This window comes from Pisolithus orientalis (assembly GCF_024613125.1).
Source record: "Pisolithus orientalis strain OTSU chromosome Unknown F5J12scaffold_11, whole genome shotgun sequence".
NCBI classification, from domain to species: Eukaryota; Fungi; Basidiomycota; class Agaricomycetes; order Boletales; family Pisolithaceae; genus Pisolithus; species Pisolithus orientalis.
Genome location: NW_026260792.1, coordinates 96196 through 164830, shown reverse-complemented (window position 1 = coordinate 164830; position 68635 = coordinate 96196). Strand labels below are relative to the sequence as shown.

General features: G+C 47.4%; 10 protein-coding genes across 10 annotated transcripts; 5 read left to right on the top strand and 5 right to left on the bottom strand.

Annotated features, from left to right (window-relative positions):
- Positions 1-21152: 21152 nt before the first annotated feature.
- F5J12DRAFT_891833 (uncharacterized protein) lies at positions 21153-21658 on the bottom strand (the record flags this gene model as incomplete). Its single annotated transcript, XM_051747526.1, has 3 exons — positions 21153-21368; positions 21436-21478; positions 21531-21658. 3 exons carry the CDS (start codon positions 21656-21658, stop codon positions 21153-21155), a joined length of 387 nt encoding a protein of 128 aa, XP_051600734.1.
- A 3836-nt stretch (positions 21659-25494) lies between these two features.
- Positions 25495-27480, top strand: F5J12DRAFT_935330 (uncharacterized protein; the record flags this gene model as incomplete). The annotated part of the gene is made up of 9 exons (XM_051749608.1): positions 25495-25724; positions 25785-25905; positions 25988-26205; positions 26259-26391; positions 26437-26484; positions 26527-26574; positions 26629-26768; positions 26816-26980; positions 27027-27480. 9 exons carry the CDS (start codon positions 25495-25497, stop codon positions 27298-27300), a joined length of 1377 nt encoding a protein of 458 aa, XP_051600733.1. The 3' UTR covers positions 27301-27480.
- Positions 27481-31168: 3688 nt separating this feature from the next.
- Positions 31169-34456, bottom strand: F5J12DRAFT_920675 (uncharacterized protein; the record flags this gene model as incomplete). Its single annotated transcript, XM_051749269.1, has 11 exons — positions 31169-31935; positions 31980-32007; positions 32041-32302; positions 32354-32576; positions 32623-32816; positions 32953-33000; positions 33050-33207; positions 33261-33647; positions 33703-33908; positions 33958-34208; positions 34254-34456. 11 exons carry the CDS (start codon positions 34454-34456, stop codon positions 31250-31252), a joined length of 2646 nt encoding a protein of 881 aa, XP_051600732.1. The 3' UTR covers positions 31169-31249.
- A 2049-nt stretch (positions 34457-36505) lies between these two features.
- F5J12DRAFT_824951 (uncharacterized protein) lies at positions 36506-37668 on the bottom strand. The gene is made up of 5 exons (XM_051745451.1): positions 37559-37668; positions 37402-37496; positions 37303-37347; positions 37233-37244; positions 36506-37186 (listed from the first exon to the last, which is right to left on the bottom strand). The coding sequence occupies exons 2-5, from the start codon at positions 37473-37475 to the stop codon at positions 36694-36696; spliced, it is 624 nt and encodes a 207-aa protein (XP_051600731.1). The 5' UTR covers positions 37476-37496; positions 37559-37668; the 3' UTR covers positions 36506-36693.
- A 548-nt stretch (positions 37669-38216) lies between these two features.
- F5J12DRAFT_891825 (uncharacterized protein) lies at positions 38217-40086 on the top strand (the record flags this gene model as incomplete). Its single annotated transcript, XM_051747525.1, has 4 exons — positions 38217-39012; positions 39066-39274; positions 39322-39511; positions 39569-40086. 4 exons carry the CDS (start codon positions 38217-38219, stop codon positions 40084-40086), a joined length of 1713 nt encoding a protein of 570 aa, XP_051600730.1.
- A 1323-nt stretch (positions 40087-41409) lies between these two features.
- F5J12DRAFT_824939 (P-loop containing nucleoside triphosphate hydrolase protein) lies at positions 41410-44511 on the bottom strand. Its single transcript, XM_051745450.1, has 11 exons — positions 44053-44511; positions 43816-43978; positions 43674-43762; positions 43549-43625; positions 43343-43498; positions 42772-43291; positions 42624-42722; positions 42426-42569; positions 42078-42377; positions 41638-42027; positions 41410-41584 (listed from the first exon to the last, which is right to left on the bottom strand). The coding sequence occupies exons 1-11, from the start codon at positions 44347-44349 to the stop codon at positions 41504-41506; spliced, it is 2316 nt and encodes a 771-aa protein (XP_051600729.1). The 5' UTR covers positions 44350-44511; the 3' UTR covers positions 41410-41503.
- A 348-nt stretch (positions 44512-44859) lies between these two features.
- Positions 44860-45856, bottom strand: F5J12DRAFT_824936 (uncharacterized protein). The gene is made up of 3 exons (XM_051745449.1): positions 45670-45856; positions 45497-45610; positions 44860-45432 (listed from the first exon to the last, which is right to left on the bottom strand). Exons 1-3 carry the CDS (start codon positions 45808-45810, stop codon positions 44989-44991), a joined length of 699 nt encoding a protein of 232 aa, XP_051600728.1. The 5' UTR covers positions 45811-45856; the 3' UTR covers positions 44860-44988.
- A 508-nt stretch (positions 45857-46364) lies between these two features.
- Positions 46365-50592, top strand: F5J12DRAFT_782154 (uncharacterized protein; the record flags this gene model as incomplete). The annotated part of the gene is made up of 17 exons (XM_051742685.1): positions 46365-46698; positions 46760-46848; positions 46907-47140; positions 47205-47501; positions 47569-47690; positions 47881-47904; positions 48137-48283; positions 48340-48461; positions 48508-48557; positions 48611-48697; positions 48771-48915; positions 48965-49203; positions 49240-49323; positions 49379-49548; positions 49577-49785; positions 49866-50014; positions 50404-50592. The coding sequence occupies 17 exons, from the start codon at positions 46365-46367 to the stop codon at positions 50590-50592; spliced, it is 2691 nt and encodes an 896-aa protein (XP_051600727.1).
- A 68-nt stretch (positions 50593-50660) lies between these two features.
- F5J12DRAFT_48651 (uncharacterized protein) lies at positions 50661-51205 on the top strand. Its single transcript, XM_051739658.1, has one exon. It carries the CDS (start codon positions 50850-50852, stop codon positions 51123-51125), a length of 276 nt encoding a protein of 91 aa, XP_051600726.1. The 5' UTR covers positions 50661-50849; the 3' UTR covers positions 51126-51205.
- Positions 51206-52510: 1305 nt separating this feature from the next.
- F5J12DRAFT_741077 (WD40-repeat-containing domain protein) lies at positions 52511-54588 on the top strand. Its single transcript, XM_051742025.1, has 9 exons — positions 52511-52914; positions 52976-53108; positions 53160-53307; positions 53358-53420; positions 53477-53730; positions 53783-53805; positions 53865-53955; positions 54006-54049; positions 54113-54588. Exons 1-9 carry the CDS (start codon positions 52648-52650, stop codon positions 54416-54418), a joined length of 1329 nt encoding a protein of 442 aa, XP_051600725.1. The 5' UTR covers positions 52511-52647; the 3' UTR covers positions 54419-54588.
- The last annotated feature ends 14047 nt before the right edge of the window (positions 54589-68635 follow it).

Genomic DNA, 68635 nt, shown 5'->3' with positions numbered 1-68635 from the left:
CACTGATGAAAACCTGACTACTGGTTTCATCCAGCCCACTTCTTCCCCTTATGCTGCACCAGTCCTCTTTGTAAAAAAGAAGGACAGTTCACTCTGGTTATGTGTTGACTTCCATGGCCTTAACAAACTCACCAAGAAAGACCAGTATCCTTTACCACTAATATCTGACCTACTAGACTCCCCTAGTCACACCAAAATTTACACTAAGATCAACTTGAGGCACACATACCACCTTGTCCAGATTGCACCCAGTGATGAGTGGAAAACAGCCTTTAGAATGTGCTATGGGTCTTATGTGTCAAGTCCAGGCCTACTCCAACCAACTCTGATGCTAGACAAGGCCTGGAGAAGGGTTTGGAAGCAAGTCCAATAGGAAAGAACTGAACTCTGACTGGCAGAGTGTTGGCAGGAATGAAGTCCACTGGGACAAAGGTGGAGCAGAGTGAGGGTGTCAGGTTTAGCTCATGTGCTACCCCCTTGCATGATCTCAGCCCTTGTATTTCAGAGGGAGAGTACAGACAGAAGGTCAGAGGTAACTCCAACAGGCAGAAGATGGAGTCAGGAGGAGTAGGAACTAAGTTGATATTCGTACTGCAGAACAGCAGAGTACAATACATGCTTTTATACTGCTACAGAGGTACAGTAACCAGAATTGGAACTGACATATGGAGACTCATAAAATTTCAAGTAAAACTTCCTGGATGATGAATGAAGGGTAGATGGAGGACATACAGATGGGTAACATAGAACATCCTGAAAAGGAAACAGTCCAGGCACTGAACCATGCAGTGCACACACTGCAGAGTACCTGACTGTGTGCTGTCATGGAGAAGTCTGAAGGCAGTCACATGACTCCTCAGAGAACAGTCTGCCTGGTCCAGCAGGAGAGCAACACAAGTCTGACAGTAGTTGGGGCAGAGATGGTTCGCAATCAACAGAAGCTGAGTGGAGTTGGTGTGGAGTGGGTGAATGACTGGCAGAGGAGGGTGCAGAGTGACTAAGGACTTATAATGAATGCATGGTCATGACATTATGAGTGGTTGGTGATGCCTTTCAGTCTTACCAATGCCCTGGCCACCTTCCAGCAGTTCATCAATTCAATCTTTGCAGATATGCTAGATGTCTGCATTGTCATCTACCTCAATGACATCTTAATCTACTCTGGAGATGAGTCATCACACAAGCAGCATGTCCAGGAGGTTCTTCACTGGCCCCGGTTGCATGGCCTGTTGTCATAACCGTGCATTCATTCTAAGTCCTTACTCACTCTGCACCCTCTTCCACCAGTCATTCACTCAGTCCACACCAACTCTGCCCAACTTCTGTTGGTTATGAGCCATCTCTGCTCTGACTACTGTTGGACTTGTGTTGCTCTCCTACTGGACCAGGCAGACTGTTCTCTAAAAGGTCATGTGACTACTTTTGGACTTCTCCCTGACAGCACACAGTCAGGTACTCCACAGTGCATGCACCACATGGTCCAGCATCTGGACTGTTTCCTTTTCTGGATGTTCCATGTTACCCATTTGTATGTCCTCCATCTACCCTTCGTTCATCATCTAGGAAGTTTTACCTGAAAATGTCTGGGTCTCTGTATGTCAGTTCTGATTCCAGTTACTGAACCTCCATAGTAGTATAAAAGCTTGTATCATACTCCACTGTTCCTCAGTATGAATATCAACTTAGTTCCTACTCCTTCTGTCTCTGTCTTCTGTCTGTCAGAGTCACCTCCAACTCTCTATCTATACTCTCCCTCTGAAATACAAGGGCTGAGATCATGCAAGGGGGTAGTGCACAAGCTAAACCTGACACCCTCACTCTGCTCTGCCTTTGTCTCAGCAGACTTTGTTCCTACCACCACTCCACCAGTCGGAGTTCTAATCTTTTGTGTCAGACTTGCTTTTGAACCACTCTCTAGACCTTGTTTAGCATCAGAGTTGGTCGGAGTAGGCCTGGACTTGACAGTATATTCATACTCACACTTGTATGATCTCATTTTCTGTCCTCCAAAAAACTTGTGCCATTATGAGAACTTGAGCTCAATCCCAGAGAGAGGTTGCTGAGAACCTTGCTGTAGTGCTAGCTAATCTGCATTGACTCCCTTCCAGTGTTGAATAGTTCCAATCTTTCTCCACTTGACTGTCAAGTTTGGGGTGTCTGGGTTGAGGCCAGACTGGAGACTGAAGCAGGTGTGAGGCTGAGGGGTCAGGATCAGGGAGAAGAGGCAGAGGTACAAGTGGTGGACTGTTTGGACTTAGTGACTGAGGATACAGCACTATTCCCTTGCATGGGTCTCAGTCCGAGTCTGAGGCCAAGACAGGGTTATCAGAGTTAACTTAGTTGATTTCAGACTGAGGTCTACAGGCCGAGTATCTACAAGCTTTTATACTAGAAACAACTATAGTATGGAGACCGGTAATGCCAGTCTCACAAAGATTGCTAAGACGATTGGTAAGTCAGGTATTAGTAAGATATGACTAAGGTAGCAGAGACTGGGACAAGGTGGACCAGGGACAAGACTGGGCAGGGCTTAACTGAAATGACATGCACCGCAAAGCAGTGCTTACCGCACTAGACCAACTGGAGATGTGGGATTGGCGAGGCCAAGTCTGGCTGGGGTCAAGACATGGCTATGACATTGACGCTGCTCTTGCACTGAGGGCAAAAGCACTTCACAAGCTGGTTGCTCTGACCTCCACCCAACAACCTTCCATACTCCATCTCCTCATAATTGAGATGATGGACCTGACCCCAACCCTGATTATCCTGATGGTGATCCCAATGGCAGGGGCAGCAGTGACAGAGATATCCCCAAAGACCTGGCTGAGCTGCCAGAGGATCCCCTCATAGCTCTTGCTAGAGCTGTCCATGCACTGGGGACTCTGCTCTGAAAACCAAAGTCCATGAGCCTGACACCTTTGACAGCTCCGACCCTAAGAAACTCCATGAGTTCCTCATACAATGTGAGTTGAACTTCCAAGACTGCCCTTGTGCATTCTGCTCTGACAGAGCCAAGGTTACCTTTGCTCAGTCTTACCTTAAGGGTATGGCTCTGGCCTGGTTTGAGCCAGACCTACTAAACCCCAACAACTATGACCACCTGCTCTGGATGGATGACTACTATGAGTTCTTACAAGAGCTCACAACTAATTTTGGTCCACATGATGCCATAGTGGATGCCATCCAACAACTTGAGAACCTCACTATGAAGGATGGCTCTTGAATTACCAAATACATCATGGAGTTCAATCACTGGGCTTCACAGGTCAAGGACTATGGTGTTGGTGCACTCTACCACCACTTCTATAGCAGACTTCCAGACTGCATCAAAGATGAGATTGCTCAAGTTGGAAAGCCTTCTACTCTGGCACAACTCTGCAAACTTGCCCAGACTATCAATGCACACTACTGGGAATGTAAAGCAGAAATCTTGTGCACCACCAAGTCCTTCCAACTCTAACAATAAAGCTAAATTGTCATCCTCTGCCTCCACTCCAAAGTCCAATGCCAAGGGCAAGGGCAAACAGAAAGATCTGCCCAAGTCTGATATTGCCCATCTTCTGGGCAAGGATGGCAAACTCACCTCCACTGAATGCCAGTGCAGGATGAAGAACAACCTCTGCCTCTTCTGTGGCAAGGCTGGCCACTCTGCCAAGGACTGTCCCAAGTCCACCTCTCATGCAGCCAAAGCCCATGTAGCTATGGCTGGAACTCTGCCTACTCTGCCTGCAGAGAAGGCAGAGCCAAAAAATTAGTCCACTCCTCCAGGGAGCTCGCACAGCCTGGAGGAAGTGTTGATCCCAACTGTGCACAACCAGACATCTGACTCAACACATCTGCTCTCTCTAGTCTGAACTCTTTACTTCTGTCTGTAACTCTTCTTGATTATTCTGTTGATACTGTTGCTGCATTGATTGATCCTGGCTCTTCTCATTGTTTTGCAGACCTGTCCATAATCAAAAAGTATGCTATTCCTGTTTCCTCTGTTTCTCTGCCAATTCCACTCCACTTGTTTGATGGTAGTACAAATGCTGTCATTTCCCAAGAAGTAGATCTTGCCCTCCACTTCCCTTCTGGCAATGTCAACTCCACTTCGTTTTATGTTACTCCATTGGATTCTTCATGTTTGCTGGTATTAGGACACAACTGGCTCACCCGCTTCAATCTGTCAATTGACTGGGTACTGGGCAGTATATCATTCAAACCACCATTACAGGGAATGCTGATGTCCCAGGTGCCTTCATCACCTTCTGCTGTGACCTCCACTCCAGATCCGACACCCTCCACTCTGTCTGCAGCTCCGACTACAACTCTGACTGACTCACTGCACTCTGCTCCACTTGTCTCACTCATCAATGCTGCTGTGTATGTCAGAGCCTGTTCTCTCCCTGGCTCTAGACAGTTCCACTTACAGCTCTCTGCTGATGATGTGAAGCTTTGTGCATCCTCTGCTTCTTCTCCACCTCCTGACCTCTCTTCAGTCCCCCCTGAGTATCACAAATTTGCCAACATCTTTAGTAAAGACAAGGCTATTGAACTTCTGCCACACTGCTCATTCAATCTCAAGATCAACCTTGAGGAAGGAGCTTCTCTGCCCATTGGCATGATCTACTCTCTTTCTCTGCCAGAGCTTGAAGCTCTCCACACCTTCATTGATGAGCATCTTGGCTATGGTTTCATCAAACAATCCACCACTGCTCATGGTGCCCCTGCCTCTTCATAAAGAAGAAGGACAGTTCACTCTGCCTCTGCATAGACTATCAAGGACTCTACAAAATCATGAAAAAAGACCACTATCTGCTGCTGCTCATCTCCAACCTACTTGACCCTCCAAGTTGTGCCCAAGTCTACACCAAGATCAACCTCTGCCATGCCTATCATCTAGTCTGCATCACAGATGGAGATGAATGGAAAACAGCATTCTGCACTTGTTATGGTTCTTACAAGTGGCAGGTAATGCCATTTGGTCTGACTAACATGCCTATGGCCTTCCAGTGATTTGTTAATAGCATCTTTGCAGACATGCTCAATGTCTGTGTTGTGGTATACCTCGATGACATCCTAATCTATTTGCAGGATATGGAGTTGCATCGCAAACACATAAAAGAGGTACTCCACCACCTTCAAAAGCATGGTCTCTATGCCAAGCTATAGAAGTGCAAGTTTCACTCTGACTCCATTGAGTACCTCAGCTACATTCTTTCTCCCTCCGGTCTCACCATGTCTGCCAAGAAGGTTCAGGCAGTCTGCAACTGGCCTGAGCCATGGAAGGTGCGAGACATCCAATCCTTCCTTGGTTTTGCAAACTTCTACAGATGATTCATTAATAACTACTCTGACATCATCATTCTGCTCACTCGCCTCACACAAAAGGGCACTCCTTGGAACTTTTCTGAGGAGTGCCACTCTGCTTTTCTCTGCCTGAAGGATGCCTTCAGCTCCACCCCTATTCTCACTCATTGGGTTCCTGATGCTCCGCTTACAGTAGAAACTGATGCCTCTGACTATGCCATTGCTGGTATTCTGTTGCTCACCTGCTCCAACAGTGAACTCTGCCCAGTCACTTTCTACTCTCACACCATGACTGTGCCAGAACTCAACTATGATACCCATGACAAGGAGCTGTTGGCTATCTTTGAGGCCTTCTGCCATTGGCAGCATTACCTAGAAGGCTCTGCCTTGCCTGTTGACATGGTGATGGACCACAAAAACCTTGAGTATTTCTCCACCTCTAAGGTCCTCACTCATCAACAGGCCCACTGGTCAGAGTACCTTTCCCAGTTTGACCTTTCCATCCACTTCTGACCTGGCCACCTAGGAGCCAAACCTGATGCACTTACATGAAATTGGGACATCTACCCAAAAGGGGGGGATAGGGACTATGCACAGGTAAATCCTCACAATCTCTGCCCTATGTTTACACAGGAGCAACTCACATCATCCCTCTGTACCACTACCCTCATGGCACCTGTGCTCTGCACTGCCATGGTCTTTGATGTCAAGTGCTTGCACTCTGACATCATCTCCACCTTACCCTCTGACCCTGTCTCTGCCAGCCATCTCCCAACTCTGGCTAAGCCTCAGTGGTCCCTGGACTCCAATGGTCTACTCTGCCTTGACAGTTGCATCTTTGTCCCTGACATTGATGAGCTCCACCTTCGAGTGCTTCGGTTCAAACATGACCATCCTCTAGCAGGTCATTTCAGGCAAAACCACACCCTAGAACTTGTCTGCAGGGACTACATGTGGCCTAACCTCTGCTCTGATGTGAAAGAATATGTCAGGTCCTGCACTGCCTGTGGACAGAGCAAAACTCCATGACACCACCCCTATGGTCTACTGAAGCAACTCCCTGTCCCAGAAAGACCTTGGAACTCCATCTCCATGGACTTCATTCGAACACCTCCCCAACTCCAATGGCTACTCTGCCATCCTCATGGTAGTGGACCACCTGTCAACACAAGCAGGTGTTCATCCCCACCTATGACTCCATCACCTCTGCCAAACTCGCTAAGCTCTTCCTTATCCACAGTCTTCTCCAAGCATGGAGTACCAGCTAATGTCACCTCCAACAGAGGTCCTGAGTTTGTCTCACACTTCTTCTGCTCTCTAGGGAAGGCCCTTGATATGCATCTTCACTTCACTTCGGGTTACCACCCAGAAGGCAATGGCCAGACTGAGTGAATGAACCAGACCCTTCAGCAGTACCTTCATGTCTACTGTAACTACCAACAAGACAACTGGGCTGAGCTGTTACCTCTAGCAGAGTTCGCTTTCAACAATGCACCAAGTGTGACTACTGGAGTTTCTCCCTTCTTTGCTAACAAGGGATATCATCCAAACCTGTCTGTGGTCCCTGACCAAGACTTCACCTCTCCAAGGGCTCACAACTATGTCATTGAGCTCTCTGCCCTTCATGACTTCCTCTGCTCTGAAATGTCTGCCACTCAGCAGCACTACCAGGGTCCAGCAGATGCCAAATGCATAACTCTGCCTGAGTTCAAGGTCAGAGAACAGGCCTATGTCAAAGCAAAGTACTTCTTCTCCACTTGTCCTTCAGAAAAACTCTCTGAAAAGTACTTAGGTCTGTTCACCATCTTGGCCAGGCCAGGTACACACTCCATCACCCTTAAGCTCCCTGACTCTATGTGCTTGGTACATCCAGTCTTCCATGTCTCACAACTGGAAGCCACAGCAGCTAACCCTTTTCCAAACTGACAACAACCTCCACCTCTGCCAGTGGATGTTGATGGTGACCTTGAGTATGAAGTGTCAGAGAAACTCGACTCTAAGGTGGACCACTGCCACCGCCACTGCCAACTCTTGTACCTAGTCTGCTGGGCTGGTTACAAGAACACTGATGAAGAAACCTCTTGGTTGCTTGCAACTGAGCTAGATCATGCTTCTGACATAGTTTCTGCCTTCCATGAACAATATCTACACAAACCAGGCCCATACCAACCTCTGCCATAATACTCCACCCACATAACCTTCCTCTGTGGGCCAACTCCACCCCTTACTGAACTACCTTAAGTACTTTAGAATTTTCTCTGCTTATCTGTTTCACTTCTCAGAATCACAAACAAAATCATAAGTCTATTTCGTAGTAGTGCAAAAATATACAAAAGACAAAAAAAAAAAAAAAAGAAGTCTACTCTACTCCTCCATTGCCTGTTCTTCTCTGCCTTCTTGCTCTCCTCTGACTTCCTCCTCTTCCTCATTGTCCCCATCTGCACCTTTATCTGCTTCATCATTCTTGCCCTCCACCACCTCTGACTGTGGCCTCTTCCACCCTCCTCCTGCACACTCAAACTCAGCCATCCTGGCCTTGTGTGCATCCTCCCTCCTCCTCATCTCTGCCCATTCCACCCACTCATGGTACAGCCCCCACTCATTGGCTGTCTGCTCTGCCACCTCCACCATCTGCTCTGCTGCCTCTGCCATCCTCTCAAAGGTGGTCACAGCCCTCTCATGTGCCTCTGCATACCTCTCTGCAGCCTGCAGCTGCCTTTCCTGCTCCCACTCCACCCACCATGAGGAGACCCCTGCTCCTGAGGGTCCCTCATTCGGTGTCTCTGGCTCCTCCTCTTTTTCTCTGCCTGCCCCCTGCTCATTGTCTGCTTCCTCCATCTCTGTCACTTTCTCCTTTGCCTTTCCTCATGACCTCTTCTTCTTCTCCCCTTGGGAACTTCCTGTCCCCACTCTCTTCCATGAGGGTCCCACCACATTGTCCTCCTTTGTCCAGCTGCACACCTTCTTGTTGTGGCAGGGCATGCAGGCCCTGGTCTTACCTTGCCCTGGCTCACACTGCCCCGCTGTCAGACTTGCTATGCAGTGAGTGCAGGGGGCTCTCCTGGTCGCCACAGAGGTCCCAGGGACCCTCTGGGCAGTGTTGATGTCATAGACTGTGCCACTTAACCTGAAATGAAAGTAAAGAAAAGTAAAAAGTACAAGTCAGCTCCACCTGACTTGCAGGACTCTGTCACTCACCTTTGCATGGCCTCATCCTGCCTGGCCTGGGCCCTCTGCCTCTGCTTCTCAGCCTCTTCTGCTGCTGCTCTCTGCCTTTGCCTCTTGGCCTCTTCCTCGACTGCCTTCTTCCTCTGCACTTCCTCTTCCTCTCTCTGCCTCTGCTCTACCTCCAGTCATGCCTCCTCTGCCTTTCACTGCTTGGCCTTGTGCTCTCACTCCTTCTTCTCTGCCTCTTCTTGCTGACATGCCTTCTCTGCTGCCTTCTTGCATTTGGTGTCAGTTGAGTCATCAGTAAGGACAACCAGTGCATTGTCCACAACTTGGGAGTAGTCATGGGAGTGGCCTGGGGTTGGCTGGGGGGTTGTGTTCTTGTGCTCGGAGGACATGATGATGAGGAAAGAAGGTACAAGGGTTTGGTACCCTAACACATGTTTTTTAAGTGGTCCTTCAAACTCCGATGGAGCTCTGCTGTGGCTAAACCATTGTCCTTGAGGCATCAAAATAATTTCAAATGATCAACTTGTGTTGATCTCATCCCATACATGCAGCCTTCAGGGGTTCAGGCCCTAAGGGGGGGGGGGGGCACTGTCATAACCATGTGTTCACTCTAAGTCCTTACTCACTCTGCACCCTCTTCCACCAGTCATTCACTCACTCCACACCAACTCTGCCCAACTTCTGTTGGTTACAAGCCATCTCTGCTCTGACAGCTGTTGGACTTGTGTTGCTCTCCTACCAGTGTGAGTCAAAGTGTGGAAAGCTGGTGAAAACCAAACAAATCCAACCCCAAAGACAAATAAGAGCGAGTGGTGGTTTGCCTCCATGGAACCTGGAGTGCAGAAAAACCTAAATGTGGGGGGGACTTCAAGTAGAGGTGCTCCTGGTGCAAGTCGTCAATGAATTATGCAAGAGCAGCTGAGTGAGTGATAACTTGATGGGGGATGCAGAATGGAGCAAGGGTGTTCAGCCAAAAGTACTTGGGAGTAATGGACTTTGATAGAATATGCTCCTGGCACAAGTTGATGATGAGTTATGCAGGAGTGGATAGATGACTAAGCAGGGGTAAAGCTTCAGATAAATGATGGAGGCAGATAGACCCCTTGGTGGAGCCTCAACTACCAATGATATGAATGAAGACAGATAGACTCTTCCAAATGAGCCTCAACTGTCAATGATGAGTTATGCTGAGCTGAGCTGAACTGACTGCTGAGTGACCTCTTGATTCACTTGGGGGTGTAGCTAAGTACATGGGGGTTTATATACTGTGGGGGGAGCACAGCTTGTGACAAACAAGGCACAAACACTTGGTAAGTAATGAGTAAGGACTGAGTAATCATGATGAGTAAGTGAGAAATGAAAAGTAAGCAAGCAAAGAGGATTGGTACCTACTGGCAATAAGTGAGTCAAGGATAGTCAAAATATCACAAAATGAGTCAAATGGAGTCAGAAACTGAGTAAGTGCACTGATATCACATTAGGCAGTGGCGATGCAAGTCAGATCTTGGCAGAGACATCACTATATCCAAAGATGGCATGACAGATGGATGGTGTTTCCAGATAGGGAAGTATTAATTCCAGAGTTGAAGGGCATGAGTCAGGCATCAAAGGGGGCTGGGGCATTGGGGGTCTGTGGGGCAATGGGAGCATATGCAATTGCATCTCCCACCCTTTCATCCTCTCAGCAAAGTTAACAAAAACTTCATGAATGGGGCTCTGATGGAGGAGGAGGAGAAGGGGGGACATCTTCTGCTGAATCTTGCAGTAAGCAGGCAAGATGCATGTCATACTCATCATGGATGCAATCAGGGAGGCTGGAGAACAATAGATTATGCTGCAGCTGTCACAACATGGGAAGAATGATGGATGAGATTGGAATAAAGACAGTGCAGGGAGCAGGGAGGAATGATCCATATGCTTCATCAAGAGGGGAGACCAAAACAACCACATAAGACCTTTCTAACTGAGTCACAGACCTGAGGTGACCAAAGAACATCCTTCTGGAAGTCATACTGACAAGGAGAACATGCTGACCAAGCTGCATGGGATGAGATGGGGCTGACAACAACAGGATGAACAAGGGGGCTTCAGGATGGAGGCTGGTGGGAATGCCTGGCAGATATATGTAGCCACTGTCTCTGGCAAATGAGACAAGTGAGATGATCAACGAAGAGGTGGCCATGATTGATGGACTTCACAAAATGAGTGTCTGATGGATGGAGTGCTGTAGAAATGTGTAGGGTGTGAGGATCCTCTCCAAATTCAGAAGGCAGAATTGCATGGCTGAGCAATTTAAGTGAGTGTGAGAATGGAGCCAATATCTTTGGAAATGGTGGAGATATGATGAAAACTGGAATGCCATACATGGGCACTAAAAACTTTTAATGCACACTTAACTCACTTCCTCTTTTCTCTTTAGCACTGATGACTTGTTCTTGTGTGAAGGATGACTGCTTACATCCAGCAGTCTTTCTACACATGAGGCCTTTAGTCTTCATCTGCATGCATGGGCATTGTGTGCAACTCGTCAACAAGTTAGGCAGAGTCAGCTGTAACCATGTCCACAACACCTTTGGTGTGTGACACTGGACCAGGCAGACCGTTCTCTAAAAGGTTATGTGACTACTTTTGGACTTCTCCCTGACAGCACGCAGTCAGGTACTCTGCAGCATGCACACTGCATGGTCCAGCATCTGGACTGTTTCCTTTTCTGGATGTTCTATGTTACCCGTTCATATGTCCTCTGTCTACCCTTCATTCATCATCTAGGAAGTTTTACCTGAAAATTTCTGGGTCTCTGTATGTCAGTTCCAATTCCAGTTACTGAACCTCCATAGTAGTATAAAAGCTTGTATCATACTCTGCTGTTCCTCAGTATGAATATCAACTTAGTGCCTACTCCTTCTGTCTCCATCTTCTGTCTGTTGGAGTTACCTCTGACTCTCTATCTATACTCTCCCTCTGAAATATGAGGGCTGAGATCGTGCAAGGGAGTAGCACATGAGCTAAACCCAATGCCCTCACTCCACTCCACCTTTGTCTTGGCAGACTTCGTTCCTACCACCACTCTACCAGTTGGAGTTCTAATCCTTTGTGTCAGACTTGCTTCTGAACCACTCTCTAGACCTTGTTTAGTGTCGGAGTTGGTCAGAGTAGGCCCAGACTTGACAGTCAGGATAAGTCAAAGCCCAGTAGCAGCAACAATAACTCTGGCTCCTCTTCCAAGTTGGCTTCATTGAAGCTGGGCAACAACAGTAACAGCAACTTGTCTAAGCCTGAGCCTAGCAAGCTCAGAAAGGATGGGAAGCTAACCCCAGAAGAATGCAAGCATCACATTGAGGGCAACATCTGCATATTCTGTGGAGGCCCCAGTCACTTCACAGATAAATGCCCCAAGAAAACCAGTAAGGCCAAGGCTCATGCTGCAGCCACCACTGAAGCTGCACCAGCCTCAGGCTTGGGTTCTACCCCCAAGACAAAAAAATAGGTAGCAGCTCCCAGGACTCTGCCCAATCCAGGAGCTGCATTGACTCTGGTTGTGCAAACCTGGAGGCTCATCTCAACATGTCCACTCTTTCCAGTCCAAACTCTTTAACCCTGTATGTCACATTAGAAAATCATGATTTACCTCAGCTTCATACTTTAGTGGACTCTGGTGTGAGTCAAAGTGTGGTTCAGTGGTGGAAACCAACCAACACCAACACAAAAGACAATAAGAGCAAGTGGTGGTGTGCCTATGTGGTACCTAGATGGTAGAACCTTTTGTCTGGGTGGGTTTTTGTGAGCTACAACACTCAAAGATGGGTGCTGAGGGTTGGGGGTGCTCCTGACAAAGAGGGAGCAAGAATGTGATAGAATGTGATAGGGTAGACTGCTGGCAGCCTACAGAAGGATGGATGGTGACTTAATTTGATGCTCTGAGCTGCACTGAGCTCAGGGAGGACTTGGAGCAAAGTATATTGATGATAACCAATGATAAGCAAAGTAGATGATAGTTAGACCCTTAATAAAGTCTCAATATCAAAGCTGATGAATGAATTACTGAGAGATGATAAAAATGCAAGCAAGAGGGGCTCTCTGACATCTTCTTCCTATTCAGCTATCTAAGTACAGTGATTTATATACAGTACAGGGGCATTGCCTATGGAAAACAAGGTGCAAACACTGGGTAAGTGATTGGTAACTGATGAGTAAGGAATGTAAGTGATGGGTAATTGTCTCAGAAAGCATTGGTAAGCATTGGTAAGGATAAGTAAGCCAAAAGGATGAAGAATCAGTAAGCAAAGCCAAGAGATTGGTAAGTATTGGCAACAGGTGAGTCAATGATAGTCAGAATGTCAAAGTATGAGTCAAGTAGTGTCAGAAACTGGGAAAGCACACTGGAATCACATTAGGGGGAGGCTGTGCATGTCACATCTTGAAGGGATTGGTTCTAGGCCAAGGTGGGATGACAGAGAGGCAGCACTGATCTGATGCTGATATAGTACATCCAAAAGTGGACAGGGTGAGTCAGATGTCAACAGGGGTCAAGCTTTGTGGGTCCCCCCCAAACCATCCCCTCAGTGAAGCAAATACAAACTTCATGAATGAGGCTCTGTTGGAAGAGAGGATGAAGGGGGAGCATCTTCTGCTGTATCTTGCAATAAGGAGGCAATATGGGCATCATACTCATCATGGATGTGATCAGGGAGAGTGGACAACAGTAGATTATACTGTAGCTGTCACAATTTTGGAAGAATGGTGAATGGGACTGGTATGAAGACATTGCAGGGAGCAGGGAGGAAGGATCCACATGCTTCTTGGACTGGAGAGACTGAAACAACCACATAAGACCTTTCCAAGTGAATGACAGACCTGAGGTGACCAAAGAATGTCCTCCTAGAGGTCATACTGACAAAAAGAATGTACTGTCCAAGCTGGATGGGCTGAGAGGGGGCAGATGAGGATGGGATGTACCAGGATGCTTCAGGATGGAAGCTGGTAGGAACTCCTGGTAGATATACATAGCCATGGTCCCTAGCAAAGGGGACAAGTGAAATGATTGATGTAGAGGTGGCCATATCAGAAGAATTAGCAAAATGAGTGTCTTTTGGAGGGAGTGCTGTAGAAATGTGTGAAGTGCACAAATCCTCTCCAATTTTGGAAGGTAGGATCACATGGCTGAGCACTACAAGTGAGTGTGGGAATGGTTTCAGTATCTGCAGAAACAGCAGAGATATGTCAAAAACTGGAATGCTGTACACAGGCACTTAAGAACTTTTATTGGCACTTAACTCTCTTCCTTCCATTTTCTTTGGAATTGATGACTCATTCTTGTGTGAGGGATGACTGCCAACATTTCTGGCTGTCCTTCTTTGCATGAGGGCTATGGTCTTCATCTCATTCATCAGCTGTATCCATGTCCACCTCACCAAACACCTTTGGTGTGTGACAGCAGAAGAATCTAATGTGGGGGAGTTTCAATGGCAGGTGCTCCTGGCACAAGTCATCAATGAGTTACACAGAAGCAGACAAACAAGTGATGACTGAATGGGAAATGCTGAATGGAATGAAGGTATTCAGCCAAAAGGACTCCTAGTGCAAGTCATTGATGAGTTACACAGGAGTGAAAGGATGACTAAGTGAGAGTTGCTGACTAAGCACTGATGTTAGTGATGAAGGCAGATAGACCCCTTCATGGAGCCTCAAATACCAAGTATGACGAATGGTGACAGATAGACTCTTCTGAGTGAGCCTCAACTGTTGATGACAAGTTATGCTGCTGAGAGAGCTGAACTGCCTGCTGAGTGACCTCTGATTCACTGGGTTGTAGCTAAGTACATGGGGGTTTATATACTGTGGGGGAGCACAGCCTATGACAAACAAGGTACAAATGCTTGGTAAGTAATGAGTAAGGACTGAGTAATCATGATGAGTAAGCAAGAAATGAAAAGTAAGCAAGCAAGGGGGATTGGTAAGTATTGGAAATAAATGAGTCAAGGACAGCCAAAATATCACAGAATGAGTCAAAGAGTGGCAGAAACTGAGTAAGTGCACTGAATCACATTAGGGGGTGGTGATGTGAGTCAGATCTCAGCAGAGACATCACTATATCCAAAGATGGCATGACAGATGGATGGTGTTTCCAGATAGGGAAGTATTAATTCCAGAGTTGAAGGGCATGAGTCAGGTGTCAAAGGGCTAGGGCATTGGGGGTCTATGTGGCAATGGGAGCATAAGTGATCACATCTCCCACCCATTCATCCTCTCAGTGAAGTTAACAAAAGCTTCATGAACAGGGCTCTGATGGAGGAGGAGGAGAAGGGAGGATGTCATCTGCTGGATCTTGCAGTAAGAAGGCAAGATGCACATCATACTTGTCATGGATGTGATCAGGGAGGCTGGAGAACAGTAGACTATGCTGCAGCTGTCACAGTGTGGGGAGAGTGATGGATGAGATTGGAATAAAGATGTTGCAGGGAGCAGGGAGGAACAATCCATATGCTTCATCAAGAGGGGAGACTGAAATGACCACACAAGACCTTCCTAACTGAGTGATAGACCTGAGGCAACCAAAGAATGTCCTTCTGGAAGTCATACTGACAAGGAGAACATGCTGACCAAGCTGCATGGGATGAGATGGGGCTGACAATGATGGGATGAACCAGGGGGCTTCAGGATGGAAGCTGGTGGGAACACCTGGCAGATATATGTAGCCACTGTCTCTGGCAAAGGAGACAAGCAAGATGATTGACAAAGTGGTGGCCATATCTGATGGACTTAGTGAAATGAGTGTCTGATGGATGGAGTGCTGTAGAAATGTGTAGGGTATGAGGATCCTCTCCAAATTTGGAAGGCAGGATGGCATGGCTGAGCACTTTAAGCAAGTGTGAGAATGGAGTCAAAATCTTTGGAAATGGTGGAGATATGACAAAAACCAGAATGCCATACACAGGCACTAAAAACTTTTGGCACACACTTAACTCACTTCCTCCTTTCTCTTTAGCACTGATGACTCATTGTTGTGTGAAGGATGACTGCTCATGTCCAGCAGTCTTTCTACACATGAGGGCTTTAGTCTTCATTTGCATTCATGGCATGGGCACACAACTCATCAATGAGTTAGGCAGAGTCAGCTGTAACCATGTCCACAATGCCTTTGGTGTGACACCAGGAGTTGTTTGAGGAGGCCATAAGGCTTGTGGTGGGGAACCTTAGCCTGAGCACAGGCCATGCAAGACCAGAAATAGTCTTTGATGAATGTCCTGAGGCTGGGCCAGGTATACTCACACCAGATGAGTTCTAAGGTGCAGTTTTGGCTGAAGTGACTGGACAGGGGGTGGTCATGCTTAAGCTGCAAGACCCTAAGGTGGAGACCATTTGAGTCCAGCATGTAGATCCTTCCATTGAGACAAAGGAAGTTGGTGTCATCTACTGACCACTGGGGATTGGACATGTCAGACAGGAGGACTTGTGAGACTGGGTCATCCAGCAGTGCAGTCAGGATATCATTATGGAGTTTCTCTATGTCCATTAGCATGACTGCTTGTAAGACTGGGTCCTCAAGGTAGGTTGTGCAAAGGGAGACTGCTAGATGCTCCTGGGTGAACACTGGTCTCAGGTTCTGCAGGTTCACCTGGGCATAGCCACTATCCCCCTCTTGGGGGTAGATGTCCCATCATCTAGTAAGGGCATCAGGCTTAGCTCTGAACTTACTGGGCCAGAAACAGATGATCATATTGAACTGGGATAGGAATTCTGACCAGCAAGCTTGGCAGTGAATGAGTACTTTAGAGGTAGAGAAGTACTCCAGGTTTTTGTGATTGGTGACAACATTGACCAGTGAGGCTGAGCCCCCAAGGTAATGGCACCAGGTCTGGAATGCTTCAAAAATTGCAAGCAAATCCTTATCATGAGTATTGCAGTTCAACTCTGGGGCACTCAGAGTCTGTGAGTAGAAAGTGACCAGATGTATCTGGTCATCACTGCAGGTAATGGAGAGGATTCCAGCAATGGTGTAGTCTGAAGCATCAGTCTTGATGGTGATGGGGACTCCAGGGATGAAATGAGTTAAGACTGGCACAGTAGTGAAGGTGACCTTGAGGTTATTGAATGACTGGTGGCATTCCTCATTTTAGTTCCAAGGGGCACCTTTGTGAGTAAGCCAGGTTAACAGTACAACAATGTCTGAATAGTTAAAGATGAACCAGCAATAGAAGTTAGCAAAGCTGAGGAAAGACTGTATGTCCTTGACCTTGCAAGGCTCAGGCCAATTGCAGATGGTCTGGACCTTTTCCTTTGACATCATGAGGCTGGCAGGGGAGACATGGAAACTGAGATACTCAACCAAGTCTGAGTTGAACTCACATTTCTCTGGCTTCACATACAGGCTGTGAAGCTGAAATTGGTGGAGTACCTATCAGACATGCTGCTTATGAGACTCCCTATCTCTGGAGTAGATTAGAATGTCATCTAGGTAGATGACTACACAGACATCCAACATGTCTGCAAAAATGGTATTCATGAAGTGTTGGAAGGTGGCCAGGGCATTGGTGAGGCTGAAAGGCATCACTAACCACTCATAGGACCCATACCAAGTCTGGAAGGTGGTCTTCCATTCATCACCCAGAACAATCCAGATGAGATGGTAGGCATGCTAGAGGTCAATCTTGGTATAGATTTTAGCCCAGCTTGGTGAGTCCAAGAGATTGGAGATGAGTGGTAGTGGATAGTGGTCCTTCTTAGTTATTTTGTTCAAGCCCTGGAAATCCACACAAAGCTGGAGTGGGCCATCCTTCTTCTTGACAAAGAGGACCAGTGCAGCATAGGGGGAAGAGGTTGGGTGAATGAATCTGGTGGTGAGGTTTTCATTGATGAAAGTCCAGAGAGCCTGAAGCTTGACTGGGGACAGTGAGTAGATAGTGCCAAGAGGCAGGGTTGTTCCTTCTTCAAGCTCTATCTTCAAATCATACTCCCATTGAGGGGGGAGTGTTGAGGATTTGGCCTTGCTGAACACATAAGTGAAGTCATGATACTCTTCCAGTACATTGGGTAAGGCCAGAGGAGGGGAAGCCAAGGCTGATTGGGCTTGAGCTGAGTCTGAGGGGTGGAGCTGGATGGGCTGAGAGGGGGCAGACAAGGATGGGGTGTACCAGGATGCTTCAGGATGGAAGCTGGTAGGAACTCCTGGTAGATATATGTAGCCATGGTCCCTAGTAAAGGGAACAAGTGAAATGATTGATGTGGAGGTGGCCATATCAGAAGAATTAGTGAAATGAGTGTCTTTTGGAGGGAGTGCTGTAGAAATGTGTGGAGTGCACAAATCCTTTCCACTTTTGGAAGGTAGGATCACATGGATGAGCACTACAAGCGAGTGTGGGAATGGTTTTGGTATCTGCAGAAATGGCAGAGATATGTCAAAAACTGGAATGCCATACATGGGCACTTAAGAACTTTAACTGGCACTTAACTCACTTCCTTTCTTTTTCTTTGGCATTGATGACTTGTTCTTGTGTGAGGGATGACTGCCAACATTTCTGGCTGTCCTTCTTCACATGAGGGCTATGGTCTTCATCTCCATTCACCAGCTGTATCTGTGTCCACCTCACCAAATACCTTTGGTGTGTGACACTGTCTGTGACTTTCTTGTGGATGGCAACAAGAAATGGGTTGCCTGCATGTGCTGCAACCTTTCCAAAGGAAAGTGTCAGTGGCCCAGGGATGGGAAGGACATCAAGGCTGGACCCAAGGCCAGTGGGAAGATTGACAAGGGCAAGAAGAGGAAGGTCAACAAGGAGAACCCCAAGGCCAGGCCCAGCAGGCAGAAGCAGGTGAAGACAAGTGCAAGGCTGATCAAGGTCTTGGACCTTGATGAACCCAAGGCTGGTAGGAGTGGATTGAGGGAGGCCAGTGCAGACTGGTACTTGTGCTTGGAAGACAAGATTGAGTGATTGATCAAGGCTGTGGGCCTGATTGCCAACAACCTGGCCAGCCTTTTCAAACTTCATGAGACTGCTGTTGAGAACTTGGGCCAAATTTCTGACACCCTTGAGTCAATACTTGATGAATCTTACAGCTTTGGGGTGGCAGTCACCCCTTCAGACTTGGGCTTGTCTGAACTTGACTTGGGTGAGTTGCATGAAGAAGCAGAGTGGCTGCAGGCTGATGTCACACACCAAAGGTGTTTGGTGAGGTGGTGTCGAGTTTGGGTTGTCCGGGTTGAAGCTGGACTGGAGACTGAAGCAGGCACGAGGCTGAGGGGTTGGGATCAGGAGGAGGGTCAAAGATACAGGGGGGTGGACTGATTGGACTTAGTGACTGAGGCTACAGTGCTATTCCCTTGCATGGGTCTCAGTCCAAGTCTGAGGCCAAGACAGGATTATCAGAGTAACTTTGTTGATTTCAGACTGAAGAGTACAGGCCAAGTATCTACAAGTTTATATACTAGAGACAACTATAGTATGGAGACCAGTAATGCCAGTCTTGCAAAGATTGCTAAGATGATTGGTAAGACAAGGATTAGTAATGTATGACTAATGTGATGGAGACCAGGACAGGGTGGACCAGGGACAGGACTGGGCAGGATTCAACCAAAGTGACAGGCACTGCAAAGCAGTGTTCACCACACTAGACTAACTGGAGATATGGGATTGGCAAGGCCAAGGCTGGACTGAATGAATACAAGGCTGAGTCTGGCTGGGGTTGAGACATGGCTATGACAGGTGGACATGGATACAGCTGATGAATGGAGATGAAGACCATAGCCCTCATGCAAAGAAGGACAGCCAGAAATGTTGGCAGTCATCTCTTGCACAAGAACAAGTTGTCAATGCCAAAGAAAAAGGAAGGAAGTGAGTTAAGTGCCAGTTAAAGTTCTTAAGTGCCCATGTACAGCATTCTGGTTTTTGACATATCTCTTCCATTTCTGCAGATACCAAAACCATTCCCACACTCAGCTTGTAGTGCTCATCCATGTGATCCTACCTTCCAAAAGTGGAGAGGATTTGTGCACTCCACACATTTCTACAGCACTCCCTCCAAAAGATGCCTCATTTCACTAATTCTTCTGATATGGCCACCTCCACATCAATCATTTCACTTGTCCCCTTTGCTAGGGACCATGGCTATGTATATCTACCAGGAGTTCCTACTAGCTTCTGTCCTGAAGCATCCTGGTACATCCCATCCTTGTCTGCCCCCTCCCAGCCCATCCAGCTTGGACAGTATGTTCTTTTTGTCAGTATGACCTCTAGGAGGACATTCTTTGGTCACCTCAGGTCTGTCACTCACTTAGAAAGGTCTTATGTGGTTGTTTCAGTCTCTCCAGTCCAAGAAGCATATGGATCCTTCCTCCCTGCTCCCTGCAACATCTTCATACCAGTCTCATCCATCATTCTTCCAAAATTGTGACAGCTACAGTATAATCTACTGTTGTCCACTCTCCCTGATCACATCCATGATGAGTATGATGCACATCTTGCCTCCTTATTGCAAGATACAGCAGAAGATGCTCCCCCTTCATCCTCTCTTCCAACAGAGCCTCATTCATGAAGTTTTTATTTGCTTCACTGAGAGGATGGTTAGGGGGGGAAAGTTGTGATCCCCTATGCTCCTGTCACCCCACAGACCCCCAAAGCTTGACCCCTGTTGACATCTGACTCACACTGTCTGCTTTTGGATGTACTATATTGGCATCAGATCAGCACTGCCTCTCTGTCATCCCACTTTGGCCTAGAAGTGATCTCTTTGAGATGTGACATGCACAGCCTCCCCCTAATGTGATTCCAGTGTGCTTTCCCAGTTCCTGACATTACTTGACTCATACTTTGACATTCTGACTGTCCTTGACTCACCTATTGCCAATACTTACCAATCTTTTTGACTTTGCTTACTGATTCTTTGCTTTTTGGCTTACTTATGCTTACCAATGCTCACCAATGCTTTCTAAGATGATTATCCATTGCTTACATTCCTTACTCATCACTTACCAATCACTTACGAAGTGTTTGCACCTTGTTTTCCATAGGCAATGCCCCAGTACTGTATATAAATCACTGTACTTAGATAGCTGAAAAAGGAAGAAGATGTCAGAGAGCCCCTCTTGCTCACAATTCATCATCTCTCAGTAATTCATTCAGCAGCTTCAATAGTTGAGACTTTATTAAGGGTCTAACAATCATCTACTTCACTTATCACCATTTATTATCAATATACTTCACTCCAAGTCCTCCCTGAGCTCAGTGCAGCTCAGAACATTGAATTAAGTCATCATCCATCCTTCTGTAGGCCATCAGCAAATGCACCCAAATCCAGCAGTGCCTGGCAAAGCCCAGCAGAACCTGGTGCAACTTGCATGCCCTTGCAAGCCCTCGCTAGGCCTAGGAAGATCTAGTAAGAGCAACCAAAATGGGTGGACGAGCTTGCTGAGTGCTGCTAGATTTCGAGGGTAGCTTACGAGGCCTAGCAAGGGACTGAAGGTAGCTTGTCAGATCTAGCTAGATGGCGAGGACAGTGTGCTAGGTATAGCTGGACAATGAGTACAGCTTGCCACTCTATGCTAGCTTTAAACTATGCTAAAGATCAGATTCAGTCTAGTCCATGTTCTCTGGGTTCTCCCCGTCCTCAAGTCCTCCCAATGCATCTTCGTCAACTGAACCACTGGCACTGTCTTCGTCCTCATCCTCAACAGTCTCTTCCAAGCCACCCTATCCATACTCGTCCATCTCATCAACCAGGGTATCAGGAATCAAGCGCCTGGTGTGCTCTTCATGCGTAGAACCTTCAGACGATGCAGAGTCATCTTCACTGTCATTCCCATCAGCTTCTTCAGCACCAATTGATTCATCCATCAGCTCGTCCATGTCAGAGTCTTCTGTATTTTGTATTATCTCGCCCTTCACATTCCAGAGTAAATGGTTTCTCTGTCAAGTTTGTCGCAGGTCATTGAGGAGGCAAGACATAGCTTCACGAAGTTGTCTTGTGCCCCACTGCACCGCCCTGGAAGCGCATGAACATATCACGGTCAACAAAACTTCAAGATCCCAGTTAGAAAGTAATGTACTAAGTAATTGTTAGAGACTTACATGTTAACATAATACCAATACCAATCTTCATTGTTCTCGGACTTGTGGCGAGCAATCAAGGGTGGCAAAAGACTGGTTGTGCGACCCCAGTGGAAGGCAGGTATGATGTGAACACCAGCATATGACATCATTTGGGTCAACAAATCCAAATGCATTGGTAAGATCATCATGGGGGTAATAACCGATGCAGGGAAGACGGCACGCAGTCCAGCCACTCTTGAAATGTCGGTCGCATGCAAACCATCGCACCCATAGCACATCAATGCATTTGAGTGAATGATCACTCAGTTCAGGTCCATCGTACCGAACCTCAACGTGGAAGATGCTGATGACACGGGCATACCAGTATGGGTGTGGGTTCTCATCGCTTTCATGAGAGAGGACCATGATGTGTGGATGCGTGCGCAGGTTGATGGAATCCTGTGTACAGTGGAGATTGTATGTTGTGTAGTTAACACACAGTACTTTGTGCTGATAAAGGCGGTTTTTGATGATTAGGAGCGCATTGCGTTGAGTTTGCATAAACACTCATTCCTCGTTGTCTGGTGTTTCACTGCCCAGCAAACGGGCTAAGATGTGGTCTTTCAAGTCACATAGGAAGTCCTAATATGTATGATATATGAATTTACCTGCCACGGAAGCACTGTGGGATGGCACTCACCTTTACAGCTAGGTCATTCTTGTTCATGGATAGGAACGCCAATGTCACAGTAATATTTTCTGCTCTGGGCAATTTGATAGTGAGCCTCTGGTGGACAGGCTGGAAGCAATTCATGTGCAGGCTCGTGCATCTTGTGTAAAAGCCTTTCACGTTGCTGGTGCTTGGCAATTCCGTGTGCAAAAGCTGATCTTGTTTGTTCTTGAATAAAACTGTTTGACACTGGCGATGCTCTAGTTCACCCTACCATTATTATAAGCACGATAACAAACAGAAATTGCATACGACCTACCACTTGTGTAGAGTAATTGTCTGTCGTTCCAAACAGCCGGATCAACATGACATAGTCACCTAGTGCATGCATCTTGTATGTTGCCATGTTGAATGAACATGGCTTGCGACCTGCACTTCCATCACTCGGCCTTGTGTTAGAGGATGTTTGTTTTTGTGGTACGCTTCGCAACTTTTGAACCTTGGCAGCATGCCTGTGCAGCTGTTTCACAGGGGAGATCATAGGTCTTGAATGCCATGCAGCACTCCTGCGAGAATTTCTGCATGGCAATCCCAAGGCAAGTCGTGCTGTTGTCAAAATGGAACAGTGTTGTCTCCATGTGCATATGCAGTTTTCTGAATGCGTGCCAAGTAGCTAGCTCAAACAAAAGATCGAGAACAATAGTGTTGTACAGCTCAGGGAGTAGCCCCTCAAAGACGGGGATGGCACACTGAAACATGCCTTATTAAAATCTGGTCAATAACAGTACATAAAAACGGAAGTCCTTGCCTGCAAAATGTCCTCGAAATCTTGTGCAGCAAGTCTTGAGAGATCTGACACATTCTTGCTAAACTTGCATATGGTATCCCTCCCAAAAGTCAGCATCAAACGAAAACTGCCAATTGTCAGTACTTCAGTATTTAAGTCAAAACAGCTATGTGCACGTACTGGGTGTTGAATTCCTGTATTTTGTTATCACCTGCCTCATAAAGGATTCGGATGAGATGTGTTAGTGTTGCCTTCCATCCTCCGAGCTCGAACTCATGCATGAAATCCGGTACAAGCATCCTGTAAAAATTAAACCCAAATCATGACAGCTTCTCGGAAAAGGCATTCTAAAAAAAGGAATACATCCATGAGCCTGCCATGCGGCACAATGTTGTCAGTGTGGTGCATACCCGAGTTGGAACCAGAGATAATGCGCCAAGAATCTTCTCGACTGCGGCACTAATAACACCACGACCAAAATTAAAGATTGCCCTGCATGCATTCTCAATAGAAATCCGCTGGCTCTCAGTGTTGACTCACTGTTTTCTATTGCGGATCTGACTATCTTTCTTTGATCCTAGTCGAAAAACATTCTCCTTCTCAACGAGACAACGTGGACACAGACACTTTCCCAGGAACTTCATACAAGCGAGTAAAACCCTAGAGATGCTGTAATTTGGGGCTTATGTATGAGTTATGTGATATGTGAATGTACTTTCTCGGGATAATTGACTGAATAAGTGAAAAAGTGTGGAAATACCCTGCGTGACACTCCATCAGGGAATTTAATTATCATACCATGTTCATATGCCTCGAGGAACTCTGCATCCAGCAGGAATGCCCAGATTGCTTGCATGAGTTCATGTTTGCAGTGAGTAAGTACCGCTGCTGTAGCACTAGTGCCATATGTGACCTGGTAAAAATCTTGGATTGTATCAGACAGCTGAGTGAATTATGTATTAGTGGCAATTACATTAAATTTTGATGTGTTACCTTTGGTATGTAGGCCAAGTGATGAGCAGCGAAGGAATTGGGTTTGGCACGTATATATTTTGACTGGTTCCCAAGGTAAAGGTATATTGGCCACAATGCGGCATTTCCAAAACTTGCAAGATGGGTTGAATCTGACCAGAGCATGATTGCAGCGATCACAGTCTCGAGATTACAATTGTGTGGCTGTGCCTTGACCTTCTCATGTTCTTGCAGCATGACATTGGCTGTGTAGACCTCCGTAAAGATCTGTTCAGGGATGGCATCATCATCTGGTTGCCAAAATAGCTTGTATGGGGTTGCGTTGTATTCCTTGGCAGCTGACTCCACAAATGCCGCCTTAATTACCTCCGTGAGCTTGCAATAATTGAGACCTTCAACCTGAAATTCAGGTGCATGGTCTTTGGGGACTTTGACTTTTTCACATGGCAGTCGAATCTTAATGGTAGCTGTGTGCCATGAGTCTGATGCAAAGAGTGTCGACTTGTCCAGTCGCCTTAATTCCCATTGAGCTGTGAAGTTATGCAGGTGTTTGCAATCAAAGTCATCTGCTAGGATTATGTCGTGCACAAGGTGATCAAGATCATCTAGAGATTTCTGAATAGAACCGCTGTAAAACCAGCCCATGAGGCGCCATACAGTCGCATTCAGGAACGGGGTGAAGTAATTGTTCCCGAGCTGCCGAAGTGGGTTACTAAACTGAGGAAACCAGCCTTCGTCCTCGCCACTGCCACGTTGCAAGGTAGGGCTGTCACATAGATGCTCGATGGGGGTCTGTCCCTCTGGATCATATGATGGGAGCCTGCTTTGAAATTCATGGAACAAGCCATATGCATTGCGTTCTGTGCATGTGGCCCCATGGTATAAAGGTGTGTCTAGGGAAGACAGCTGATGACCCTCAATCTCCATAGGATCATTCGGTGTGTATTCGCAGGTAGGAGACTCCAGTTCCCTGCCATCCTGCTCATCATGGATATGGAGGACAGGTACAGGTGCTGGAACAGCTGGCAATTCATCTCGGTAACATTTGGGTAGATGGCGGGTGCGTTTTGGCAGGCCTGAGGGTCGATGTTCGACATTTTCTGCCATGTCTGGCCTGTCAAACTGGAGTCATATCAGTGAGTATTCAGTTAACTTCTTGCAGGATACCGTCTCACCCCCAAACTGCTAAACTCTGCCAGCCGTTGGGCATGCAGGGCCTCTTCCTCCTGCATTTCTCGCTCGTGCCTGGCTGCTTCCTCCTGTCGCAGGCGATCATCTGTCTCATGTTCCACGAGATACTCCTGATACTGCTGCAGCAAGACTTCATCAGCCATCTGCTTTTTTGTGCACCAGCGTGCTTCATGTATCACAAGTCCATGCTCACTTCGGGTGACCTTCCCACAGGATGGACAGGTAACCGGCATGGTTTGTTGCTCACTGGATGGTATGTAGCTTCTTGCTAGGACGCTGTTGAATTATGTACTAATATTATTTGCACTTTTTTGATCAGATTTGCCCGGGCTTTATAAGAGGCCAGAATTGTTTTCAGCATCACACTTCTGTCTTCACTCACTATGTCCTCTCACGCCCCTGTCGTTGACCCTTTACTTATGGCTAACCAGCCACAGACTCCAAGCTCTGAGCCAAAACCCCCGAAAAGCTTCAATCTGCTGCCAGCCCAGTCAGCAATGTGCGAACTGGCAGGACACAAACTTGCTTGCCTCGTCAACCCGTTTATACTGCCTCGAACTGCCCTCAAGGTTGGAGTTATGTATCGGATGGGTCGTGACGCAGACATTGGCATGTGAGATCTGCGCATAGAGTCTGTAAACACGTTGTCTTACTAACAATCTCGACTTGCTAGGGACGTTGAAGAGATTCCCCGCTATCTGGAATTCTTTGATGCCATCCTCATCCATGTTCCATGGTTAGAACAAGAACTCTTCAAGATCGACTCTAGGGAACTCACTGCAGTCACTAATAAGGTTAGTTATATGCGCATATAGTCGACATCCTGTCATGACCAAACATGACTACACTGTGTGACGTCCTAACATTTATTTGCAGTTGACAAGTGGTATGAGTGAGCAACGCTCAATGGACCTCAGTTCGGTGAAGCACGCAGGCTTAGCTTACATCCCACTGGACATGAAGAAACTGTTTGCGCTTGACCCCCCGCTGCCAAAAACCGAAGACAAGTCCAAGCGAGGGTTCTTCCATCCAGGTCTTGCCAAGTTGCTGTGTCCCCAGAAAAAGCGTCAGACCTTTGACGAGGATCCAGAGTTGTAAGTTTGCCATTCATTCTGCAATGTCCTGAAATCTACTGATAAAACTGCAGTATGATGGCTGCAATACAAGACGGTTCAATCAGGGTCACTGAATACATGTGGCCATCATATTTCTATGAGGACGGTGTCTATGACCCAGAGGACAGGTCCAAGGGTCTGTTCCATGGTCACATTGCTTGGCGTGTAAGTGTTGTACCCTGTTATGCATGCCAACATTTATGTCCACAGTTCTATGTCCACCTCTTCATTGGGCCGTCTGCAGCGACAAATGGAACTGTGAAGAGCATGGCTGCAAAGAAATCAAAGAACCGCGCATAGAGTCTCAATACTGTCACTCCTAACATTATCGCATATGTACATATCATGGTAAGTGGGTCTCATCATGAATGTTCGAGCTGACATCCTGATACTATAATCTAGTCTTACATTACACTGAGTTCTGCGCCCAAATGGATGCACGAAGTAGGCGAGGTAAACCTAGAAAGTATGGCAACTTTAATTCTGGAAATATTCAACGACCGTGATGATTGGACACATGAAACACTTGAGTGGTGGAACTTGTATGTGTCGTCACAGTTATGTCAACATGACTGACAATGATTATCAGGCATGCTTTCCCAAAGGTTCAGAAGGGAGGAGTGTCAAATGGAGTACGACGCCATTATGAAGATGACTCTGATGATGACATTGCCCAAATTCGTGCGAAGCGTGCCGCATCTACGACAAAGCACCAAATCTCAGTGAGCCCAGCTGTAATCCTCGCTGCTGATAGGTATTCTTCGTCTCTGTTACTAGTGGTTCCATTAAATTTTTTATAGGACTATGTCTACAATTGAGAGAGATGTATCTCCACTCATGAGCAATGGCAACGTGGAGCTGGAAGATATCAGGGCCGCATTACCGTCACCCAAGAAGCCTTCGTCTGCTGCTGCCAAAAAGAGGGCCCCCAAGCGCAGAAAGGTGGTAAATCAGGAGGAGTCGATTTTCGCTGACACCGTAAATTCCCTTGACCCTGAGGATCAGGACCTCCATTTGTCTCGTAAGAACCCACCCCATGCCCCACACCTCCAGAAGAAGTCCAACGGTTTTTAGTGGCAAGCACTTGCCCATTCGAAGTCTCCCTCCTTGTACGCATGCTGTCTATTCTCAGTTCATGTCCTTGTACGCATTACATTGTCACCCCGGATGCTTTCCAACTGGTATGCACACTGTTCACTCATGTTCTTGTACGCACTGCATTGTCTCCCAACGCATGCTTTCGTGATAGCACTGTAATATTAGTTTTGCTAACAAAATGTGGAATGTGAGTTCCTATTATGAACGGTGCGAGCCTAGTAAGCCCAAGAGGCCTAGCAAGCCCTGGCAAGGCATATGCGGCCCAGCTAGGTCGTGGTATTGTGGGCAAGGCATACAAGGGCTAGCAAGGCCAAGCAATGCACACTGAACCTGGCGAGGCCTCGTAGATTATGCTACGCTGGCAGTATCTAGCTAGTTGGAGTGTTTTTGTCATAGTTACTGATAGGCCTCGTAGCATCTACTAGGCGTAGCACCCACTACTAAGGCCTTTTAATGCCTAGCTAGGTCTAGCAGTGCCTCACTAGATTTGGACACTTTTGCTGATGGCTGACAGCATTCTACCCCATTGCACTCTCTCACATTCTTGCTCCCTCTTCATCAGGAGCACCCCCAACCCTTGTAGAAGGATCTGTAGGCTACCTCAGTAGTGAACAAACTACTGAGTGTATTAATGTACCTGTAGGCTACTACAGGATGTCAGTATAGTAGAATACTTGTAATATAAACAGACTTACCCTCAGTAGTGAACAAACTACTGAGGGAATACTAGTAGAGAATACTACAAGTATGTGCACCTTTTTGTACTTATGTAAGCACACTAGCATCGCACCTAAGTACCAATAAACAGTGGCACTTTATGTTCCAACAACCCTCAGCACTCATCTTTGAGTGTTGTAGCTCAAAAAATCCCACCCAAATAGAAGGTTCCACCATCTAGGTACTGCATAGGTACACCACTACTTGCTCTTATGGTCTTTTGTGTTGGTTTTGGTTGGTTTCCACCACTGAACCACACTTTGACTCACAACAGCCTTGGCCTGGATGCAATGGGTACAACTACATAAAGAAAAAGGATATTAGAGGAACAATGCACCAGGTCATTGGAGGTACTCACCCAGGGTCCATGACCACCTTTTTCACCTTGCCAGCCTCACTTCCACCAGCCCCAGCCCCAGCTTCATCACCCTTTCCAGCCTTGGCCTTGCACTTCTCCTCCTCCTCACACACCCTCTCCTCTTCAGCCTCATGTGCTGCCCTCTCAGCCTCAATCCACTCCCTCTCCACTCTCTTGGCCTCCAGCTGCACCTGCTCTTCCCACCAGGCTTGTTCAGCTGCCTTTTGCTGCTTCCTCTCTTTTGCCTTGGCCCACATTGTCTCCTCTTTGTCATCAGTATCATACTTGATGGCATCATCCAGCACCTGGGCCCAGTCAATAGGGACCCAGCCTTTGTTGCTGTCAGTCATGATGGGCAGCCTCAAGTCAGACATGATGAGATAGAATGCAGAAGAAAGATGCAAAGGGCTTAGTGGGCCACAAGTACCAGTTTTTCAAACTCACCCTACCACTCTCAGACTCAGCCTCACACTCATCCAGTCCAGCCTTGGCCTCACCAATCCCTTACCCCAGTAGGTCTAGTGCATGTAATTTTGGTTGAGCCTGACCTGGTTGTCCCTGGTTCACTCTCTGTCCTAGTCTCTGGTCAACTTAGTCATACCTTACTAATACTGCTCTTACCAATCATCTTAGCAATCTTTGTGAGACTGGCATTACTGGTCTCTGTAATATAGTTACTTCTAGTATATAAGCTCATAGATACTCAGCCTGTACTCCCTCAGTCTGAAATCAAATAACTCCTTATCTGAAATCTTCTCCTCAGCCTCAGACTCAGATTGAAACCCACACAAGGGAATAGTGCTGTGCCTTCAGTTGCTAAGTCCAACCAGTCCTACCCTTTGTACCTCTGTGCCCCATCTGATCCCGATCCTTCAGCCTTGCACCCATTTTGGTCTCCAGTTCAGTCCCCAACCTGGACTTCACAGACTTGACACATAGTACTATAAACAGATTGCTGGTGGGTGACAGGTGGGTGATGAACAGGCAACCAGTGGACAATTCATATAAACCATACATTGTACTTTACAATTCAATCAATATTTCATCCTCATCCCAAACTTCAAAATTTGGCAGAGTATTTATTGTTTGTGCATATTTGGAATCTTGGTCTGAACACAGTCCATTCTTGATGTTTTGTTGAAGTTGCAATGTGAAGATGTGTCAAGTTCGGGATGTCCGGGTTGAGGCCGGACCTGGAGACCGAGGTGGGTGCGAGGCCGAGGGGTTAGGGATCAAGGGGGGAGACGAGGATACAGATGTTTTGGACTGTTTGGACTTAGCGACTGGGACTACAGCACTATTCCCTTGCATGGGTCTCAGTCCGAGTCTGAGGCCAAGACAGGGTTATCAGAGTTAACTTAGTTGATTTCAGACTGAGGGGTACAGGCTGAGTATCTATGAGTTTATATACTAGAGTAACTATAGTACAGAGACCAGTAATGCTGGTCTCGCAAGGATTGCTAAGATGCTTGGTAAGACAGGTATTAGTAATATATGACTAAGACAATGGAGACCAGGACAGATGGACTGGGGACAGGACTGGGCAGGACTTAACTGAAAAGACACGCACTGCAAGGCAGTGCTTACCATGCTAGGACATCTGGGGACAAGGGTTTGGCAAGGCCAAAGCTGGACTAAGTGAGTGCGAGGCTGAGTCCAGCCGGGGTCGAGGCATGGCTATGACAAGATGAAATTGGAAGTTTGCACACACATTCAAACCACTACCAAACTTGAAGCTAAAATTGACATTCTGATGCTGTTGATACATGTGCATAAACTTGAAGTATTGGTAAACATTGAGGCATTCATGAAAACTTCAAGTTTCACCTTCAAAAAATTGTTGAATTAATTTTCAAGTGCAATCTTTACATTTTCTACTACATTAAGACCTGTCCTTAACTCTCCAAAATCCATTGTGTCATGCACATACATACACTAATAAGACAGCCCATCATCTGAGTCCACATATTATTGGTCAGTTCAGGATGAGTTCAATCCAGCAGCTTGTTTGACTTTGAATCTTCGAACCACACCAAACTGGTCAGATTTCGAACCAAAGCGAGTCCCACCTCGAAGTCACTTCACTTGGACAGCAACACTAGTGGGCACTGTAGCCCCTTGCAAAATTTTCTCTTCAGCTTACATCCATCCTATGAGCGAGAATGCAGCGTTACCGGATTAGTGTGTGCAGTAGTAAATGATACAATAACTTTCACCTGATACTCCCACTTATATAATCTAATTAGACACAACATTGCTGTTTTGATGTCGGTCTAAGACAAGGCATTTGAGGTGTCTTCCCCCTCAATGAATAATTATTGAATACCATAGAGTACTTAAAAAGATTAAGAGCCACTAATCTACCTGAGCCACACCAGGTGCACTGGGATTTGTCATCAGCGCCCTGCCGATGCTTCCCACGCACGTGACGCATCATCCCTGACACCTCTCGTCACTGTTGTCGACAGCAAGCTCGTATATCTCAACAACTACACAATGCGCAAACATCGGACTTTCATGGCCATATAGTACTCATGTTTAGCTAGTGTTCTGTAACATATTATTAATTACCACTGGATACTAAGTACTAAGCTACCAGAGTGGTGCTGCATCGCACTGGGCTTTGTCATCAACACCCACCCGTACTTCCCACACACGTGATGTGTCATCCCCGACACTTCTCATCGCCGTTGTCGACAGCGAGCTCGCATATCTCAACAACTACACAATGCACAAACATCGGAATTTCACAAACATGTAGTATTCATACGCAGCTAGTGCCCTGTCACATGAAATCCCATATTCTCGCCAAAGTCAACTGATGCAAGGACATTTAAGTAATTTATCTACTTATGTGTCCGTAGTAACACTTAGGATATGCTGCAATGCCTCGCATTGCTCCTCCAAATCATCCCCATGATCATCGTCAAGGTCTTCATCGGCCTCCTCTTCGCCATCATCTGTACAAATAGGTGGGGATGACAATACGGACTGTATAGGGACCCGCTGTGGGACATGTGCACTATCCCCTGGGCCACGTGATACACTAATGCCAGGGGTTAGGGTACCCCTGAATCTGGGGAGATGGGATATTTTTTCGAGGGTATGGAGGTGCAATGGGGTGAATCGGGAGCGGATGGCACAGTACCTAGAAATTTGGTATGCAAGTGCAGGGTTGGTATCCTGGTAGAGGGCTTCACAAGCCCGGAGGTAGCGGTCTTCGTCAATAAGATATGTAACAACACGACGAATCTCCACATTCAGGTGAACCACTTCTTCCTCAGCCTGGCATAACTTGAAATACATGTTTATGGCAAGGTGGGCAGTGGGTGACGCCCACGGGCGGGTCGATATGTCCTTCCGCATATCTCTGAGAAGGTCAAAGTCAGCTAGGAATGCGTACTCAACAACCTCCTCAAATTCCAGTGTTTGATGGCCGAGGACTTTGGCTGCAGCATTATATTGGGAGAGGGCAGCCCGGATGGCAGCTGAGCATGTTTGCAAGGCCTTGCCAATGTGCTTACGAAGTTTATAGCCTGCAATCATCAGTGCGATACAAATTTGACTAGGGTGGACTTACCAGTGCCAGACTGGTTCATCTTTGACAGCTCGAAGATCCTTGACACAACCAATCACTCAACGTTATCCAATGCCCATTGATATTTTCGATTGGTGACCAGGCAGGCTGCCGCCTGCCATTCCTCGTCCTCCGGTACCCAGCGGCATGTTATCTCGAGGCGTCCCTCGAGCTCCTGTACAGCCTTCAAGTCCTTTTCATAGTTCTCTTGGGCATGGTGGTGCATGGTCTCCACTTTCCTTGTCACACTGCTATCACTCCAAGGGGACGCTGCATCGTTAGCCATAATGACAGTCCATGTAGATAGGATTGACTCGAGGTGTTTGCTAAATTTACTGATAGTCAGAACGCTAACCTCTCTACGTAATAGTGCCTACCTGCTCCCAGCTAGATTTACAAGCCATTGCCAATATTCCATCTGCAGCGTTTCTTCCACAGGCTCGCGCAGGAGGGACCTGAGATATTCACGTTCTTCATCCAACCAAAGCTTAAAGGTGTCAGGGTCGCTTACTCCTAGCTCGTGCATCAGCCGTTCGAGGGTCAAGCAGCCATTAGAAAGAAGATCGAGGGCTTGTTTGTAGTTATTCAGTAAGAACTTTGCTGCTTAGGATTAGATACGTCGAGATGGGTAAGGTTAATTACTTACTGAGATTTGCGTACACTTCCAGTTTGTCATTGTGTTCAATATAGCACACAATTGCCTGCCTTCTGTGAAAAATTGACATGTATCGAGTAGATGGCACAAGGGCATTGCTCTTTGAAAAAGCCCTCTCACAACCTTCGAGATCTTCGAGTCTGAGACCTTCGACGTAGGTTGTGAGGTTGTCTAACTGACATAGCCTGTTATGAGCGTGGCCATGGAATGCATTAACAAGAGACGTATAGTTGAGTGATCATGCACACTTGCCCAGGACGCTAGATGCCAGAGTGGTCTTGAATCGACAGCCGATGTCATATCCACCGCCCAGATCTGAACCAAAACACGTCGAGGAGTTTGGACGTCACCGCGAGCGCATACTTAGACCTGTGTATGAGTGAGTTTGTGAGTAGGGCTTTCTAAGTAGTCTACATACTGTTCGCCACTTTGTACCATATCTGCGATAAGCAGGCAGAAGCCATGCCGACAGACTGCTATGAAGACTCCTGTTTCGTCAAATACGCTCCACATTTTTTGTGTAGCACTGTCCTTCATGTTTTTCCAGCACTCCGCACAAAGGTTCCCATCACCATCCTATCATGCAGAAAGAAGTCTAGAAAATAAATGTGAACAGAACAACTTCTCACCTCCGCAACGATGCTGTGACCTGTCTGCTGTCCGGATGCAAATTTCTCGACAAAATCACGGGTCAGATATTGTTCATGATGAAACGCACCCTCCAGCATAGGATGAGAAGGGGTAAGAGGGGAAGCATCATCGAGGTTGCCGTCCAGTACCCTGGTTGCCACTCTCTTGAGAGAGTCATTCCCATCCTGAGCAAATAGCATCTTGAATCGCATTGTCGGTTCGTCCTGCAATTTGTAAGTACAAGAAGGACAGCCGTGCTTGAGCCACCAGTCAGGTTGATCGCGCTGCAGTGCCTGGTGCACAAGGTTCGAGACGAGTGCTAAAATTTGCAAGTAAATGTCGAGCGCGATGGAAAATTGACATGAGCGGTGATTGTGAAATGGGACCTGGATGGTCAAGGGTTAGCGTTCAGGTACCTCGGAATATATATTAATTGCAAACCCCGTGTATATTGCAGAGCAATTTGATGTATCCCTGGATGGAAAGATGGGGGCAACGTTGACGAACAGTGTGGTACAGGTCAAGAGCTTGCACTGTAATGGCGACCTTGGGGGTAATGGGAGAGCACAGGATTAGACCATGGCACACGAGAGCTGAAGTTAGGTAATGATCAGTAGGCCCTACAGTTATAGAAGTCTTCTCAGCGCCTACTATGCCGTGAGTATCCGCATGTGTACTACAGTCAGATTGACTTACAGAAGATGTCTAACACCAGTACACTGAGTAGCCTGGTGTCTACGCCGTCGCTCCTCTGCTGTTCTTCCCGTGTATGTCGCTCATCCGAATCAAAAAATCCCCGTCCACTCGCACCCTTCCAGATCAAGGACCAGGCCATGTAAGCTTCCACCATCGCACCCATTTGCACATTGAATGCAGCCGTCCGTTTAGCAGTACGATCCCGGAACATACGATAATCCAGGCATTTCCCCCCAATCTTCTGAGAAGCGCTGAACACAGTCAGCTATTATTACTTGGTCCCTGTTAATTCTAACCTTTTCCAGAATTCCCCCAATAACCCGCTGGTGAGTTCTTGAAACTCACCACCAGCATGACTGACATCAAGTGGCTCCGTTCCATCCAGGACCATTGCGCCATACTCGTCGCTTTCATATCCATCGTCTGCGGCCTCACCAACTGAGTTGTTCAATGCTGGATCTCGCAGCGCCTCAAGTGCATGCTTCTCGGTCACAGTCATCTCTATCGAAAGTGAGCCTTTTTTGTTAACCATAACAAAAACGTACCTCTTAGTCGCTCTTGTTTGTGTTCTGCTGCATGTGCAGCCCGTTCAGCGATTTTTCTTGGACCTGCCAATTCATGGAGAGTTCGCGTAACTCCTGCAGATTGGTGAACTTTGGTCTGGACCCGACGTATTTGCGAGGATGTCAAGCTTCTGCATCTGTGGGAGTGACGACGTGCTGCTCCCCCTGCCATGACTGGCTTCCGTGCTTCATGCCATTGAGTGGGACCTATCCTCACCAAGACCACATGACGTTACCACGCTGTCAAGACTTATTGCAAACTTATCTGCCATCGCTAGCATTCGCACTCCTGTCCTTGAGTATTGTCCTTAGCACTGACCCACAAGCTTGTCTTACCATGGTGTCGAGCGTCGAAGGTAGGACACAAGACTTATTTTTTTTTATCTAGGATTTTACATCTTGTTAGATGATGGTAGCTGGCAGATAGCACAATCTACAGAGCGAGATACAGAGGAGATGATCATGCGTATCACAACGACCAAGACTACTCATGAAGGGACTACAGAAACCAAGGTCAAAACCGTGGTGAAATGTAGTCATGTTACCAGGACCACTCTTAGGAGTCCTCGAAAATGTAGTCCATCAGCGACAATTACTGGCTCTACCACTACCCCACCATCAGCCTCAAGCACCCCGCAATCCACTCCCAAGTCACAATCTGGTTCAGCCTTCCCCCCTTCAGTACCTCATGTGTCCACGTCTCACAGCAGTGTCATTCCCCACCCATCGGATGTCCCGCAGCCAACTTCCCCACCTGAAGGGTTTTACCTCATTATCGTTGGGCAAGAGGTTGGCATATTTTATACATGGTATTATTTGTTTTGTCTATCCTCTGTTCAGCTCAATCTCGAACCCATAGGAAAGATGCCGCATTGCGGGTTCTCGACATCAGTGGCGCAGTTCACTACAAGTGTAAGACCTTCCAGTGAGCCCTTGTGGATTACTACAGCCGCATATAACAACAGCGAACTGCACGCGATCCCGATCCCTGGTGGGCCCTTCCACTGCAAGCATTTCACACTTTTTGATGACTAAACATGGTGAAAAAATTGAAGGAGGAGATACTGTTTCATTTCCAGTGTTTTCACAGAAAAAATCCAAAAGTAATGTTGTATTTTGTTTGCATAACCTACCTATAAACATTAATTGTTGGTAATGACCATTAGGTTCAACTCTAGTGGGTATTACCATTAATTCATGTTTGCCAGTAGAGAAGACAAAGAAAATCCAATATTATTTTTTGATTTTGTTTGTGAAAACATCCAAAATAACATGGTATCTTTTCCTTCAATTTTTTCAGCATGTTCTCTGATGAAAAATTGTGAAATGCTTGCAGTGTTCTGGCCCATGGCACCATGTACACCCTCGCCCGCTCTCAGTGAAGGTGAACAATCCTACTGGGCTGAAGTGGACGACCTGTCAGATCTGTTTGGCTCAGTTCAAGTCGGCTGCACTAAGACCTGGTGGGTTTCTTGCCCTTCCAAAAGGTCGTTTTATTAATTGTAACAGCGATGCTACCCCGTCTTCATCGACTGCGAATACTTAGTAGTTACTACCGAAATCATGTCCTTTACTACTATCAATGACCGCAACATCTTGAATTGAAGTCTTAGGTGATCATATATGTGAATGAGCATACTGTAGTCTACACTGTGACCCGAAATTGGTGCGCACGCGACATTGGTGATTGTACACAGTGTAATGTGTGAACGAGTGTATTGTAGTCTACACATTGTGACCCAACATTTGTGTCCATGCGACATTGAGGAATTCGATAAGGTAAATCAGTGCTATGCAATTTCCACAATATATCATGTAATGTCCAGGTATCGGACAATGACCGCTAGATAGTATATGAGCTAACGACGGCAAAGGCGTCACGCGTACACCGATAGGGTATGTTTTCGAAGATACCAGTAGTGAATACTCTCTGATAGCGAATGGATTCACTATCATGTTCGCTATCACCACAACCCAATACATGTCTCCTGTAATTTGAATCACTAATTTTACAAATCAGATTTCAAGCGCGGGAATGTTTAGACATGAATTGTATGCAAAAGTACTACATAGAGAGGTAATAGCGAGACCCCAGACAAGGGGGGAGTTGAGGGAGCTGACACTTCAGATATCGGGCGAGGAATATATAGACGTAGTTTGTATGACGAACAGGCTAGACAGTAAAGTAGTAACGAGCTTCGGAGATTTGAGACAAGGGGGATATAGGTGCATAGTCATCTAATTTGACTTCGAAAAAGCGTAGTTCAGTCAATAAAGATGTGAGCAAGTCAAACACTTGTTCGTACAAGTCTGCAGCTCTGTACCCCATACCCCTGAAACCTTTGCATGCAATATTCCTCAAAATCCAAACAAGCCGTCTCCCTTCTTCAACGTGGGCCTCACATTGTGAAAAGAATGAGTCAGTTGCAAGTTGGCCCCTGCCCTGTGCATGCCTAAGTTGATCATGGAACTTCTTTGGCCATGTTGACTCCGTGGCCCATTCAGATTGCCAGTTGGCGATGAGTTGCCTGACCTTCTCGAGTGGAGGGAGTTCCGAAAGTGCCGAAGGGTGTAGGTACGAGTTGGGCTCTGGGTCTGGGGACGCTCCAACTGTGCTGGTCGGTGTTGGGTTGCAGGTGGTATCTTTGCTCTCTGTGACAAGCTTCCTAATAACAGAGTTAATATGTCGAGATATTTGGAGAAGGTGCTTACTTGGTCCTGTTCCTACGAGTGTAGATCGATCACCATTGATAGACAGGATCAATCATACCGGCCGACCTACCTGGCAGCACAAAGTCTTGCTTTCTCCCTCTGCTCTTCTTGCACTCTGAAAACATGAGTTATATACAGTATAAAGGGAGGTAATAAAAATATTCCATACCCCGGCTTTGATAGCCAGCGCTCAGTGGCTGCCCATTGCTCATCTTGCTTCCTCGCAGTGTGTGTGGCTCCCATGTACGAACATGAAGACGCTAGCTATGGGAAAGGGATGTTGGATTTAGTTTACACAGATACTAAGGGTAATATACAAAACTTACCTGGTGCGACTTGGGAGGAAGCAGATTACAGAGATACTTAGGCTTGACGCATGACGTTTGGACTCAAGAAATTTCTCCTGGTCACATGACCATTGTCATGTGTCTCGGGGTCTGTCATCTCTGACTGTTGGCCTAAGTCACTGTAGAAGGATCCAGGTACTGAAATCTTTTCTAGCATAGCTGAATTAATAGTCTTTTTATCCAGAGTTCTATTGTATGGACTTCCACGTGATCGTCCAAACCCGTCTATCCAAATTTCCCCGAGCTCTGCAGTAATTGCGTTCGTTGTATCATACAGAAAACAAAATGCTGATTAGATGGTTCCCGTCAATGCAGATATTACGATGTGATGGCGGCCATACTAGTGCCCACTCAACTTTGGCAAGTTGACAGCAGGGTATCAGCTTCATCCACGGTAAGTGTTATCAATAGCCCATTACTCACATCGCCTCTAGTATACTATTGTATCATGCTGATGCCCCCACAGGTCCACATGGTCTTATATCAAGTTGTATATATCGTACCTGATCGTTCTAATGACAGAGTACACCAATGTCATCCGCTCAATATCACGCTGTCAAATTTTTATTTTATTTTCCAGGATTTGGAGATGTGCAGCAATACTATAGACTTTGCACCTCGATGCTCTACCTACAGCATGGACCAATATGTTTTCACCTTTCCTCCCACCACCTTTGGCCCCACAGGAGGTGATTCCGCATGTCTGACTCCAGGGTTCAACTTGTATAATTTCCGGAATCTGTCCGATGTGCCGTTCCCTCCCAACGCTGCACAATCGCCTCCACAGCCTTTGGAATTGCACAACCCATCCTATGGTTATCCTGCACTGGACCCCACTCTCTTAGCCATTTCCGTCCCTCGGCTCGAGTCATCTCTGACTTCGAGACCCGCCCTACCTTCATCTACTGCTCAAGTAATGGCGTCCGCACATGTCCCAATTTCTTGCACCGCAGTAGACCATCATCCGGACACCACGCCTGCCAAGACTGCCCATTCAAATGCTACCTTTGTCCCCAGCGTGACCACCTCTAGTACACATCCCAATAACGGCACACCCAACGTTTGCAATGGCAGAGTCTCGGTGGTTAAAGTGGCAGGCAACAAGTCCACTTGGGCTACCCGAAACCCTGGACGGCCAGTCATGCAGCCTCATCAGCCACTCTCCGCTGTGGAGAAAGATCATCGCAGCGCGCATGCAGCATCAAGGCAAATTTCTGCAGCACAACGGAGGGATCGTGACACACTTCTGAACGATGCCATCCAGTCCCTAGCCAATGAGTTTGAAATGAAGGTACAGGCCATTGCAACTACACATAACGTTACAAGTGAGAAGGTCAAGAAGCTCCTGGGCAGTCACAAATATTATCAGAACCCGTGCAGCACGCAACTGGCCAATGCCATTATTCACGACAAGGCAAACGAGGTTAATGAAGGTAATTTCCCACTCTGATGCTGTTATATTCCAGCTCTAACTCATGCATCACAGGTCGCGCTCGTGGGGAGAAGCTCTCCCTCCAACAGATTCGGGAGTTGGCAAGGGCGGACCCCAAATACCAGGACATGACTCAAGATGAAAAAGATGAATTGTTACGTGCCCTCACGGAATATCGCACTCTCAAGAACGTGAGTGTTCGTGCTACAAATTCTGCAGCGGCGTGCGATGCACAGTCAACCTTGGAGCATGTTTTTAAAATAGTGAGTTCTGCATTCTATTCTAATGATCATCAACTGAATTCCTATAGCTTGATGGACTTGCCCTTCGCACTGGAATATACGCATGTCTCTTTGCCACTTGTGGACATGTCTACAACTCATCGCAGCCTTTCTGGTATGGAACCGATAATGTCATGGACTTTTGGGAGGATGTTATGGACCTCGAACCCAACGAAATCGTTCGTAAACTGGAACAGTGGGCATGCATGCATGGAAAAAGTAGGTCGAGAGTGGCGTTAAATAGCTATTAAGTATTGAATTACGTTGTTCATACAGACATCGAGGAGCGCAACTCCGTAGAAGGCATGCAGCGAATGTGTGCCCGCATTCTTAATTCTGGTCTCCATGAGTATTCGTTCTACCTTCTAACAGCTCCTGACATGCAAGTATACACAGGTGTTGTTGCCAAGAAAAAAATGCGAATCAACTTTGTCAATTTTGAGGTGGCCATCAAGGAGAAATATGGCATCGAGCTACTTGGGCGGCCGGAGAGTGTTCCATTCCAGTCTCCTCACACCACTACAAATGCTGAACACCTCTGTACCCTTCGTGACATGCTTAAAGCAGGTACATGTCATTGGGTGTACATGTCTATGCAACAACGTATGCAACATGCGGATCGACTTAAGGAACGACAAATTGCTGGGGAAGCAGTTGGAAAACCTCGCAAGAAGTCCTCCGATGCGGGCAGGAAACGCCGCCGCACAGCACCAGGCAAGGGGAAAGCTCCAAAAAGTGTCGCATTGATCGACTCGTCTTTGGAGGACAACAGCTCCACAGAAGATGATGAGTAATGAGATGTAAGTTTTTATCCACCCTACTTTAATACTTCGTCACGCATGCATCTTAACACAGGACTTTCTGGTCACTGTCGATGTAACGCACTTATATATCTTCCGAAAGTTATGCACAGTCACGCACCGTAGATCAATTCATTCATGCATCCGCCGCCCTTCTATATACACTGTACGTCTGCGTGAAAATCCGATGTCTTTACAATATACAACAGTCGTGATACACGTACTTGGTGAGGAGACTATGTCCAACGGTGTTTGCCAAACACATGACAACTGGTGTGTCACCCAGTGCGATGCGGCTCTGGTAGCTTGATGCTTAGTACGTAGTATCCAGCAATAATCAATAATATGTTACAGAGCACTAGCTAGCCATGGGTACTATATGGCCGTGAAAGTCTGATGTTTGTGCGTTGTCTTGTTGTTGAGATATGTGAGCTCGCTGTCGACAACGGCGACGAGAGGGCACGTGCGTGGGAAGTACAGGTGGGCGTTGATGACAAATCCCAGTGCGACGCGGCACGGCTCTGGTAGCTTAGTACAGCGATAATCAATAATATGTTACAGAGCACTAGCTAGACATGGGTACTATACGGCCGTGAAAGTCCGACGTTTGTGCGTTGTGTAGTTGTTGAGATATGCGAGCTCGCTGTCGACAACGGCGACGAGAGGTGTCGGGGATGACACGTCACGTGCGTGGGAAGTACGGGTGGGCGTTGATGACAAAGCCCAGTGCGACGCGGCACCACTCTGGTAGCTTAGTACTTAGTATCCAGTGGTAATTAATAATATGTTACAGAACACTAGCTAAACATGAGTACTATACGGCCGTGAAAGTCCGATGTTTGCGCGTTGTGTAGTTGTTGAGATATGCGAGTTCGCTGTCGGCAACGGCGACGAGAGGTGTCAGGGATGATGCGTCACGTGCGTGGGAAGTACGGGTGGTGTGTTGATGACAAATCCTAGTGCAACGCGGCACAGCTCTGGTAGCTTAGTACATAGTATCTAGTGGTAATTAATAATATGTTACAGAATGCTAGCTAGACATGAGTACTATACGGCCGTGAAAGTCCGATGCTTGTACGTTGTGTAGTTGTTGAGATATGCGAGCTCGCTGTCGACAATGGCGACGAGAGGTGTCGGGGATGACGCGTCACGTGCGTGGGAAGCATCGGCGGGGCGCTGATGACAAATCCCAGTGCGCCTGGTGTGGCTCAGGTAGATTAGTGGCTCTTAATCTTTTTAAGTACTCTACGGTATTCAATAATTATTCATTGAGGGGGAAGACACCTCAAATGCCTCGTCTTAGACCGACATCAAAACAGCAATGTTGTGTCTAATTAGATTATATAAGTGGGAGTATCAGGTGATAACTTTAACTATGTGTGACAGTTGCTACGGGACGTAGCATGTCATTCTACTTCTTCGCCTGAGGTAAAGTCTTGCGGTAAGCCTCCGCAAGTTCTTTTTGAATAATAGGAAGGACAGGCATATGCGTCTGAGAAGAAACATCAGCATCTTCCCCTCAGACGGTACACCGTGATCACTTACCCTGTACTCCATGCTGAATTCTCCTTTGCCCTGCGTTACGCCACGAAGTTGACTCGAGTAGCCGAACATGTCGTTCAAAGGGACTTCTGCAGTGCACACGAACTCCTCGCCTCGGACTTCGCTATCCAAAATCGTACCTCGCCGCTGGTTCAGGCTCCCGATGACAGCACTCTGGAACTCCGATGGAGCAATAACTTCAACTGTCATGATAGGCTCGAGTATAATGGGCCTCGTTTGCATGTAAATTTCCCTGAATGCGCTAATTGTTGCGATACGGAATGCCAATTCAGAAGAATCCACGATATGGTAGCTGCCATCTTGGAGAACCATGCGACAACCCACAATTGGATTACCAGAAAGGGTACCCTTCTCCAATGCTTCGAAATAACCCTTCCACACCCGTCAGCCTAGGTAAATGGTACAAACCGAAATAAACACACTTTTTCACATGCGGGGATATAGTTGGACGGAATAGCCCCACCCATGATGAGACTCTCGAACTGCGTGTCGCGGCCAATTTCAGGATCAAATTCCATAGGTTCCACGTAGCCAATGACACGTGCAAACTGGCCAGCACCTCCCGTCTGCTTCTTGTGAGTGAATTGAAAATGTGCACGCTGAGTAACGGTTTCGCGATATGCGACGCGCGGCTTGTCCGTGGTACACGCCACATTATATTCACGCCTCATGCGTTCCACGTGAATTTCCAGGTGAAGTTCCCCCATTCCGGAAATAATTGTCTACGGATCAGAGGTTAGATACGATCAAGTAACCCCTCGATTACTTACTTCTTTGCTCTCCGGGTCAATATGAACCTTGAAAGTAGGATCCTCCTTTTGAAATCGGCTGAGTGCGCGAGAAAAGTTTGGGGTTTCCTGGCCTATGGGTTTGATCGCAAGTGATATGACTGGCTCCGGTACATGCATTGATGTCTGTCACAACGGGTGATATGCATAACGACATTTACCAACTCAAAACCGACTCACCATAGAGAAACTGGTAGTTCCGTCAGTGAAAGTATCACCAGAAGAGCATTCAACGCCAAAAAGCGCACAAATCTCCCCGGGGCCAATGGAATCAATGTCCTGGAGAATAGTTGCAAAGATTGTCTGGACCGATGTCGAACACACTCACCTCCATCTCATTACTGTGCATACGAACTAAGCGAGGGACTTTGACCTTTTTGTCTGTGCGGGCATTGACGACGTAGGAGCCTTTCTTCAGGGTACCCTGATATACCCGCATGTAGGTCAGTTGACCAAAGCGACCCTCCTCCAATTTGAATGCCAATACGACAAGAGGCGCTTCAGCAGCTGGGACGAGAGGGATTGGAGGAGACGCAGGTTGAGTAGTATCGCGTGCCGTAACCGTCGACTCAGCTGGGTTAGCAAGGTATGAACATACTCCATCTAGTAACGGCTGCACCGCAGTGTTCTTGATCGCCGAACCAAGGAAAACGGGTGAAAATTTCAGTCCGACGGTTGTTCGACGAATAGCTTCGGCGATCTGCACATTCGTCGGAATCTCGTCACACAAAATGAGGTCACCAATCTGTTCGTCGACCTCCGCTAGCTGTTCAATGAGTTCCGCACGTTTTTCCTTTGCAAGTCCCAGAACTTCTGCGGGAATTTCGTCGGACTCGACAACGTTAATACTGGATGAAGGTAAGCCAGCGACGGGAGACACCATAACGCACTTCACATACCCTTTCTCTCCTTCGTTGTACACTGCTTTCCAACGAACAAGATCAACAACGCCCCTGAATTCATCTTCTACCCCTATCGGAACCTGCACGGCAGCGGCAGCGATCTTAAGCTTAGTTCGGATTTGGTTGATAACCCTCCAAGGGTTGGCACCGGGCCTACACGGTATATTCAACATATGAGGAAATCAAAGCAGATATCCACACACCTGTCCATCTTGTTAACGAAAGATATACGAGGAACATTGTATCGGCGCATTTGACGATCAACGGTGGTCGTTTGGCTCTTGAAACCCAATGAATATTCGATTGCGTTTCACTACTGAACGCATACCTGAACGCCCGCAACAGCACACAGTACCAAGATTGCGCCATCGAGTACTCTGAGAGCACGTTCGACCTCTATTGTGAAGTCGACGTGACCTAAAACCCGAAACGTCAATGAAGTACCACAACAGAGAGGTGCAGAGACATACCGGGAGTGTCAATAATGTTGATGGCATACTTGTCCTTGTCACCGGTTATTGGGGACGTCGCATTCCAATCGCAGAACGTCGCAGCGCTTTGGATGGTAATGCCTTTCTCGCGCTCCAGCTCCATGCTGTCCATCTTGGCACCGACAGCGTCTCGGCCACGGACCTGTGGAGTCAGTATGTTAAGTAAAGAACGGATCAGTTACCAAGGTGTAGCCGCAAACGTGCACACCAACTCACCTCATGAATGTCTCGAATTCGACCGCTGTAGTAAAGAATACGTTCTGTCAGAGTAGTCTTCCCTGAATCGATGTGGGCGGAAACACCAATGTTTCTCTGAAAATTAACTCTCTTCATATCGGCCCCAGAGAGCTCATACTTGGGGAACTCCAAGGGCGAGTTGGACGTCTTGCGCGCCACCGAGGCTGCAGACGCAGCGCGTCTCCCCACCCAGGAGACAAGGAGGCAAGTTGGCGGTGACCTGGTACCTATGAGCGCCCAACTCCATGGAGTGGGCGGGCGACGCAGTATCTGCATGGGTGAAGCACCTCGACTGTTTTCAAAAACTAAATTTTCGCCGAGTGGTCCCCATGTGGTAGCTTACGCAATACTTATGCTGGGCTGCTTTGGGCCCGCTACACGTCCAATTGCCGATTTTGCCTCGGGGATGATTGACGGAAAAGATTTTTGGAATAACGTGCCCGCAGCAACCGAGTGCCTATAATATATACAAGCAATAAATTAAGATTTTATCGAGTGACGCCTGGAACCAAGGCCTATCTTGGAGACTGTTCACGAGGCATCCGAGTGTCATTCCACGTGTACAATGTCGGCAAAAGGCTGGTACCAGCGTCATGTTTGTCATGGAACATACAGTTTACAAATTTTCATATGTGGAGCTTATACTGGCAGCTGTACCATAGGGCGGATGTCAACTATATATTCAGCATATACATAAGTATATACATCTCTCATATCCTGCCCAAACATATAGTTATGGGCAGGTCGACTGTGTCATGAGATGCTGATGGGACTGGGCGTGACAAATTCCGAGAAGTCATTCAATAGCATATTGCATACAAGTCATACAACACAGCAGAATGTTAACAGTCGCTACCGTATATACAGATGCAGTGTAAAGGAATGACAGAACAAGACGGCATACGTTGCAGAAGCTCAACTGACAGGAATCAAGACAAAAGGATAGAAAAGTGCAATGTGTCTACTGAAGGATTCCCAGATGTTGGACAATAGCGGGTGCTCGGCTGTTTCATTGCTAGACATCCCATCAGCGCTACCATTCATCCCATCATCATTGAGCCATTCTTCAATGAACTGTCCCTCCATGGGGATCCTTGGATCCCACGCAGACCAACTTCCATTGGGAAACATCGGATGAGCAGCAATGTATGCAAGCCAGAAGGCATCACGACCCCAAGCCCACTGGGGAACAGATGTCGTCCATACGTCATTCACAAGCCACCGTTCGGTGTCTTTTGACAGCGTGGCCCAGTGACAGGTATCCATGGGGTCGAACGTAGAGGCCAGAGGCAAGAATGGGATTGGGAAATCCCCAGCAGAATCTTCTTGATCAATGCTGCCTGGCACGATGTGTAAAGACTGCCATTTATTAGTCAGTAGTGAGCAGTGAAGATGGGGAAAAACTCATGGCGGCAAAACTCACAGCGATGGAATGAGTTGATCGCTCAGATTGGTGAGCACTCCATGCCTTTGCATGAATGACTGGCAAGGTAATCCCCTTGTATTCCTCGGAAATAGATGCAGAGATTTCGATAGGCTAATAATATATGTTCATCAGTGCCACAGAACGAATCAAAATGGGGGAGAAACACACACAATGTCTGTATGAATGAGACGTTGAGGTACAGGTCCAGAAAAGCAGACCATAACAATTAGCGGCTGCAGGAACACGGTTTCAGTGTCGGCATATTCAACATCAGGATAAACCACTGTGTTCACAGTGAGCAGCGTAGTCATTTTGGCATGAGCAGTGAGTGGTAAAGCTTCGAAGACTTGTCAAGAATCAGAAGTTTGCCAGTCACATGATACTGATTGCGCGTGTGAACAATACACTGGCAAGTCACCGCACCAAGCCAAAGTCCTGCACTGGGCTGCACATCCTGCACAGTGCACACTGCTGCTGTCGCCCACCCAAAAGTATGTTCGTCTCTGTTATATATGTGAAGGATGCCCAGGAACTCCAACATAGCACACCTTGTTGATGGCAAAAGTAAGTGCATTGAAATGAGCCATACTCCTTATCTTCTGTCACTAACTTACAGGCAGTCTTTCAGTATGTGCCAGAAAGAGGTACCTCAAGTGTATACTGCTTGGTCTGCCCAGCTGCAAATGGCCTTTATCATACCATCAACTCGAAACACATCAACAGTCACGCCAGCTCCCTCCTCCACCAATGCCATGTCAAGTACAAAACAAGCGGTTGCACGTCGCTTTCGGGTTTCCATGCCCCTCATCACACTCCTCGATTTGATTTCCCTAGCACCTCGTGCACAAGCCCTGAACTGTGTGACATGGATGCTGATAGTTTTGACAGATTGCAATACATGGGAGGCTTTGATGCTGAAGAAGATCCCACATCTGGACCATCTAAATTTCCCCCTTCGACCCCCGAGCCAGGGCCAGATGACATTCCGCTTGTCCCGTTGAACGAGCTATGGAACGCGATATCCAACAGCTGCTATCAAAACATAGACAGGACCTGCGATTTATTTCAAGAGCTGCAAGATGCGCTCGCCTCTGGTGAACCACTGTTTTCCGACCCAGCCGCTGCACTCAATCAATTCCCATGCGACGACATTCTTCTCGATGAAGACACGGAGTCTAACTTTGGTATTGAGCTTCTGGGTAAGTAGTCTATTTGCTCGTAGCTGAAACTTTCTTATGCCTGTTTAATCTCACATTCTAGACGATGAAGGCGACAAACCCACCCACTCTAACTCTGTGAAAACCAAGGTATCCACTGACAGCCCGACTTATCCTTGGCCAACGAAAGCTGTACGTTCAACTTTATTACGGTTGATAGCTCAATGCTGAACATAATTTCTATGTACAGCATTTTCTCACCGTGATACTATTCAATTCTCCAAGGCTTCCCTTTTCTGATCCACAAAAGAAAGCCATCCTCGACTGGGCAAAGGAACTCGGTGCCCACGATGTGCCATCTTTGTATGTGCTGAAACAGCGCCATGAGCAAGTCAAGAAAATTGTGGGTGACCTGACCAAGAAGGTTGTTTCACCATTTGGTAATGTCTTCTATATCAACGATGTTGCAAAGGCCATTGCGAAGGTGAGTGACCGATGGCTGACTTGGTCCATGTATAAAAGTGACACAAATGTATGTTCAGGCTTAGGACTATGCAAACCCCCTCACACAATTTGCGATGCAAGACTTCCCGGAGGACGGTGGCAGCGGAATGTCACAAGTTTTCCATGGGGAGAAGATACTACATGAACGACCATCTCCCCCCTCAGTCTGTGTCAATGGGAACGTTTATTATGTCGACGAGCTACTACAAGATTCGTCTGGAGCGTATTTTATACCTGAGCGCTTCTTCCTCACATCGCCAAGTGTTGCCTCAGGTTCTGGTGGAAGGCCGGCAGACACGAAAGAGCTCTTTGCTCTTGGACACACTGCTGAACAAACTGAAGTAAGTTTTATGATGCATCGAGGTGTGCTGTGGTCATTGATAAAAATGCTGGTGTGTTCGATCATAGGTTGGTTTTATTGTCGGCGATGAAAGGGAGATCATACCAACCTCAGCGTTCAGAAGATCATATGAGGATATCGCCTTCCGTCATTCTGAACTCACATGTGGGTTGACCGAGTCGTCGAAGAAGTACGTATCGCTGGAACCCAACCCGTGGCGTAAGAAATCAGGTGGTTGGATGGTCTACGCCGTCCCGTTGGTTATCTTTATGGATGATGTGTCTGGCAATATCTCCAAACAGTCACTGCAAGCATTTCACACTTTTTGAAGAGTAAACATGGTGAAAAAATTGAAGGAAGAGATACTGTTTCATTTCCAGTGTTTTCACAGAAAAAATCCAAAGGTAAAGTTGTATTTTCTTTGCATACCTACCTATAAACATTAATTGTTGGTAATGACCATTAGGTTCAGTCCTAGTGGGTATTACCATTAATTCATGTTTGCCAGTAGAGAAGACAAAGAAAATCTAATATTATTTTTTGATTTTGTTTGTGAAAACATCCAAAATAACATGGTATCTTTTCCTTCAATTTTTTCAGCATGTTCTCTGATGAAAAATTGTGAAATGCTTGCAGTGAGTGGAACAAGCATTATGTGATATACATGTCAAATGCAAACCTTCCATGTGAAATGTTGGATCAAGAGTTCTGTGTATGGTTCGTCACATCGTCTCCACATGCTTCTCCTATGGAATTGATGCATGGAATGAAGCAATCAATACTGTAAGTCCCATTCATGCTCTACAAACTCTCACCATCTCATTACATCTCTGCTTCAGGAGTGCCGCTGAGTCAGGTATAATCGCTTGGGACTGTCAAGACAATGAAGAAGTGATGTTGATTCCATATGGATTATTTCATGCAGGGGACAATCCTATGCAGGCAGAGGAGTGTAGCCAGGGTGGTTTGAATTGTAACCTGCTTTTGTCGAACTTGTGATGTTGGAGGAATGAAGGAGCACAAGGAGTCCAAGCAGGGATACTGTAGCTTGTTCAAGGTCAGGCAAATATTCCCTCTTGATTTGAGTTCGAAACTAATATCTCATGCCAGTCAGGAAACCTTTGCACACCAGAGGGAATGGTGAACGAAATCAAAAATCAGTTCGTGAATGCAAAGCTGTCTGGTGCAATGGAAAAGGTCAAAACATCGCTTTCAACTGACTGGAGTTCGTGACTCGCTGTCGCTTGGGATTTTAACTATGCTTGTTGAGATGGGCAAGAAGCTTCGCAAGCGAGGTGCTGGTGTTCCCGCAATGAAAGAGAGCGAGGTCAAGGCTGCTTTGGAGAAGGAACTCAAGGATCTTCTCAACGGAAAGAACCTGGACGACGTGATAAACCCACTCTTAGGCATGAACGGTGAGGCAGCATTTTACCTCTTCTTGTGCAATTACTAATAGTCCTTCAGGTATGAATATACACTTGGACACGCCAACAGAGATTCTTCATACGATTCTGCTCGGTGTCGTAAAGTACTTCTGGGGACAGACCGTGTATCTTATCAAGAAGGCAAAATTGCTCGACGTCTTTCAAAGTTGCCTGGGTTCAATCAACCACGACGCACTCAATGCACCAAGTTTGAATCCGGAATATATTTGTCGCTACAAAGGTGGACTGATCGGGAAGCATTTCAAGAGCTTAGCACAAGTAATGCCATTCATTATCCATGACTTGATACTGCAGACTGTGATAGATGGATGGACAACTCTTGGAGAATTAGTCGTGCTCCTTTGGCACACAAAGATCGATCACATTGAAGTTTACCTGGTTAGTATTCCTCACGCACTGAACGACATACTCATTGATTTGTTGAAATCAATAGGCGTGGCTCACTCGGACGATAGAAGACTTCCTCAATGTCACAGCAATCTGTGCTCCCAGTATCCTCATAACAAAGCCGAAGTTTCATTTCCTCATTCACCTCCCAGCATACATCCGCCGTTTTGGACCAGCAATCATTTTCTCCACCGAGCATTATGAATCAGTTCAACCGTGTCTTCAGGCTCTCATGTATATACAGCAGCCAGCAGGGCCCAAGTCAAGATACATATCATAGATTCGTGCAGCTCGACCTTGTCAAGCATATCATCACCGGTGGATACTGGTATGAGCAAGAACTACAGAAATGGGTTTGTGCTGGCCCTTTCGTTTTGAGCTTTCTCTGCGAGCACCCGGCACAAGGAAAATTACTTGGGATCAAGTCCAACGAGGACCCTTGTGAGACAAATGGTAAGTACGAGCGTAAATTCAGTCTGAGCATTTCTGATAGCCTTTGTCTCCAGCAACTGGACAAATTCTTCGTGTTCCAGCTACTAGCGGGAAATCGAGGACTCAGCTCTCAAATGCAGTGGATTGGGAGACAACAGCATGTGCGAAAATCCCAGCCACTCAGTTGACACAGGCGCACAAACCGGCATATTATCAAGGGGATGCTTTCATTTCCAAGCACGGTGACAAAGTACGTCGACCCCCTTCCCCACCCACCCGCCTGAGGGCGGCATTTCCTTTTATGGGAATTCCCTCGGCATCGCCACCTGCAAATTTTTCGTGCTAAGTCAGTTTATGTTTGCCTAGGGGAGACTAGCTACAAGTACTTAGGGTTCGATGATACTCTGCACGCCGCACCGAAACGACCATCGTCTCGAACCAATTCAAGCTCCTCCCTCCTTTCAGGAATATTTAATCTATTAGGGGAATTCACAGCACGTTTTCGTACGCCGTTTTCGTGCGATTTTAAATTTCATTTTGGACAGGCCCACTACTGAGTGACTGAGTGACTTGAGAACGATGTGAAAACGGCAAAGCTTGGACGTTTTCACGGGCGCCAGTGCTGACTCAGCCTGTCAGACATCATTTCCCCAATCTATGCCTCGTAGTAATAAGCCGAAGGGGCAGTCAACACAATATCACTGGTTGAGGAGGTACTATGCAGGTGTTCATCAGATGATTCAGAGCTTGTGCTCTCAGAACCACTGGAATTGGAGTCAGAAGAGGTTGGGGGATCAAAGTATGAGTGAGATTCAGCAAGTAGAGTAACCAGATAGACATCAAGAAGGACTTCTACAGCTTTCTGCCTTTCTGTGGTGTGAGGCAATATATGGTTTCTGATGACTTGTTCAAGATAATTGCTTATCTACACACATTCAAACCTCGGAAACAGCCAAAATGAAGCCAAAACGGGGGATACCAAAGCAAACTGCCGTTTTCAGCCTTACCCGGTCAACGAAAACAAATCGAAAACAGCATCAAAAACGAACGAAAACGACACATGAAAACACGCTGTGAATTCCCCTATGTATTCAATGGCACCGTCTGGCTCATCCGCCTTCGGAATCTTTTTTTCCCCCTCAATTTTAGGTCTCGCTCTTGTCTCGGGTCATCCGACTTTCTGTCCTCGGGATGGGCATTGTGTGTGCTTCCTTCCCCTTTTGATCACAAAAATTTTCACCTGCCCTCAGCGTCTGCCATCTCTGTCGGGCACTGGCACAAGCCTACTTTTCTTTCCTAATAGTGATGATTTCTTGTCAGTCGTCACCCCCAAGTATAACATCAAACTCGTGTCACGTTGACCAGTGAAGACTTGCTGCACTAACTGCCGGTGCTACTGCTGGCGGGTATTTTAAACAGACTGTAACTTACTTGCATCATCAGAATCGCTGATTCGTTTGCAGTCTATCGTCCTCGTGTCATTCATACTCGTACTTCTTCATCAGGGAACATCTGAGGCCTTTAAAGCGGGCCTCCACCAAAGTTTGTGTTCCATATTGTTATTCTCCCGCTCGTTTGAATGATATTCATGGGCCAAGTAGTGTCTCTTGTCGATATCCAGCACTCCTGCTTGTCAGCATAGGTGTCAACCTCGGAACTCTCAAGTTGTTCCTCCTCATTCTCCACTAGGCCCATTGTGCCTCTGAATCATATAATTTTGACTGCCCTGCAAGGCCTTTATTCCGTCGCCCTCTGTGTGAGATAATCCATTTGAATCCCCTCCGTCATCGCCACCTCTGCCCTTTTATACTGCGCCGTCCACTTCCTTGACATCTTCGCAGGCCGAAGATCCACCACTAGACTCTCCCACCCATTCTCTGCCACAACTATCCGGAGCCACCAACAGGTTCACATCCCTGCCACATACCAACCCTCTTCCGCTCCCCTTGACACCCCTAGTAGAGCTCGAGATGAATTCCCTTGTGGAAGCCTACCCTGTACTTGACACCACAGCAGATTTTACGCTGGATGACGAGGGGCTCACCACACTTGAAAAAATTTACCTTTTCTCCCACGGTAGATCTGCACACCACAAGTAAGCTCCGTCCTATTTCCTACTTCGTTACTGTGGCACAAGTTCAGTCACATCTCACATGTAGGGTATTTATTTCACATGCATTACCATCACTAGAAGATAGGGCCGTCGGGGACGGCAGGCACCTTGTTTACGGATGCGACATAGATCCCCATAATTTACATGCGAGTTTTCGATGTCTAAAGATCACATACCACTTATTGCTCCGCTGTCAACTCCTCTGTCTCCACAACGTCTCCCCATCCTCGTTCGCAAGTACACAGTGCAGCAGTGCATTAGCATTGAGCTTGGATGGGCTAAGCCTACAATCCTACATAGTTACATGCCTACAATTCATTGTCACCATGATTTGAATCGGACTTTGTTTTCGGGAGGATCGCGGTTGCCGAAAAATGCACGACGAATTTCGGGGTGCAGTGACCTTGTAAACAAGGTGATTTCTAGCGCATGTCACTCTACTTGAAGCCGTCATTTTTATTGAATGAAATAGACACCATTTTCAATGACGAGGAGACTTTTATTTCAATGACCTTAACACTTTTTTAGTAGGCCAAATGGACACTGAAATTCAATGACACACTGTTCTTCAGCTGTTCCAACACTCAGCAAAAGTGATTTACACATTGAATTTTAGTGATTTAACTTTTCGTAGTGAAAACGTGGTAGGGTATGAAAAATCCACCCACCCATGATTGGGAAAAACATGGCAGGGATGTGCAAATCAACATGTGACATGTCATGATACTCCCGGGCCTGCCGTGGGCTTTGTTCTTTGGAAAACCACCATAATGCCAGCATATGTCGAGCACAAGACCCTAGTTGGTGAACATGGCGATTCCGTGAACACTGTTGCCTTTTCTCCCTGTGGGAAATATCTCGCGAGTGGTTCTTCCGACCACTCCGTCTGTATATGGAATGTACACAAAGGTTCTTTTCTCTTTCGCGTTGTATTCGATAGCGCTATCAATATCCTCCATTGGCACCCCACTCGAGAAGAGACCTTGATATGCGGCTGCGAAGATGGCTCAGTGCTATCCATGAGTGATTTCAGACCCGTAAGTAACAGTAACCTCTTTCGGAGTCATCATAATCAATGAACAGTGATAAATTCTTCAGAGTGGATTTGAAAAGAAGGTTATCTGTCTGGGCGTCAAAGCTCCTGTTTTCTGTATGGACATTGACACAAGCGCGAATCTGTGGGCAATAGGTGTTGGCAACCAAGTTAATATCACCGCTGGCGATAATCAAGGTGGGTGACTACCAAGAATCCTACGCTTCTTAGTCCAATTAAAATCTGCAGATGAATATACTGCTGCAACTAGGCTACCTCCCCCGCCTAAAGTCGAGGCCAAATACACTGAGAATGATTCACGTATCCGACCACGTGCCCTTCACTTCATTGGTGGTGGCCGCAACCTTATCGTCTCCTACCTCAACCATGGTATAGTGTAAGTACCATGCAGAGATAGTCGTTTCAGATCATGCCGAGGTTTTTCAGGGCGTGGAATATCATTGACAAGACCATTACATGGCACGTCAAGCCCCCCTCAATTTCTCAAATGTGAGTTTTGCAGGTGCATGGGACGCGCTCATTCGTATATCTCAATGTCACAATAGTGCAAGCTCCGCCATTCGCCATGACATAAATGTCCTTGTTGTAAATACTCTGCAAGATGGTCTTTGTCTTTACAAAATAGGTAGCAAGAAGGCCATCTGGAAATGGGACCATGAGGCAGAATGCGATGTACAATGCCCTTCGTCAATTTCATTTCTGCATGGAGGGCGAGCTGTGGTCTCGGGTGCAATTACTGGAAATGTCCGTGTCTGGAACATGGATTCGAAGGATCTGTATCAGGTTCTCCCGCATGGCGGTAAGTGGTCAAGTGAGATTACTGGGCTCAGGTGTTGACCACGCCGGTTTAGGTGACGTTATACAAGCTCTAGCAGTAAGCATAATGAGATATCCTATTTCTCATCTGTGATGCAGTAGCCGATATCCCTACAGACTTATCAACAGGGTGCATGGAACTATATTGCAGTCGGATCTGCATTGAAAGGGCAGGGCACCTATATTAAAATTTGGAAGGCAGACATCAGTTCGTACCTCCCTGACTCATGTTCAATGTAATTAATCTGGACTTCACAGCCTCTTCTTCGGATATTGTTGAAGAATTCTGGCATTGGTTGATGGTTCGTTATGTTTTCTTACCGTTGTAAGTGGTGTTTAGGTTCACTCGACTTACTATTTTGGAGGTCGTACGTTTTTCTATGGATTTGAGTGATTACAGGCGCATAGTGTTAGCAGTAGTATTCACCATACTATGGGCCACCGCTGCTTTTGCTGCCGTACGGTTAATGTGGTTGCGTATCCCGTGGGGAGGGATTTGTGAGGATATCATCAATTTTGTGCACGTGGTTGATTTCCCATCCACACGAACCCAAAAACTAACACTATTTAGGTGCAAAATGTGGCGTATACAGGACTGTCGCTTGGGTTATGGCTGGCATCAGAGGGATGCCTTGTCCTTCTTACAGCGAGAGGTTTTATTCGTGATGTAGCTGTGGCAATGGTGGATTGGCTGCGGTCGGCAGTTCGCTCCTTCCTTGATTTACCTCCACCAGTCCATCATCAGCAGGAGTAACAGTCTCATAGTTCCCAAAACCTACCATTCTGTCCATCACACATCATATTTGAAATCGTACGATCTATGTATATCTTTCCAATGCAAAACTTGCCAACAGGGCAAGCTCTCGTAATTTCAACATCCGTAAGTACATGCCTCCAATTGAATCTTAGTCAAGGCACAAGCAGTCTCCAATTCAACCTTAGTCGGCAAAGTCCGGAATCCTGTTCCCTGACAAGTGCTGTTATTCCTGGACGCATCCTGGTCCAGGTCTGAAAATTGTTTTGTCCCCCGAGTTTTTGCCGGACCGAAATGGCCGGGTTGTCTGTTTTTGGAAATAACCCTGTTATGGGGGGCCTAACTTTTGGGGCGTCCAGTCCGAGAACAGTGAGTCTAGAGAAAATGGCTCTGAGGTCGAGGGTAAAGGTAGTTCAAGCAGTGTCAATGATGGTCTGGATGAAGACTTAACACTGTATTCATTCTGACCAGGAGTGGAGGCACAATGATACTTACTTCCATTTCTCCAGTCTCAGTTAGGTCGCAGTCGGGAACGTTTCCAGAAAACTTCCTGCTTCCGTTATCACTTGATGAGGATAGAGCACAAAAAACAGTCTCGAGCTTGCGTCAGATCTTCGTGCAGAATGCAGTGTTCGACTTTGTTTTCCTTCACGTTCAAGGGCGCCGTGAGACGACCGAGGACAATCGAAATCTAGCCCCCCCTCGGATGTGGGGAGAGGAAATCCTCTACCTACGAGTTCTTGTTTGTTCTCCGTTAAATTCATACAGTTATATCTATTCGCAATACTAGAATTGGAGAGGCTCGAACTACGGTGCAATTCCTTCGGTCCGTGGCGGTGTGCCCTGAACCAGCGAGGAAGACACCCAAAGCATCGCTGGTATGGATATCTTTGAGCTATGTCCATCAGGCATTCATTTCTGTTCGAAGAAAGCAGGGGATAGCATCAAGCCAGGGGAGCTGAACATCATGTTCAGGGACTCCCCTGTTTGTTGCCGGTGTGGGTAATAGCTATGGCGCACTCTGGGACCCCAGTTCAATCCAGGCACATTACTGTTGGTGATCAACTCTTGGTAGACCAAGGTATTAAGAAGTACGAGTACGAGCTGTGCTAGATGCTACAGATTGCCGCAGGAACAGAAACAGCCTGAATGATGGTGTTGTCACCATAAGCAACATTGTTGGTTAGACTGTAAGCACAAAGACCACGATTGATAATACACCTGCCCTCCAGGCAGTCCAAACTGGCAATACTCAGGAGGGACCAAAGAGAGGTCAGGAGGCGGAGAAGCAGTGGAGGATGCACAAAGCTTCACATCATCAGCAGAGAGCTGCAAGCAGAACTGTCTAGAGCCAGGAAGAGCACAGGCTCTGACATACATGGCAGCATTGATGAGTGAGATGAGCAGAGCAGAGCATGGCATGTCAGTGTCAAGTCTGGGCCTACTCCAACCAACTCTGATGCTAAACAAGGTCTAGAGAGTGGTTCAGAAGCAAGTCCAACAGGGAAGAATGGAACTCTGACTAGTGGAGTGGTGGCAGGAATGAAGTCCGCTGAAGCAAAGGTGGAGCAGAGTGAGGGCGTTGGGTTTAACTCATGCACTACCCCCTTGCACAATCTCATCCTGAAAAGGAAACAGTCCAGGTGCTGGACCATGCAGTGTGCGTGCTGTGGAGTACCTGACTGTGCACTGTCAAGGAGAAGTCTGAAGGGTGGTCACATGACTCCTCAGAGAATGGTCCACCCAGTCTGGTAGGAGAGCAACACAAGTCTGACAGCAGTCAGAGCGGAGATGATTCACAACCAACAGAAGCTGGATGGAGTTGGTGTGGAGTGTGTAGGGACTTATAATGAATGCACGGTTGTGACAGTGCCCCCCCTTTTAGGGCCTGAACCCCTGAAGGCTGCAAGTACAGGACGAGACCAACATGAGTTGATCATTTGAAATTAGTTTGATGCCTCAAGGACAATGGTTTAGCTGTGGTGGAGCTCTGTCGGAGTTTGAAGGACCACTTAAAAACATGTGTTAGGGTACTGAACCTTCATCCTTTCCCCTCATCATCATGTCTTCCCATTGCCAGAGCAAAACCCCCCAACCAACCCCTGGTCATGTCCATGACTACTCCCAAGTTGCAGATGAAGAGTTGGTCATCCTGACCAATGACTCCACTGACACCGAGCAGGAGAAGTCTGCAGAGAAGGCATGCCAATGAGAGGAGGCCGAGTGGAGAGAGAGGGAGTGCAAGGCAGAGCACAAGGCCAAGTGTGAGGAGGCCAAGAGGCAGAGGGTGGAGGAGGAGCAGTTGGAGGTGGAGCAGAAGAAGAGAGCAGAAGAGGAGGCTCAGAGGAGAAGGGCAATGGAGGAAGAGGAGGCTCAAAAGAGGAGGGCGGCAGAGGAAGAGACAAAGAGCCTCTCAGGAGTGGGCCCAGGCCAGGCAGGATGAGGCCGCAGCAGAGGTGAGTAGCAGATCACTGCGAGTCAGGCAGAGCTGACCTATTCTCTTTTTGACTTTATTCTATTGCAGGTTAACTGGCACAGTGTATGACATCAACACCACCCAGAAGGTCCCTAGGGCCTCTGTGGTGGTCACTGTGACCAAGCAGCCCCCTTGCACTCACTGTGTAGCAAGTCTGATGGCGAGCCAGTGCAAGCCAGGGCAAGGTAAGACCAGGGCCTGCATGCCCTGCCACAACAAAAAGAAGATGTGCAGCTAGATGTGAGAAGAGGCAGTGGCAGGGCCTTCACAGAAGAGAGCAGGGATGGGGAGCTCCTGAGGAGAGAAGAAGAAGAGGATGTGAGGGAAGGGAAAGGAGAGGGCAATGGAGACAGAAGAGGCAGATGACGAGCAGGCAACACTGCACAAGGGACCCTTGAGGGTGGGGGTCTCCTCCTGGTGGGTGGAATGGGAGTGGGAGAGGCAGCTGCAGGCTGTGGAGAGGTATGCAGAGGTGCACGAGAGGGCTGCGACTGCCTTCGAGAGGATGGCAGAGGCAGCAGAGCAGATGGTGGTGGCGGCAGAGAGGACAGCTGACAAATGGGGGCTGTACTGTGAGTGGGTGGAATGGGTGGAGATGAGGAGGAGGGAGGATGCATGCGAGGCCAGGATGGCCGAGCTCAAGTGCTCAGGCAGAGGTTGGAAGAGGCCTCAGTCGGAGGCAGTGGAGGACCATCAAGAGGAAGTGGATGAAGGTGTGGATGGGGACAATGAGGAAGAGGAAGAAGTCAGAGGAGAGAAGGAAGGCAGAGAAGAACAAGTGGTGGAAGAGTAGAGTAGTTTTGTTTTCTTTTTTTGTTTTTTTTTTTTGTCTTTAGTTTGTATATTTTTTGTACTACTACAAGATAGACTTATGATTTTGTCCGTGACTCTGAGAAGTGAAACAGATAAGCAGAGAAAATTCTAAAGTACTTAAGGCAGTTTGGTAAGAGGCAGAGTTGGCCCATGGAGGAGGACTATGTAGGCAGAGTATTATGGCAGTGGTTGGTACAGGCCAGGTTTGTGTGGATAGCAGTTCATGGAAAGTGGACACTATGTCAGAAGTGTGATCTAGCTCAGTTGCAAGCAACCAAGAGGTTTCTTCATCAGTGTTCTTGTAACCAGCCCAGCAGACTAGATACAAGAGTTGACAGTGGCAGGTGACAGTGGTCCACCTTAGAGTCGAGTATCCCTGATACTTCATACTCAAGGTCACCATCGACATCCACTGGCAGAGGCAGAGGTTGTTGTTGGTTTGGGAAAGGATTAGCCACTGCAGCTTCCAGTTTTGAGACATGGAAGACTGGATGTACCGAGTGCATAGAGTCAGGGAGCTTAAGGGTGACAGAATGTGTACCTGGCCTGGCCAAGATGGTGAATGGACCTAAGTACTTTTTGGAGAGTTTTTCTGAAGGATGTGTTGAGCAGAAGTACTTGGCTTTGACATAGGCCTGTTCTCTGACCTTGAACTCAGGCAGAGGTATGTGTTTAGCATCTGCTGGACCCTGGTAGCACTGTTGAGCGGCGGACATTTCAGAGCAGAGGAAGTCATGAAGGGTGGAGAGCTCAACGACATAGTTGTGAGCCCTTGGAGAGGTGAAGTCTTGGTCAGGGACCACAGACAGGTTTGGATGGTATCCCTTGTTAGTGAAGAAGGGAGAAACTCCAGTTGTCGCACTTGGTGTGTTGTTGAAAGCAAACTCTGCTAGAGGCAACAGCTCAGCCCAGTTGTCTTGTTGGTAGTTACAGTAAACATGAAGGTCCTGCTTGAGGGTCTGGTTCATTCACTTGGTCTGGCCATCACCTTATGGGTGGTAACCCAAAGTGAAGTGAAGATGCATATCAAGGGCCTTTCCTAGAGAGCAGAAGAAGTGTGAGACAAATGCAGGACCTCTGTCAGAGGTGACATTAGCTGGTACTCCATGCTTGGAGAAGACATGGGTAAGGAAGAGCTTAGCAAGTTTGGCAGAGGTGATGGAGTCATGGGTGGGGATGAACACTGCTTGCTTTGAGAGGTGGTCCACTACCATGAGTATGGCGGAGTAACCATTGGAGTTGGGGAGGTGTTCAATGAAGTCCATGGAGATGGAGTTCCAAGGTCTCTCTGGGATGGGGAGTTGCTTCAGTAGACCATAGGGGTGGTGTCATGGAGTTTTGCTCCATCCACAGGCAGTGCAGGACCTGACGTATTCCTTCATGTTGGAGCAGAGGTTGGGCCACACGTAGTCCCTGCAGACGAGTTCTAAGGTGTGGCTCTGCCTGAAATGGCCTGCTAGAGGATGATCATGCTTGAACCGAAGCACTCGAAGGCAGAGATCATCAATGTCAGGGACAAAGATGTGACTGTCAAGGTGGAGTAGACTGTCAGAGTCCAGGGACCACCAAGGCTTAGTTGGAGTTGAGAGGTGGCTGGCAGAGACAGGGTTGGAGGGTAAGGTGGAGATGATGTTGGAGTGCAAGCACTCAACATCGAAAACCATGGCAGTGCAGAGCACAGGTGCCATGAGGGTAGTGGTATGGAGGGATGAAGTGAGTTGCTCCTGTGTAAACATTGGGCAGAGATTGTGAGGATTTACCTGCACATAGTCCCTATCCCCCCCTTTTGGGTAGACGTCCCAACATTGCATAAGTGCGTCGGGTTTGGCCCCTAGGCAGCCAGGGCAGAAGTGGATGGAAAGGTTGAATTGGGAAAGGTACTCCAACCAGCAGGCCCGTCGATGGGTGAGAACCTTAGAGGTGGAAAAATACTCAAGGTTTTTGTGGTCCATCACCACATTGACAGGTAAGGTGGAGCCTTCTAGGTAATGCTGCCAATGGCAGAAGGTGTTGAAGATAGCCAACAGCTCCTTGTTGTGGGTATCATAGTTAAGTTCTGGCACAGTCATGGTGCGGGAGTAGAAAGCGACTGGGTAGAGTTCACCGTCGGAGCAGGTGATCAACAAAATACCAGCAATGGCATAGTTGGAGGCATTGGTTTCCACTGTAAGCAGAGCATCAGGGACCCAATGAGTGAGAATAGGAGCGGAGCTGAAGGCATCCTTCAGGTGGAGGAAAGCAGCATGGCACTCCTCGGAAAAGTTCCAAGGAGCATCCTTTCATGTGAGGTGAGTGAGCAGAACAACAATGTTGGAGTAGTTATTAATGAATCATCTATAGAAATTTGTGAAACCAAGGAAGGATTGGATGTCTTGCACCTTCCACAGCTCAGGCCAGTTGTGGACTGCCTGAACCTTCTTGGCAGACATGGTGAGACTGGAGGGAGAAAGAATGTAACCAAGGTACTCGACAGAGTCGGAATGAAACTTGCACTTCTCTGGCTTGGCATAGAGACCATGCTTTTGAAGGCAGCAGAGTACCTCTTTTACATGTTCGCAGTGTGACTCCATGTCCTGCAAATATATTAGAATGTCATTGAGGTATACCACAATGCAGACATTGAGCATGTCTGCAAAGATGCTATTGACAAATCGCTGGAAAGCTGCAGGTATGTTGGTCAGACCAAATGGCATTACCTGCCATTCGTAAGAACCATAATGAGTGCAGAAAGCTGTTTTCCATTCATCTCCATCTGTGATGTGGACTAGATGATGAACTTGACAATTCCCTGTAATGGTGGTTTGAATAATATACTGCCCAGTACCCAGTCAATTGATGGATTGAAGTGGGTGAGCCAGTTGTGTCCTAGTACCAGTGAACATGAAGAATCCAATGGAGCAACATAAAAGTGAAGCAGAGTTGACATTGCCAGAAGGGAAATGGAGGGAAAGATCTACTTCTTGGGAAATGACAGCATTTGTACTACCATCAAACAAGTGGAGTGGAACTTGGCAGAGAAACAGAGGAAACAGGAATGGCATATTTTTTGATTATAGATGGGTCTACGAAACAATGAGAAGAGCTGGAATTGATCAACACAGAAACAGTATCAACAGAATAATCAAGAAGGGTTACAGATGGAAGTAAAGAGTTTGGACTAGAGAGAGTGGACACATTGAGTCGGATGTCTGGTTGTGCACAGTTGGGTTCAATGCTTCCTCCAGGCTGTGTGAGCTCCCTGAAGGAGTGGACTAATTTTTTGGCTCTGCCTGCTCTGTGGGCAGAGTAGGCAGAGTTCCAGCCATAGCTGCAGAGGCTTTGGCTGCACAAGAGGTGGACTTGGGACAGTCCTTAGCGGAGTAGCCAGCCTCACCACAGAAGAGGCAGAGGTTATTCTTCATCCTGCGCTGGCATTCAGTGGAGGTGAGTTTGCCATCCTTGCCCAGGAGGTGGGCAATATCAGACTTGGGTGGATCTTTCTGTTTGCCCTTGCCCTTGGCATCAGACTTAGAAGTGGAGGCAGAGGACGATGATTTAGACTTGTTGTCAGAGTTGGGAGACTGCGACCTGTTGGAGGCGGACTTGGTGGTGCATGAGATCTCCACTTTGTGCTCCCAGTAGTGCACATTGATGGTCTGGGGAAGTTTGCAGAGTTGTGTGAGGCTAGAAGGCTTTCCGATGCGAGTGATCTCATCCTTGATGCAGTCTGGAAGTCTGCTATAGAAGTGGTGGTGGAGTGCACCAACACCATAGTCCTTGACTTGTGAAGCCCAGCAATTGAACTCCATGATGTATTTGGTAATTCGAGAGCCATCCTTCATGGTGAGGTTCTTGAGTTGTTGGATGGCATCTGCTATGGCATCATGTGGACTGAAATTAGCTGTGAGATCTTGTAAGAACTCATGGTAGTTGTCCATCCAGAGCAGGCAGTCATAGTTGTTGGGGTTTAGCAAATCTGGCTCGAACCAAGCCAGGGCCATACCCTTAAGATAAGACTGAGCAAAGGTAACCTTGGCTCTGTCAGAGTGGAATGTGTGGGGGTGGTATTGAAAGTTCAGCTCGCACTGTACAAGGAACTCATGGAGTTTCTTAGGATCAGAGCCATCGAAGGTGTCAGGCTTGTGGACCTTGGTTTTTGGACTGGATTCCCCAGTGTGCAAACTAGACCATGCAAGTGCATGGACAGCTCTAGCAAGAGCTACAAGGGGAACCTCTGGCAGCTCAGCTGGGTCTTTGGGGATATCCCCATCACTGCTGCCCCTGCTGTCAGGATCACCATCAGGATAATCAGGGTTGGGGTCAGGTCCATCATCTTGGTTGCAAGGAGACGGAGTATGGAAGGCAGATGGGTGGAGGTTGGAGCAACCAGCTTGTGAAGTGCTTTTGCCTTCAGTGTCATAACCATGCATTCATCATAAGTCTTTACTCACTCTGCAACCTTTTCTGCTGGTCATCTGCTCACTCTGCACCAACTCTGCCCAACTTCAGTTGGTTACTGAACCATCTCCACTCTGACTGCTGTCAGACTTGTGTTGCTCTCTCCTACCAGACCAAGCGGACCATTCTCTGAGGGGTCATGTGACTACCTTCACAGTCAGGTACTCCACAGTGCGCACACCATATGGTCCAGCACCTGGACTGTTTCCTTTTCTGGATGTTCTGTGTTACCCATTTGTATGTCATCTGTCTACCCTTCATTCATCATCCAGGAAATTTTACTTGAAAATTTATGAGTCTCTGTATGTCAGTTCTGATTCCGGTTACTGTACCTCTGTAGTAGTATAAAAGCATGTATCATACTCTGCCATTCCTCAGTACGAATATCAACTTAGTTCCTACTCCTTCTGACTCTGTCTTCTGTCTGTCGGAGTTACCTCCGACCTTCTGTCTGTATTGTCCCTCTGAAATACAAGGGCTGAGATTGTGCAAGGGGGTAGTGCATGAGCTAAACCTGACACCCTCACTCTGCTCTGCCTTTGTCTTGGCAGACTTTGTTCCTGCCACCACTCTGCCAGTCAGAGTTCTGTTTCTTCCTGTTGGACTTGCTTCCGAACCCTTCTCTAGACCTTGTTTAGCATTGGAGTTGGTTGGAGTAGGCCCAGACTTGACAGTATACTCATACTCTCACTTGTACAATCTCATTTTCTGTCCTCCAAAAAACTTACACCATTATGAGAACTTGAGCTCAATCCCAGAGAGAGGTCACTGAGAACCTTGCTGCAGCGCTAGCTAATCCACGTTGACTCCCTTCCATCGTTGAACAATTCCAATCCTTCTCTGCTCGATGCCACTCTTGCGCTGAAGGTGAAAGCGCTTCACAGGCTGGTCACTCTGACCTCCACCCAACAGCCTTCCACACTCCATCTCCTCATAACCAAGATGATGGACCTGACCCCGACCCTGATTATCCTGATGGTGATCCCAATGGCAGGGGCAGTGGTGACAGGGATATCCCTGAAGACATGGCTGAGCCACCAGAGGATCCCCTCATAGCTCTTGCTAGACCAGTTCATGCGCTTGCACAGTCTAGTTCACACACTGGGGACTCCTACTCTGAAAACCAAAGTTCACAAGCCTGACACCTTCGACAGCTGCAACCCTAAGAAACTCCATGAGTTCCTTGTACAATGTGAGTTGAACTTCCAAGACCATCCCCATGCATTCTGCTCTGACAGAGCCAAGGTTACCTTTGCTCAGTCTTATCTTAAGGGTATGGCTCTGGCTTGGTTTCGAGCCAGACCTACTAAACCCTGACAATTATGACCGCCTGCTCTGGATGGATGACTATCATGAGTTCTTACAAGAGCTCACAGCTAATTTTGGTCTGCATGATGCCATAGTGGATGCTGTCCAACAACTTGAGAACCTTACCATGAAGGACAGCTCTCAAATTACCAAATATGTTGTGCAGTTCAATCACTGGGCTTCACAAGTCAAGGACTACTGGTGTTGGTGCACTCTGCCACTGCTTCTATAGTGGACTTCCAGACCACATCAAGGATGAGTTTGCTCACATTGGAAAGCCTTCTACCCTTGCACAACTCCACAAACTTGCCCAGACCATCAATGCATGCTACTGGGAGTGTAAAGTGGAGATCTCATGCACCACCAAGTCTGCCTCTGACAAGTCACAGTCTTCCAACTCTGACAACAAGTCTAAATTGTCATCCTCCACCTCTGCTCCAAAGTCCAATGCCAAGGGAAAGGGCAAACAGAAAGATCCACCCAAGTCTGATATTGCCCACCTCCTGGGTAAGGATGGCAAACTCACCTCTGCTGAGTGCCAGCACAGGATGAAGAACAACCTCTGCCTCTTCTGTGGCAAGGCTGGCCACTCTGCCAAGGACTGTCCCAAGTCCACCTCCCACACAGCCAAGGCCTGTGCAGCTATGGCTGGAACTCCGCCTACTCCACCTGTGGAGAAGGCAGAGTCAAAAAATTAGTCCACTCCTCCAGGGAGCTCACACAGCCTGGAGGAAGCATTGAACCAAACTGTGCACAACCAGACATCCGACTCAACATGTCTGCTCTCTCTAGTCCAAACTCTTTACTTCCATCTGTAACCCTTCTTGATTATTCTGTTGATACTGTTTCTGTGTTGATTGATTCTGGCTTTTCTCATTGTTTCATAGACCAGCTATAATCAAAAAATATGCTGTTCCTGTTTCCTCTGTTTCTCCACCAATTCCTGCTCCGCTTGTTTGATGGTAGTACAAATGCTGTCATCTCCCAAGAAGTAGATCTTTCCCTCTGCTTCCCTTCCGGCTGATGTCAACTCCATTTCATTTTATGTTACTCCATTGGATTCTTCATGTTCACTGGTACTAGGACACAACTGGCTCACCCACTTCAATCCATCAATTGACTGGGTACTGGGCAGTATATCATTCAAACCACCATTACAGGGAATTGTCAAGTTCATGTTGTCTGGGTTAAGGCCAGACTGGAGACCGAGGCAGGTGCAAGGCCAAGGGGTCAGGATCAGGGGGGAAGTCGAGGATGCAGATGGTCGGACTGTTTGGACTTAGCGACTAAGGATACAGTGCTATTCCCTTGCGTGGGTCTCAGTCCGAGTCTGAGGCCAAGACAGGGTTATCAGAGTATACTTAGTTGATTTCAGACTGAGGAAGTACAGGCCGAGTATCTAAGACTTTATATACTAGAGACACTATAGTACAGAGACCGGTAATGCCGGTCTTGCAAAGATTGCTAAGAAGATTGGTAAGACAGGTATTAGTAAGATATGACTAAGAGAACAGAGACTGGGACAGGTGGACCAGGGACAGGACTGGGCAGGACTCAACCAAAATGACACTGCACTGCAAAGCAGTGCTTACCGTGCTAGGACATCTGGGGACAAGGGTTTGGCAAGGCCGAGGCTGGACTAAGTGAGTGCAAGGCCGAGTCCAGCCAGGGTCAAGACATGGCTATGACAGTATCCCCCTCTTAGGGGTCAAACCCATGAGACCCTTGTGAGAGTGGCAGGCTGAGTCCGAAATTTGGCTGAGTTCAAAAAATTGATACTTGTGGCCCTACTAAGCCCTTTGTGTCTTTCTTTCACATCTTCTTCATCATGTCTGACTCAAGACTGATCATCACTGTTGACAACAACAACAAAGGCTGAGCCATCATCGACTGGGCCCAAGTCCCTGATGATCACATCAGATATGACACCGATGATGAAGAGGAGGTGATGAGAGTGAAGGCGAAGGAAAGGAAGAGATGAAAGGCAGCTGAGCAAGCTTGGCAGGAAGAACAGGCTCAGCTTGAGGCTGAGAGGGCAGAGAGAGAGAGAAGGCTGAAGCCAAAAGGGCAGCGCAGGAGGCCAAAGTGGAGAGGGCATGCAAGGAGGAGGAGAAGCACAGAGCCGAGGAGAAGGAGGCCAAGTGGAAACATAAGGCTGAGGCCAGGAAGGGCAGTGAGGCTGGGGCCAGTAGTAGTGAGACTGGTGAGGTCAAGAGGGTGGTTATGGACCCCAGGTGAGTTCTTTACTAAACTTTGTGCATATTCCTCCTAACAACACTTTTAGTTGTACCCATTGTGCCCAGGCCAAAGTTGTCTGCGAATTTGTCATAGATGGCAACAAGAAGCACATCGCATGCATGCGATGCAACCAATCGAAAAGGCAAGTGCCATTGGCCCAGGGATGGGAAAGACACCGAAGCTGGTCCCAAGGCTGTTGGGAGGTCAGACAAAGGGAAGAAGAGGAAAATTGATGAGGAGAACACCAAGGCTGGGCCTAGCAAACAGAAGCGGGTGAAGATGAGTGTGAGGCCAACTGAGGTCCTGGACCTTGATGAGCCTAAGGCTAGCAGAAGCAGGCAGAGGGAGACCAGTGCAGAAAGGTACTTGGGCTTGGAAGACAAGCTCGAGCACCTTATCAATGTGGCAGGGCTGATTGCCAACAACCTGGCCAGCCTGTTCAAACTTCATGAAACTGCGGTCGAGAACTCAGGCCAGATTGCCGACACTCTCGAGTCGTTACTCGACGAGTCCTATGGATACAGGATGTCGGTCACACCCCCAGACTCAGACTCATCTGAGTTCAACTCTGATGAGTTGCACAAGGAGGCTGAATGGTTGAAAACCCATGGCGAGGACAAAGAGGAGGAGTCCAGAGGAGAGGATGAAACCATGGCCAAGGCTGAGTAGTCCATAGTGTAGTGGTCTTGTAGTTCTTTCTTCTGCCAATGTTATGTGTCCGGTGTCCAGTCTTGGTGGTATATAGTAAGTAGCAAGATCAAGGAAAGAGGAAAACAAGGTAAGTAAGAAATCAAAAGGAACTATATACTGATAGAGAGCAGAACAGAAGACTGAGGCTGGTCGAAGCTGGTCCTCATTGGAAGAGGCCGGGTTTATTAGGGTAGTGAGAATGAAACTCCTGGATGAGTTCAGTAGCATTTTCAAGCTCTGTAGCAAGTACCCAAGTGGTCTCTTCATCGGTCCCCTTGTAGCCAGTCCACCAGACTAAGTATTGAAGCCAACACCAGCGATGCCAGTCAACCTTAGAGTTGAGGATTTCTGCTCCCTCAAACTCTAGATCACCATTGACTTCGACTGGTGGGGGTGGTGGTTGAGTCCAGTTTGGGATGGTATTGGGGACAGCGAGCTTGAGTTGGGAGACATGAAAGACTGGATGTACTGCACACATTGAGTCTGGCAGGTGCAGTGTGAAAGAGTGAGTACTGGCCTGAGCTATGACTGGGTACAGTCCAAGGTTCTTCTCCAAGAGCTTCTTGGAAGGCTGAGTTGACCGGAAGTATTTGGCTTTGACATATACTTGGTCACCAACCTTGAAGTCCAGAGCCAGCATGTGTTTAGCATCAGCTGGGCCTTGGTAATGCTGTTGTGCAAGGGACATTTCTTCCTGTAGGTATTGATGCAGTGAGTCTAAGTCAACTGCATAGTCACGAGCCCGAGCGGAGGTGAGGTCACACTCTGGGTATACTGAAATGCTGGGGTGGTAACCCTTATTAGTGAAGAAAGGGGAAACACTGGTAGTAGCACTAGGGGCATTATTGTAAGCAAACTCAGCCAGAGGTAGTAGTTTGGCCCAATTGTCCTGCTGGTAGTTGCAGTACACTTGGAGGTATTGTTCTAGGGTCTGGTTGGTCCTTTTGGTCTGGCCATCACCTTTGGGGTGGTAGCCCAAGGTGAAATGTAAGTGCATATCTAAGGCCTTACTGAGTGACTGGAAGAAGTGAGACACGAACTCTGAGCCTCGGTCTGAGGTTATGTGGGCTGGCACTCCGTGCTTAGAAAAGACATGGAGTAGGAATAGTTTGGCAAGTTCTGGGGCTGTGATAGTGTTGTGGGTTGGGATGAATATGGCCTGCTTGGAAAGCTGGTCAACTACAACAAGAATGGCCATGAAGCCGGTTGAGGCTGGGAGTTGCTCGATGAAATCCATAGAGATAGAATTCCATGGCTTCTCCGGCACCAGAAGTTGTTTGAGGAGGCCATAAGGCTGGTGGCAGGGAACCTTAGCCCAAACGCAGGCCATGCAAGACCGGACATAGTCCTTGATGAAGGTCCTGAGACCGGGCCAGGTATACTCATGCTGAATGAGTTCTAGGGTTCAGTTTTGGCCAAAGTGGCTGGACAGGGGATGGTCATGCTTAAGCTGCAAGACTCTGAGGTGGAGATCATTTGAGTCCAGCACATAGATCCTTCCATCAAGCCGAAGGAAACCAGTGTCATCTACTGACCACTGGGGATCAGACATGTTGGACAGGCGGATCTGTGAGACTGGGTCATCCAGTAGTGCAGTCAGGATATCATTATGGAGCTTTTCTATATCCATTAGCGCAACTGCCCGTAAGACCAGGTACTCAAGGTGAGTGGCACAGAGGGAGACTGCTAGCTGCTCTTGTGTGAAGACTGGTCTCAGGTTCTGCGGGTTCACTCGGGCATAGCCGCTATCCCCCTCTTTGGGGTAGACGTCCCATCGTCTAGTTAGGGCATCAGGCTTAGCCCCGAGCTTACTGGGCCTGAACCTGATGATCATATTGAATTGTGAAAGGAATTCAGGCCAGCGAGCTTGGTGGCAGGTGAGTACTTTGGAGGTAGAGAAGTACTCAAGATTCTTGTGGTTGGTGACAATATCAACCAGTGAGGCCGAGCCCTCAAGGTAATGGTGCCAGGTCCAGAATGCTTCAAAAATTGCAAGCAATTCCTTATCATGGGTGTCATAATTCAATTCCAGGGCTGTCAGAGTCCAGGAGTAGAAAGCGACTGGATGTATTTGGTCATTGCTGCAGGTGATAGAGAGGATGCTGGCAATGGCATAGTCCGACACATCAGTCTTGATGGTGACAGGGACTCCAGGGATGAAATGAGTTAAGA

Coding starts and splice junctions, on each gene's coding strand:
- F5J12DRAFT_824951 (XM_051745451.1), bottom strand. CDS start 37,475: ATGGGAGCCACACACACTGCGAGGAAGCAAGATGAGCAATGGGCAGCC. Junction 37,348..37,401: donor CGCTGGCTATCAAAGCCGGG/GTATGGAATATT, acceptor TCATGTTTTCAG/AGTGCAAGAAGAGCAGAGGG.
- F5J12DRAFT_824939 (XM_051745450.1), bottom strand. CDS start 44,349: ATGCAGATACTGCGTCGCCCGCCCACTCCATGGAGTTGGGCGCTCATA. Junction 43,979..44,052: donor GAATTCGAGACATTCATGAG/GTGAGTTGGTGT, acceptor CTGACTCCACAG/GTCCGTGGCCGAGACGCTGT. Junction 42,723..42,771: donor TGCACAGTAATGAGATGGAG/GTGAGTGTGTTC, acceptor ACTATTCTCCAG/GACATTGATTCCATTGGCCC.
- F5J12DRAFT_824936 (XM_051745449.1), bottom strand. CDS start 45,810: ATGACTACGCTGCTCACTGTGAACACAGTGGTTTATCCTGATGTTGAA. Junction 45,611..45,669: donor GTCTCATTCATACAGACATT/GTGTGTGTTTCT, acceptor ATATATTATTAG/CCTATCGAAATCTCTGCATC. Junction 45,433..45,496: donor GATCAACTCATTCCATCGCT/GTGAGTTTTGCC, acceptor AATAAATGGCAG/TCTTTACACATCGTGCCAGG.
- F5J12DRAFT_48651 (XM_051739658.1), top strand. CDS start 50,850: ATGTATTCAATGGCACCGTCTGGCTCATCCGCCTTCGGAATCTTTTTT.
- F5J12DRAFT_741077 (XM_051742025.1), top strand. CDS start 52,648: ATGCCAGCATATGTCGAGCACAAGACCCTAGTTGGTGAACATGGCGAT. Junction 53,308..53,357: donor TACCTCAACCATGGTATAGT/GTAAGTACCATG, acceptor GAGGTTTTTCAG/GGCGTGGAATATCATTGACA. Junction 53,731..53,782: donor TCAGGTTCTCCCGCATGGCG/GTAAGTGGTCAA, acceptor ACGCCGGTTTAG/GTGACGTTATACAAGCTCTA.